General features: G+C 46.8%; 1 long non-coding RNA gene across 1 annotated transcript; it reads left to right on the top strand.

Moving 5' to 3' along the window:
- The first annotated feature begins 44658 nt into the window (after nucleotides 1-44658).
- LOC109282057 (uncharacterized) lies at nucleotides 44659-50911 on the top strand. The gene is made up of 3 exons (XR_002088938.2): nucleotides 44659-44965; nucleotides 47863-47947; nucleotides 48801-50911. It is a non-coding gene; the product is annotated as an uncharacterized LOC109282057 (long non-coding RNA).
- Nucleotides 50912-72089: the final 21178 nt, after the last annotated feature.

Raw genomic sequence — 72089 nt, 5'->3', positions numbered from 1 at the left:
GACACCAAGCACAGCTATTTCTTATAGACAGAATGAAATTCATTTAAAAAAAAATGGAAACATTGGGTGCCTGGGCACCTATAAAGGTAATGGTGCCAGCAAGGAACCAGAGAAGAGGAGCCTGACTTTGTAGCCTGTGAATGTTGCCATCCCCTGGGAAGTGGGGAAGACCTGGATTCTAGTTTCTCATATCAGGTTGTCCCTGTTCTCTTAACTAATGATAGTCTAATGTGAAATATATAATCATCTCAATAGGTGGATCTAGGATTTTGAAAAGTGAGGTGCAGAGGGTGTGACATATCATCACATGTAGCACAGTGCATATTTTTCTCTGGTTAAATGGAAATCAAATGCTTTATTAAGATGTTAAGGGGCTAGCACTAAATTATTTAGTTTAAGATCAAAACAAGAACAAATCTAAATATTGGAATGTCGCCGACTTTCTAGATTATATATACAGTTAAAAAAGCAACAAACTGGCAAAAATAGTAAAAATAGTCAACAGCTACTGTGTCATTACTCCTGTAGTTATTATAGTTAAATGTACATTCTCTGATTCAGATTCATAAAATAAAATCTACCCTTCCTAAGCATGTTGGCACAGCCTCAAATACTTCAATCTCCGTCATTTCTTTGTTTGAGTTAAGATTTTAATAAGAGCTAAAAACAGTCTGCAGATCTGTGAAATAGAGGAGTCGTAACCAGGAAAGGCTAACAGACAACCAAATTGCTGAAGAAAGGATATGTTGAATAATGGAACATCAGGACAATTAAAAAGAAGAGAGGATCATTAACACTTGTGGAGTGGAAAGAGTTTAGCAGGAATCAGGGAGATAATAATGACTAATGAGCCATAAAGCCTGAATAGAAATGCTGCTGCCCCTTCCAGGCAATTGGTTTTAAGGTTTGGGTGGAGCAGGAACCAACTAAACTGTGGGAGGTGTGGGAGTGCTCCTATCCATCCAGTTCTATACTGTGGAGGTTATGGCCATCTGCTTATGGAGGGTATAGGACCCTGTGGTGACACTCTGTTCCTTTTCTGTTCCTCCTTAGCCTTGCACAGACATACAGTTTCTCCTGGGAGAGTTGCTGCTCTTCCAGGAGATGCATCAAGTATACAGATGTTCATACTTTTTTCTCCAGAAGTAAAAATGGCTGTTCCAAGAGACAAATAGCCTGGGAAAAACAAGGGATTGCTCACTCCCAAGAGAGTTTCCCATGGAAGAGCAAATGTCTGTACATGCTATATGCCTGCACATAAGTAGCCAGCATATGCAGTTGTCTGCATATGCGACTAGGCATGTACAGTAGGATGCATACATCATCATACCTCTGATAGACATGCAGTGGTCTCTACATATCCAAAAAATGTAGCTGACCAAAACCCATGACTACCAGAACTTAGTGCCTCAAATTCAAACTCCCTCTTTTCCCTAGTCTTCATTTGTTTCTGAGTCTATGACTTAACAATAGAGCACTCAAAGTACTATATGTGAGTCATTACAAAAGCTCCTTCCAGCACTCCTTTTGAAGTTGGTCCCTGGACAGTCATGAAACGGATGTCGAGTAGGGAAACATGGAGCCTGGAGGAAGAGCAGTAAGCCAGATGATGTAGGGAGCAGCAAAATGGCTGTTGGTCTGAAGGGGAGGACACACTGGGCCCTCTGTCCCAGTGGGGCAGAAACTTCTCTCCTCCAGACTGCCCTTCATCCATATTTTCTAGTGACTGTTAATGACTTGCCTTCAAAAGGAATGCCAGCAAAGGTACACTAGGCAGTGGCTGACCTGTGGTGTGACCATTTAAGTGTAGTGGTGAGAAACAAAAGTTTTCCAGGGTCAAGCCACCTTGGGAGTGGGGATATTCTCTGGTTTTCCAGGTGAGTGCATTGGTCACTTAGAGACAGGGACTCAAAAGGAACATCCACTGTTGTCCTCCAGAGCTAAGTCTGGAATTGTTTCATTAGAATATTTGGACCTGAATCTGTTTTCATTACTTCCTGTGTTAAAATCAAGCATGTCAATTTTAAATAGCTTTTCCAAAGGGAAATATTAGATTTTGTAGGTAGTGAGTTCTTTAGGGATGCAAGTGACAGAGAAATTACTGAACACCTATGGATATTATTGGAGGAGGAGAACAAAACTCATTTAGCTCCCTGCATTCTTCTCACTTGTATGCATTATTTTCAATTTATTTCAGAGTAGTTTGAACATATAATGATCTAGTTTGTTGCAGCTTGTACTTGTTGGTCATAGATGATGTAGCATTAGGGAAGATGTAAGAAGCTAGGCTTTGTTTTCTATCTTCCCTCTGGACTTGCATTTTTTTTTTAACCTATCACCAAATCCAGACACTTAATAGAAACCCAGAGAAGATGTACTAACTAATGCAAAAATGCAGCCACAATCTTCTTCAGAGAAGTGCTGTCTGAAATGATAGCATTTCTCCATCTCTTCTCACAGATGTACAGAGAACCCAGGGCTCCAGTAATGTTCTGGAAAAGGTAAAGCACAGGGCCAACCAAAAGGAATAGGGATGGGCTAAGGAAACAGGGTTGTGCTATTTTTCCCCAAGAAACATTTTAATGTGGAAATCCCTTTTCTGTGATCTTTTGTTGATTCTAGTCCATTCTTTTCATTAGACATCAATTTGTTTTCAAAACTTACTTTTTAAATAAGTTTTGCCTAAATGGAGTAGAATAATTAATGTCATGTTGGCATATTGTATTTGCTTTTATGCCACCCAAAATTTTAAAAAATCCTGTCAAAAGCAAAACTGTTGTCAATTTTTCTTTCTGCATTTTGGGGAAAACAGTGGACAAATTGTTGCTTCTTAGAAGAGGTTGTTGGACTTGATCTACATATCCCCTTCATGCATTATTTTTGTAAATACTTCCATTTGGAAAAGTTAAATAAGATTGTAACTCCCTCTGACTTGTTTAAGAATCTCAGTTTTCCTAATAATGCTTCATTATTTCTTTATTAGTTATGTTAGGGTGACAATATTTAGATCTTGGGAGCACTGGATTTGCAGCTGAAACAAGGCTTTAATTTTTGGCCCAGCAAAAGCTGCTGATCACAAGGCAGAATAGTGTGTTAAAAGTAACACTGTGACATGCTTAGACAAGTAGTTTTCTAACCATATAGTATTGTTGTAAGATATATAATCATTATATAAGATAAATAACCTGCTCAAGGTCTGTGGGGCCTGTAGCCCCTGTGGGAGGGCAGCAAAATATATATTTGTGTATTCATGAATTCATGAGACATGTATTTAGAGTTTGCTTTATTATTATGGTAAGAGACATGCTTTAACGCTGTAGATATATCAATAAAACATTGTCCAACTGATCGCGGTCTCTGTCTCATTCTCTCTCTCTCTTTATAATGGTCTTTTGTTTTACTTGTGGAGGAACATGGATTTTGGGGTATTTTATAGAGTGACTTTGGGATTTTTTTTTAATCAGGGATTTTTCATTTTTCTGATAGGAAACATGAGCATTCCTCCTAGGAAGGCCAGTGGCAGGACCCTGCCTGCTCAGAGCTGGCACCTTGGACCCAGGTAGCTGTGGCTGACCTCCTGGCCAGGAGGACATGCTGTGACCGTTCAAAGCAGGCCACCACACCTGGAACATCTTCCGGGCAATAGCTGCCCAGATGGCCAGGACGGGGGCACATGTGGCAATAGTGCCGCAGAGGCCAACTTTGCAGCCACAGCCCACTGCCAGCTGGCCCAGAGGGGTAGATGCCTCTACTGGCTGTGCAATCCCCATCCAGGTCTGGCAGGTGCATAACAGGTCACAGCCAGGCAGCAGCCCCACTGCCAGACTGCTGCAGTGCATAGTGGGTGCAGGGAACTCTCAGGGCTGGTGTCCCCAGGTCCTGACTGGCTGGGCCCCAGAAGCTCCTGAGAGCTAGTAGCCCTGAGCTACTTGCCAGGGCAGCTTTTTATACTGCTGGGGACAGCACAGGTGCTGGCCCTGGGCTCTAGCTCTCCCTGGCTGCAGATCCAGGAGGAGCCAGGCAGGGTTATTTTGCCCCAAGTGGCACAATTTGCTCCACAACAAAGTGCATGTCCAAGCATGTGCCCTGAGGCAAAAAGCCCTGGCTCAAATTTGCACGGCTTCTAGTTGAGCTGCTATGCAAGTGCACGTGCTTGCATATGTGGACACACCCTCAATGTCTACTGTATGCTCTAGTGGTACAGCTGCTGGGCAGAGCTGTATGGAATTGCCAGCAGGGCTTGGGTGCGCATGCAGTGTGGCAGCTTAGCAGTAGTGTTTTCTCTATGCTGACAAAATTTCCACTCAGAGAGGCCATCAGTATAGACATAGCCTAAGAATTAGATCTAGTCCTATGCTATTCTTCCTAATTTTGCCACCCAGGGAAAAAAACAGCACTGATGGCATCAACAGAATAGAATAAAATAGAATAGAATAGAATAGCAAGTTAAGGGTAGGACAATTTCAGCAAAAATTCCTTGACTTTGCAACTACACACTATTTCGTCTAACAAAAACCTGTCTGTTGAATTTATTCCCTTAAAATCCAGCAGGCTTTTATTTTCCATACTTTCAGTCTGTCTGTCTATCATTAAGACAGGTGAGCATGTAAAAATCAAAAGCATATTAGGAATACAAAACCAAAGATAATTCAACCTGACTTGTGCACTTAAGATATTTTGATAATCTTGAGTGACTGGAATTGAATAAGGAGCAAGGAAAAGTTAGGTATATAGATTAGTCCCCTAAATGCCTTTAAAATTCTGGGCTCTGTGCACAGGAGACAGTTCTTGGCCTGTACAGTGTTCTGACACGTGACAGGAAAAAATGCCATTCTGAGCCACTTTCTGAGGCTGAAGCAGTCTACATCTCTATCAGGTGCATTTGATTTCCTTTTGCAATGACGGCTTTTCAAACTCAACATGACATCCCATTCCCCATCCATTCAAGAGCAGGAGAAATTTGGTTTGAGGATGACAAGAAGTCATATAAGAAAGGAAGTTCACCCTGTGTGCTTCTTTTCTGTGTAGGGAAAAGATCCCTTGCACTATTAGAGAGTTTATAGGATTGAGGTGAGATGCCCATAGTCATACCCATTGTCAACATCCTCTATGCAGTATCACATCTAGCATATCAACATTAGATAAAGGGATTTCCAAGTAAAAGATTAAAAGAAATACTATTTCTCTGATTCCCATATAAGCTAAGTTGTTTTAACTAACTTGACAAATGTGAGAACAAAATAAGTAACTGCTAGTTGGGAACATTTGCTCAATGTGATATTTATTATCTAAAACAGGCTAATAAATCAATGCTAATTTATCAAGAAACAGACACAAGTAAAGGAAAACATGATGATAGTGATGATGTTCATAGTTCAAGTAATGTTGCTGTAACCATTTGATGTATGCCATTTCTCCTTTGTAGAAACACACAGATGGAGAGTCTGTGCAAACATTTCAGAAGAATGAGGAGTTTCAACAGATAGAGGGTACATGGAGAGATGGATTGACTGCCATTCTTCATATCATTAGGTAAGGGGTATGCATTCAGATAAAGGTTGTGCAAGCAGATAGATATGGGGTGTGCAAGCAGAAAGACATACACCTAAGTGCAATCCTCTGGTCTTAGAAAGCAGTCCCAGTTTTATTTCTACTTCCAATTTGATCACTGGATGGGAATCAAAGCGCAAAGAGAGAAAGCCAGCCATAAAAAAGCACCAGGTAATCATGGCAGTTACAGCTGCTTTGAGTTATCCCTTCCTTCTTAGTCCAACCATTGCAATCCTATGTAGCTTTTCTAGCCTTAGTCCTTAGAGTTATGGGATAGCTTGGATAGTGGAGTGGAAGCTTTGGTTCCTGTGGCATCCAAAGTGTTCATAGCTGAGTGTTTTCAGCTCATAAAATCCTAAATCTTCTCTGCAGCACCCCCACTTTGACATACTTTTGAGTTTTAAACTCTCAGATCAATACAACACTGTGTGTCTATAGCTCTTTCAGAGACCTGGGAAGCAAGCTTCCTCCACTAGAAGCAATGATTAAAATCAGTCTGGTGCTGGAGTACAGATGAGGCCAATTAGGATTTTTGAAACAGCCTAAGGGACGTAGAAAACAGGTTTACACTCACTTGCAATGGGGTTGGGTAGCTAATAGTTCTAGGCTCCTCTGAAAACCAAAGCCAATAATCTGGAAAGCCTTTTAGAAAGGGAAGCAGTTTGTAACATTAAGCACCATCCTCCTAACCAAATCTTTCCTGCATTGTCAGGAGGATCACACAGCATCTGCCTTTGCATTTATGAATCAACAGTGTATCTCTAGCAGAACATTGCACATTTGCTTAAAGACTCATTACTTCATATTACCAGCCTTGTCTGTAACTTCAGTAGCAGGTGCCTCTTACTGTTAAGAATATATCCTTAGTCAGCCACATCTCAGAACTGTTCATGTTTTTTGTAAGAGACAAGGAAAGTGGATCAAGTTTCAAAGAATAAAGCCTTGGACATCTTTCCCTATTTTTCCTCTTATTTCTTACCCTCCCAGTAATACTGATGCTGAAAATCCTCCCAAGGTTTACTAGGTAATATCAACAAATCTGCTGATTTTAAAACATGGGTCCTTCATGTAAGGATCCTGCACTACACCCTGGGTCAACTCTGCAAAGCCTAGTCAGGCTTTACTGCCCTGCAGCCTTTATAAAGTACAGCTGACCCAGTTACAGCTAATCAAGGTCAGCTGACCCTCTCTGACTGGTTATGGAGCTCTTTTTAAGGAACCCCTCCAGCACCTGAGTCTTCCTATATGTCACACTAGTGTTCAGTTTTTGAATAGCTCCTATCCTACCAACATCTATGGCTGTCCTTAATACAAATATATATATATATATATATATATATATAAAAATATATGGCTGTCTTGGTTCCTGATCCTGCCTTTGACTTGTTCCTATATTTCAGCTTTGAATTCTGCCTGCAGAGCTGTTTCCTGACTCCTGACCCAGGTTTGGCTTTTGGAGTTTATCTATGAATTACCTTTCTGATATGATGACTAGACTTCTAATTCCTGAATCCTTTCTCTGGCTTGGCATTTGGCTCCTGACTTCTGGTTCCTCATTCTTACTCCTCCAATCCCTGGGTCCGCCCTATTTACCTGCTGCTAGTGGACCATGACAATTCAGTCTCAAGAAGAGTCATTTAAAAGTTGGTGATATGCCTTCAGCTATGGGTCTCTTTTACCATTATTATTTAACTAGTTTTAAGCACACACAGAAACAACACACCTTGGAAAAGTCCTCAGACTGGGAATTGATATCTGCAGGGTGTTTAGGGTATTTAACTGGCCTTCAAGGAGAGTGGAGGAGCAAACCTTTGTTTTGAGATTCTGATGAAGAGTTGGAACAAGAGCTCTGAGCAGGAGAGAAGTATTCTGGTATCCATGCTGAGTTCATGGGGAGCAGTATAGTCCATGTCCTAGAAATGAGAGAATTTTCTATCAGGACTTCTGGCTTCCCCTGTGACCTACAGTAGAGGTTTGGTTTCTAAGGGTTGGGTCAGGTTCAAGATTGTAAGTCAAGGATGTCTGTTCAGTTCCCAATTAAAAAAAAAAAAAATGTGTCTTGTACCCAGTTGTTAAATCAGAAGTGATGAGAACTGCAAGTCAGGACTCCTTGTCTTTGGTATAAGTAGAGGAGTGCCCTACACAACAGGCCTCCTAAACTTCATGCAGATATTAGAAGTGAATATGCTGTTATAGGGAAAGTTGAGATTTTTCTGAGCTACCAATGAGTGTCATAAGTCTGTGTACCATGACAGATAATGAGTGCTTATTGTCTACAACCCTTAAACAGGTTGGCAAAGTTTTAGCCTAAGCAGGAAATAAGGAGTCTGGCTAACTGCTGTAGGCCTCACTGGACTCCGGATTAATCAAAATATTACCCAGTGTATATACAAATTGTACAAAGGTTCTGCTACATCATTGACCAAAACAAGCCACACTGGGGTGTGTCTACACATTCATTAATGCACGATGATTACTGAGCATTTAATTTAGTGTTTGTATAATCAAGTACTAAATAAATGTTCAGTAACCAGAGTTACTGAGCACTAGTGCCGGTGAACCCCTTTTTAGTGACACTAGCACATAGTAGCCTAATAATACTGTGCAGTAGTGTATTAATACTGTCCATGCTGTGATGTACTACAGCACAATATTAGGCTACTTCACAGTTAGAGTCCCATGTAACTGCACCCACTGAGACCAGAATTGGGCAGACCTTATATAGCTTACAAAGAGGTGCTGAGAAAGTGATGTTATTAGCCCATATAGGTGCCTCACATGACCGGTGGATAGAAAAAAAAAAAATGATTAGACCAGCCAGAACACCAAACACGAATTGGAGTGACCTAGTAAAAAGGTTCCTTAATTTGGTGGGAAAGTTGCATTGTCTGGTGAGAACTGGGATGTGGATGGTGTCACCAAAAGGTATTAGTGATTGTTGAGAATTAGGATGTGCACGCTGTAAACATGAAGTAGTTTTGAGTGGTGGATTAAACTCTATGATGCATTGTACTGGCCTGGGGCAAGGTGGAGAGGGAGAACAAGTATGTTGTGCATATATCTTGCCTTCAAGGAATCCAGTTATCACTGCATAATGGCGGGCTATGGATGTTAGTGACTATGCTTATAAAATGCTATACCTATATGCAATAAAATCAGCCAAGCTTTTGTCACTAAGAATTGAGCCTCTCTCTAATAATGAGGTTGTCAATGGACAGAGGCTGCATGCAGTAGCAGTCAGCACCACAGATGGCATCCCGGCACACTGGGCATACAGACCACCCAAATGAGGGAGCCTGGTGTAACTGGTAACACCTAACCCCTACAGGCAGGTGACCACCCTGACAACGTTGACAGTCTGATTATGACTCTCAGTGACAGTATACCAGAAAGCAGTGGTCGTTCTGAAAAATGCATTTTATTTAGCAGCAAAAGATCTCAGTGAAGTGGTTCCATGCTGATATTTTGGTCACAGCAAAAGGCTTCTTGTGTTTAGCTAAACATTTCTAGTGGCAAGGGTGATTGCAGCAGTTTTTGAGGAAGGAGATCCATAGCCTATCTATGTAAGGGGGCCCAAGGAGCCAGATCTCCTACACTTAGAGAGACAGTCTAAACACTAACATTTCCTGGATTAAATGGTGAGAGGCCCCTCCTTTTTCTTTTTTCATCTCACCACCTAGCCCCTTCATTTCCCTTTTGATCCCTAAGATCTGCTGAGAGCAACTTGCTGCAGGTACCATCAATGTGCCAGTTTAGTCTGGCGATAATGCATGGAAGGTCATTCCTAGTCGTCGTTCATCATCTATGGAATTTTCTCAGTCTTGTTGCCCATCAAAGCCTGAGCTTCTTGGACTCTGAGACCAGGACTTCTGGTCCCTGTATTAACTGACTGTTTGAGCCTCTGTCACCCACCAACCCATTCCACCCAGTGAACTACATTCTGGATCTGTCTGGAGAGGGACTTTCTTCTTTAAGGGATGTGCACTCTTCTTTAAGACTGCACTTGATGTCACATTCAGTGAAGCAGGTAGCCCTTCTTAAATGGCAAGATGCCATTTATCAGCTAACTGCAGTATAACAGGCAGATTGTCAAAGCCAAATACCAGGCAGATTGTCAAAAACCCAGGTTATTTCATTTTCTTCTATTTTTCTCCCCCATTTCCCCATGCCCCCCATGGCTTATGTCCATGGAAGTTTTTGTTGTTTCCCCCCCCCCCAAGTCAGTCTTTTGTACTGAGGCTTCTTTGATGTCTCTATTGGGTGCCAATGATGGAAAGAAGTTTCCAAGTGGGGAACATGGAACAGGGGACACAATGGTAGGAGTCTACTACAGACCCCCAACCAGGAACAAGAGCTTGACCCAGAATTTGCCAGGGAACTGGATGAGTGTGGTTGTCATGGGAGACTTAAACTACACAGACATCTCGTGAGAACAGCACTCAGCCAAATCCGAACAGTAGCAAAGATTCCTTGTGTGCATGGATGAGTGCTACCTGACCCAAGAAGTGTATGGACCAACAAGAGGTAAAGCACCGCTGGACCTGGTACTGGCTAAAGTGGATAATCTAATCAGCAATCTAAAGATCAAAGGAAAGCTGAGAGACAGAGACCACAAGCTGATCACTTTTACTATCCATTGCAAAGCTGGCAAGTCAGTCAACAATACAGAAGTCCTCGACTTTAGCAAAGCTGACTTTGATAAGCTCAGGAGGCACATTGTCAAGGCTCTAGGAGACTATGACTCAACAGGGAAGGGAATTCAAGAGGAGTGGTCACTTCTTAAGGGAGGCATCCTGAAAGCACAAGGGATGTCCATCCTATCTCAGAGGAAAGGTAGCAAAAGGGCACAGCAACTCCTTTGGCTCAGCAGGGAACTCATGGACCTCCTACACCAAAAAAGTGAGGCTTATAAAAGATATAAGATATAGGAATCACTACAAAGGAGACTTACTCTGTACTGGTCTGTACCCATAGGGAGTAAACCAGGAAAGCCAAGGATGCAACCAAACTCCACCTAGCTACATGTATTGAGGGCAATAAAAGGTCCTTTTTTAGGTATGTGGAGAGTCAGAAGAAAAGCAAGGGTAACATTGGACACTTGTTAAACCAAATGGGACAACTGACACCCAGGAAAAAGCCAACATGATTAATGGGTACTTCGCACCAGTTTTTCATCAACCCAAAGGCACCGCCCTGCTTAGAAAGATGTGGGATGGCCAGGGTGAGAGTGAATTTATACCCAGCATCACTGTAGACCTTGTAAAAGAACACCTTGAGAGGCTGGACACCTTCAAGTCAGTGGGTCCTGACAGATTGCACCCCAGGATACTTAAGGAGTTGGCAAGAGTTATAGCTCAGCCACTGGCAAAGATTTTCAAAAACTCCTGCTGCTCAGGTGAAGTACCTGAAGATTGGAAAAAGGGCAATGCGGTGCTCATCTTCAAGAAAGGGAGAAAAGTGGATCCAGGGAACTACAGGCCAATCAGCTTGACCTCCATCCCTGGAAAGATTCTAGAAAAAATCATCAAAGAGACCATTCTTGATCAGCTGGCTAATGGCAACATACTGAGGGATAGCCAGCATGGTTTTGTTGCAGGTTGGTCTTGCCTGACTAATCTCATTTCCTTCTATGACCAGGTGACATATCACCTGGACAAGGGAGAAGAGATTGATATCATATATCTGGACTTCAAAAAAAGTCTTCGATCTGGTGTCCCATGATCTCATCTTGGAAAAATTGGCCAACAGTGGCCTCAGCTACACCACAGTCTGATGGCTGGGGAATTGGCTCTGAGTCCAAACTCAGAGAGTGGTGGTTGACAGAAAGGAATTATCATGGTGCTCTGTGACCAGTGGGGTCCCCAAGGCTGCGTCCTTGGACCTGTTCTCTTCAACGTCTTTATCAACAATGTGGATACTGGTGTCAGAAGTGGACGGGCCATGTTTGTCAATGACACACAACTTTGGGGTAGAACGTCCACACCTGAGGATAGGCTGGTGAACCAGGCTGACTTGGATAAGTTGAAAAGTAGGCAGATACAAACCTGATGACTTTCAATACCAAAAAATGTAAGGTACTGCACCTTGGGGGAAAAAAACCCTCAGCATGCTTATAGGCTTGGCAGTGCTACACTTACTAGCACCAAGGGCAAAAGAAACTTGGGGGTCATGACTGACCACAAGATAAACATGAGCCACCAATGTGATGTTGCAGCTGGTAAAGCAAACTAAACCATGGCTTGCATCCATAGATGCTTCTCAAGTAAATCTCAGGATGTCATCCTCCTGCTGTACTTGGCCTTGTTGAGGCTGCAGATGGAGTACTGGGTTCCACAATTCAGAAGGGTGTGGAAAAGCTTGAGAAAGTCCAGAGGAGAGCCACACGCATGATCAGAGGACAGGAAAATAGGCCTTATGAAGAGATGCGGAGAACCATGGGACTCTTCAGCCTGGAAAAGCACAGGCTCAGGGGTGACCTGGTGGCAGCCTATAAGTACATCAGGGGTGTGCATCAGGATCTGCGGGGATGTCTGTTCACCAGATCACCCTAAGGGATGACAAGGACCAGTGGTCATAAACTCCTCCAAGAGCATTACAGGTTTGACAACAGGAAAAAAAAAACTTCTTTACTGTCTGAGCTGGCAAAGCCTAAAATAGGCTCCCTCCAGAGGTGGTGGCATCACCTACTCTGGACTCCTTTTAAGAAGTGTTTGGATGCTTATCTTGCTGGAATCCTTTGACCCTAGCTGATTTCTTGTCCTTGGGCCTGGGGCTGGACTCCATGATCTCCCAAGGTCCCTTCCAGCCCTAATGTCTATGAAATCCATTGTCCCTCTGCTGGGGCTTCAGTCCAGTTTGATCAGGAATGTCTTCATCTGCAAATTAATCCATCATATTCTTTTAAAAACTGATGGTAATTTTTCAGACATGTTGCATTTTGTCTGATGTACAACTTGGTGTTTTAGAAGACTTACATATACTATGCCATATTCAGCTACAGCCCTCAATCAATGTGGGGGAACTTGGAGAATGGGAAGCCAGCAGGGACTTGACCATGTCACTGATGGCAGCCCAGCACCCCATGCATTCACTCCTGGTAGGCCCCAGCTGGAGGGGAGGAGGACCACTCCTTTGGCTTCCCCCGGCCCCAGTTCAACTGCAGACTGGTGGAGGAGCAGCAGTGAGCTGACAGATGCTTCTCATTCCTTCCAATCCTCCGGGGAGTCCCTTCAGTTCAGAAGTAATGCTGAAACAGGAAACCTGCCTGCCAACATCACCACTACCCCCAGCCACTCCCTGAATCTGCAATGCCTCTTAACAAAGTGGGTCAAGAGCATCTATGGGGTTTTCTCAACCTCCAGGTCAGCTGGGGAGAATGGCAGCAGTTGATAGGACCCCCTCCCACCTTGTTGCACCCAGACAGACCACTACTAGAGAAGGATGTGGAAAATGGGAAGGAAGAGGAGGTGCCTGCACTGGAGGAGGGATGCTACTGAGAGCAGTGCGGGTGAGTCTTAACTGCTTTCAAGACTCCAAAATGTCCTCAGTGGTGCCATGATGTGGTCTGAGCATAGGAGGGTGGAGGGAGTGGGGAGGTGCAACCCCCCTGTAGCTCCGGTGGAATCTCCTGTACCTGTACCTATATTCTTGGTAAGAATGTGCTCATGGACCTTCAGCAGAGAACAATGGGAATGTAATAAAGACTAACTCCCCTGTACTTATGGTAACGTGTTATCATAGCCATACTCTGAATGAAGACTGAATAAGAATTTTATGATGATAATCATTCATAAATAACTGAGGATATATTTAATTTGCTCACTGATAGCAGGGTTCTTCTCATCAGTCTCCTGATGGCCTTTTTCATCTCAGCATTTCTCAATGTGTAGATCACTGGGTTCAGCATGGGGGTAATTGTGGTGTAAATGACTGAGACCAACTTGTCCATGGGGAATTTTCTGAATGGATGAGCATAGATGAAAATGCTGGGTATGAATATTAAACACACCACTGTGACCTGGGCTCCACAAGTAGATATGGCCTTGTGCTTCCCATCTATAGCATGAGCTCTTATGTTGACTAAGATGACAGTGTATGAAATAAATAAGATAATGACGATTGAGACAAGCATCCCGCCATTTGAGACCATCAGTAACTCCACCAAATAGGTGCCAGTGAGGGCCAACTTGATGATTTGAGGAATATCACTGTCACAGGGAGAAACAGAAGGGGGGACCCCCAGATACCGGGGGGGAGCCCCAGAGTCAGGAACCCTCAGAGAGGATGGAAAGAAAAAGAAAAGATGAAGGGAGATATTTAACTACAGCAGGACCCACTGTGGAGCCAGAATCGAGGGAGGAACCCGTGCAGCTCATCAGCCGTCACAGTTGCAGCTGGCCGGTGATGTCAGCCACGATTGCTGACCAGCGGAAGTAAAACAGGCCGCTGGCAATAAGGAAGGGGGCAGCAGATTGACACCAGCAGGAGGTGCCTCCCCAAAGCTCCAGTGGGAGCAAGAGGAGCCAGAAGCTGCTTCCCCCAGCAGGGAAGGATGTGCCGGCATGCACTGCGAACCAGAGACTGCTGACTGCAGCGAAAGGAGCCGGGAGCCGAAGGTGGCTCCTCAACACTGGGAACCCAGACAAAAGGGCAGAGGGAAGCAGGAAGACCCCGATGCCAGTGGCCACAGAAGAGGAGCTGGAGAGGCCAATACAGGTCACGGCACCAGACCAGATGGGAATGTTGAGGGCACCGGGGAAGCCAAAGAGGTGCACCAGGTGGGGGACGGGAGACAAGAGCAGTATGAGGGGCTGCAAAACCCAGCATTTGGCAGCATAGTATCGACCAAGCAGGGGATGAGGGGACAGGCGTCCACTGGAGGACCACAGCAGGACTGAAGAAACCAATGGCTGGGCAACAAGAGTTAAAAATCGGGGTGGAATCCGCAGGCTACCCAGGCCACACATAGGGCTGAGCATATACCCATAGGGTTGAGAGAGAGTTGTTAGCAACTCAGCCAAGGGGCCTAGCAAGGGGACAGTTGGGTCCCTCAAAGAGTATCAGTTGTTGTTGTTGTTGTTGTATTTTGTGTTGCCCACTCTCGGAGGGGTTGAGGGTCAGAACTTGGGGAGCCTGTTTCTTTTTACATATGCCACAGGGTGGTTGTTAGCCTTAGGAAAAAGGCGGCAGCCTCATGGCCCAGGTAGGATACTGCAGGCTGCTTACGCTTTAGACAGGGTGGCTCACCCTCCCGTAAAAGTAAGCTGGGGCAACGGTTGAGAGGCTGGCCAAGAGGACAACAGTGACCCACCAAGGCTGGGTGTAAGGGTGAGGTAGAGGGGAGGTGGAGCCTCGCAGAAGACCGCCAGACAGATGTCCCACCGTTGAGAGACTCTGAGTGGTTCGACCCTCCATTGAAGTAAGATTCAAAGTCATGGCAGGTGGGACTGGGGCAGACCACACCGGAAGTGAACACCTACTCGGCAGACCACCAGGGACAGGAAGGTGAACGTCATCAAACATCCAGAACGGAGCCGCACGTGACAGGGTGTTTGAGGCCGGGCGGGCACAATCACAATATAAATTATTCAGGACATAGGGTCCACAAAATGGTAACTGGAGGATCAGGCCAATCTGAATAATAGAGATAATCAATCCACCAACCCATGTCCCAGCCACTAGTCTCTACACACATACCCTGACTAATGATAGTCAAGTATCTCAGTGGTTTGTTCATGGCCACATACCAATCAACTACCAGGAATAATGTCATTGTGCCCCCAATGAAGTGAAAGAAGAACATCTGAAGGATGCATTCATTGAATGAAATAATTTTGTGCTGGAAGAAGAGACAGGAGAATAACTTGGGTACATTGACTGAGGAGTCACTGACATCTAGAAAAGCTAAATTGGCCAGGAGAAAGTACATAGGGCTGTGGAGCTGGTGGTCTAAAATTACTGTGATAATGATGGGGAAGTTTCCCAGCCAAGTTGTCACATAGAGTGTAAAGAAGACTACGAAGGGAAAAGACTGTAGCTCATGATTTTGAGTAAGGCCCAAGAGGATGAATTCTTTCACAGCTGTGGAGTTTAGTTTCTGTTGGTCCATTTAGTCTCTAGTTTAGTCCATTTGGCCTCTTTAGTTCATGCCCAAAAAGGGAACAGAAATGATAAGGGTTATGATGGGAATACAGTGAATTCCTGCTAATACATCAATTTTTACTCCACATGTACAAGGACAGATTTCAATTTCCTGTGTTTGCTGAATTCAGCAATGTGCCCTCAGCCCCAGTGGTAAGTAACACTTCTGCAGCAGATTTAGAAAGATAGCTGACCAAACAGGCATCAAATTCAAGGGGCTCCCAACATCCCTGCTTGTGAGGAAGACCCATCAGCCAAGAGCAGTGAACCTGCAAGCTTCAGCTTCCCGGGTCAAGTGCACAACTTCCAAAAGGTCTAGGTAACTTTCTTTCAACACACAGCCTTGAGTTCAGTGAAAGAATACATTTCATGCTTAGCAAACCAGCATTTTTTTAATGAAATTTGGTTTTGTCAGAAAATTTCCAGTCAGTCCTATCTCAGATGATCTCCAGAGACACCTCTGATCCTGGGAAGTAAAGAGGAAGAATTGGTACAGAAAACAATTACCTCAGTAAATTCCAACTCTTTGTTTTCACTCATTCCTTACCCTATAGAAAATAATCAAGCAATTCTGCTGCTGCAAAGAACTCAGAAAACCCCAACAGGGCAGAATGCTTTTCAAACTATGGAGTCTTTCTTCAAATCTATAGGTTTGTTTTGTGAATCATGTTTGTTAACTTAACGGTGCTAACAATGGTGTGGCATTCTTGGAAAGATCTCAAGGCACCCCGGGGCACCATGGCACCTTGAGTAGCCACCATGTAGCAAGATCAGAGTGTTTTTCCCTGAGTTCCTGGCATGGGTGACTGGTGCCTCCTGAGTCTGGGGAGGGTACCCGCAAAAGTTAGTGGCAGCGTCGGCAGTGGGGATGGGGCTGGTGGAGCCCCTGCAAAAGCCAATGTTGGTAGTGGGGCTGGGGCTGGCAAGAACAGGAGCTGCAGGTGGTGTCTGCAGCAGGGATGAGGCTGGTGAGCACGGACAGAAGCTGCTGGCAGAATCCACAGCAGGGACGGGGCTGGCGAGCACCTGAAGAAGCCACCAGAGGCATCAGTGGTGGGGGATGATGGCCCTGTCAGGGGAGGCACATGTGTGTCATTCCCCCCCCCCCCTCGGTTCCCTCCCTACCAGTCGCCTATGGTTCCTGGGTCTCATTGCAAACATGGTGGTGGCTGTGCTCTCAGTGCAGAGCCACTGAACAGCAAGACCAAGGAGCTGGAGGAAGAACGCTGTACTTAAACCACTCAAAGCAGCTGCTTTCAATGTGGCAGTGGAGTGGTAAGGAGCAAAAGTTTGGAGGGTGGGAAGTGGTAGAGGGGCTGGGAGCTGTGCATGCCAGAATGCTGCAGGGCTGAAAATTAAGTGTTTTATCTCCCTGGAGCTGACTAACAGTACCCTGAAATGACTTGGGTAGGATGGAACAAAGATAACCCTTACTTCAATGATCTGTTCTTTAACATGTTTAGTGAGTACTTAAAATGGGATAACACCCTTTAGTAAGTGACTGCTCCCACTTTAAGTGACTTTATGATGGTTTAAAGATGACCTGTAACACTACCCTTAATCTCTCCTCTTAATTTGACTAGCAGGGGACAGAGACCATCACTATCTCGGTGAAGATATAGATTCTCAGTACTTCCAATATCAGGAAAAGAGAGTGAGAACATTATCCTTCAAATAAGGTATCCTCAAGCTTTTCCATCCTAAATCCCCTTCCACCTAGCCAGTATCCAGGCAAGACCTCCCTCCTGCTTAGCCATATGGCAATTGTAGTCTGGCAGGAGGCAAGTAAATATGCACCTTATAGACTAGCTAAATCAGACGTATGTAGCATGATCTTCCTTAAGCCAGATTTTACTTCATCACATGCTATAAAAAGATATTCACAGGGCAGTGAATCCAATAGAATACAAAAGATGGAATGGAGGGAGGGAGAGAAGAAAGAGAGGGGACGTGGGAAAGTGCTAGGAGAGGCAAACAAGTAATAAACCCTTAAGGGAAAAAAAGGGTCACAAAAGTTAATCCAGGTCATGAGATAAGCATAGTCTAAACTGTGACTATGCCTTCTTAATACAAACATGTATTTTGATCGTTTCTTTTTCTGTCATTTCCATTCATTTTTGTATTTAAAGTTTTCTTGTTTAAGAAAAAGTTACCTGCGGTCAGTGATGACATGTCCACGGAGGATAAAACAGTCTGCCAGTGTGCAATTTCATTTGTTCTTACATGTAGGGACACCCTGCATGCCCAATGTAGATAGCAGAGGGACAATGCAAGCACTTGATGGTGTATATGATTTTTGTAGCGGTACAGGTGAAAGAACCTCCGAGTCTATCAAGGGGTGCCTTGAGTCTATTGGGGGGTGGCTCAAGCAGCACCTTGTCAAGGGTATTTTAATGCATCCAGTCCACTGGAGCTAGAGGAGAAGAGACAAAACATCTTGCAAAAAGGCATGGCCAGGTATTTCCCAGACAGACAAGGATAGCTCAGACTCACTGCAATCACCTACCAAAACCATACTTACATGAAAAAAGAAATCTCAAAATCATAACTCACATTGTGGAAACAGAGAGGATTCCCAACACCATATGACAAACTAGCAGCCGAACTGGGGCCAGAACTCAGGTCTCCTACCTGACAGAGCAGAACATGAGCTGACCAACACTGTCTCTTGCCTGTTTAGTCCCTGTCACAACATGACCAATATTAAGGGTGGGATGAAGGTATGGAGGCCTCTTTCATTACTTCCAAGCTGCGGTTGAGGCACATGGGTGGAGGTTTACCTTCTTTCTGCTTATGCTCTGCTGACTGCCTGGATAAATTTAGGATTTCATTCTCTATGGCACCTTTAACCAGCACTAAATCAACCACAGAAAAGCAGTTTCCTTGCTGAGTTTCCATTCTTTCTCCACTTCCTCCTTCTCTGCCTTGAGCTACATACCACAGCACCCTCAGTAGTATATAGGCTCACCGTCCTTCAATGCAAATGTGATAGGTGGGTGGGACTGGAAGTCCCACCCCTTAGCCCCACCCCCTTTCCCTTGTATGTTGTGTGACATCACCAGCCCCGCCCCCTGACCCCAGCCACATGGTGCATGACATCAGCAACTCCACCCCCAACCCCCCAGTCACATGATATGTGACACCAATACCACATGGTCCATGACATCAGAAGGACAGCCCATGTAGACTCCAAAGCCCAACCCTTCATGCTGCAAAAACTGCCCCAGATCACGTGGTACAGTTATGGCCTATCAGGTCCCAGACCGCTCTAGCCCCTGCCAGAGCACAAGCGTGGCCTATGGGGTGGCAGGGTGGTGGTGTGACCCATCTAACGACCCACCACACCACCCCCAACCAATTGGAGGGGGTTTCAGAGGCCTCAGATCTCCCAAAAATGATGTTGAACCAATTGGAATGAGTACAAGGGGTAGGATTTAGGCTGCAAGCCCCACCAGGTCTATCTGCTTTCCCAAGCGACCCCTCTGTTTATCTGAGACTGTGCTAAGGCAAACAGGGGCAGATATGGATTGTCTCACGATGCCTGTAGGCCCACTCACTACAACTCCAAGACGGCCTTATAGAAAGTGTTACCGTAGAAATAGTTTTGAGTAGGAGACCCGGCTCCTTGTCCAAAGACTCTTTGAAATGCCCGACCCTATTCAGGAAGACCCAATGAACAGACAAATGGAGAAGGCCCAGGCCCTCAAAGCAGATGTTGAGAATTTGGAAGATGGTATCTTTATGCCAGAGCCTACATGCAAGGTAGAGGTCATTGCACAGGAGAGTGGTAAGAGACTTGGAGCATAGCTGTGGGGGCATTTGGGTTTTGAGGGTAGTGGCGTGGGTTCGCTTCATGGCACGTGTGTTTGGAAGTAGCTAAGGACTGATTAAACAGCAGCTAACTAACTTAGTCCTTTATTTGAATTCCTTTGCAGCTAGACGAAGCCTTTTTAATGACACCAGAAAACCTGCTCACCAGTACACAAGAAGGAAGTGTATGCTTCTGCAGAGAACAAAGACCAGATGAGGCTGAAGAGTTCAGAATCAACAGATCTGGTTACAAGTCGTGAACGTAAAGTTTTCATGAAGTCTCTTGTTCACATTTCCTTTTATGGCATAATAAAATACTGGTTGAGGAAGAGACTTTTTGACCTATGCTGGGGGTGCACATTTGACCTAGCAGGTCAAGAAGCCCATGAATGTATTACTTGGTTAGATGAAGACATACATCAAATAATTCAGGAACTTTGCCAGGAAATATGTCTTGATAGCATTTCCAATGCTGTTATAGCCATTGGGTTTGCCAGGAACATTCTCAGAATTACTGAGAAACATTTAATTCAGGTTAGAGAGCTTCTAAACACTGTGTATTCTGCAGAAGATCCTAATGCTGCCCTTCATGATTTGATCACTGAGGAAGATAAAACACTCATACCCTATATCAAATGCTTAATTGGTACTAGAGATTACAAAACCCTGCTTAAGAGCAGGGATTAGCAAAAACAGTTTAAAATGGGAGTGATCTTTTGTTGATCTTGGTGGGAGGCTGGGGAACGTGAGGTTGTAAAGCACATCAACAGTTTTCTAAATCTAATATGTTTTAGCATTTGCTTTAGTGTCTTGGATCTCTAATCACATACATATAGGGTTTTTTGTAAAGATAAAATGAGACTTTATGGTCACTTGGTAACTGATAAAAACCCTTCTTAGGAGAAGGGGTAACAAAATAAACTAGTAAAATATTATAAAAGTTTTTAATGGAAATAAAAACTGAATTTAAAAATATATATTCTCACGGCTTTTGTATGGTATGGGGGTGGTGGGGGTATGTGTTTATAAAGATAAACCAGACCACAAAAAAAATAAATAAAAAGATGACCATTGTGTTCAGAGCTCTTCCTGTTTTAAGACTAAAGGAGTTATCTTTTACCAAAAGGCCTGCTGTAAAGATAAGGCCGACAAGGCATAATGGTCACAGGAAATGATAAAAAAAAACCGCTTCTTAGAAGAAGGTTTAACAAAATAAATCAGTAAAAATTATACAAGTTTTTGATGGAAATAAAGACTGAATTTAAAAATATATATTCTCACAGATTGTGTATGGTATGGGGTGGGTGTGTATCATAAAGATAACCAGATCAAAAAAAAAAAAAAAAAAAAGCTGCGCAGTGTGTCCAGATCCCCACATATTTTAAGACTAAAGGGGTGGAGTTGTCTTTTAGTGGTGACTATTTTAATACAGTTATATTTTACTTTATACATACACTATTTTCCTTAATCTATTATTTAGTCTTTAATACAGAGGACTTACTTATTTTATTATTTCATTTATGTCATTCATTTATACCAAAGTTTGAGGTGAGGTGGGCACGTTAGAAGGGAGGGAAAGACTGCAGAGAGACCTGGATAGGTTGCAGGGGTGGGCTAACAAAAACAGGATGCGATTCAATACGGACAAGTGCAGGGTGCTGCACTTGGGCAGTAGTAACCAGCAGCACACTTATAAGAATGGAAACCCCCTTCTTGAGAGCACGGAGGCAGAAAGGGATCTCAGAGTCACCATTGACTCCAAGATGAACATGGACCAACAATGTGAGGTCACGGTCGGCAGGGCTAACCGGACCTTACCATGCATCCACAGGTGCATCTCAAGTAGGTCCAAGGAGGTGATCCTCCCCCTCTATGCGACATTGGTCAGGCCACAGCTGGGGTACTGTGTCCGGTTCTGGGCACCCCACTTCAAGAGAGATGTGGACAACATTGAGAGGGTCCAGAGGAGGGCCACCCACATGATCCAGGGACAGCGGGGCAGACCCTACAATGAGAGGCTACGGGACCTGAACCTGTTCAGCCTTCACAAGAGAAGGCTGAGGGGGACCTGGTGACCGTCTATAAACTCACTAGGGGGGACCAGAAGGGTTTGGGGGAGACCTTGTTTCCCCTAGCACCCCTGGGATAACAAGGAATAACGGCCACAAGTTGTTGGAGAGTAGGTTTAGATGAGACATCTCTGGAACCAACTTCCAAGGGAAGTGGTGCTGGCTCCTAGCCTGGGGATCTTTAAGAAGTGGCTTGATGCCTACCTGGCTGGGATTATTTGAACCCAGTTTTCTTCCTGCCCAGGCAGGGGGTTGGACTTGAAGATCTACAAGGTCCCTTCCGACCCTACTTCTATGATTCTATGATATTACACACAACTTATCAGGTGGGAAAACCCCATGCAATTTTACCACAGCAAGGTAAAAATTATTTTAAAATGGTGGGTTATTTGTGCCTGTGTTAATATAATCACACTAAGTTATAATGACTGTTTGTAACTGTTTGTTTTCCAACAGAACCTCTTCTTCTCAAATAGAAAAGCAGAACAAGCACATATAGTCATATTTTTTATCCAGTAATAAAAGGTAATTTTTCTGAAATCAGCTTCTGCAACTTTGTGTTTCTTGTGGGAGGAGAAGCTGTGTGTAGGGGTTAAGCAAATTTTAAATCTGTAGTGTGTGAGGAAAGTGAATGCTCAATGCTGAGATGTAAATTTTATATTTCCTAAGTGATCACATGCACCACTACCGAAGAAGAGCGGGGGCCTGAGCAGAGACCTCTAAAAGCACAAGAAAAAACCCCAGAAATGCTCAGCCTGCAGATTATAACACCCAAGGATCAGAAGACCAACAGAAGGGTCTGATTCCTCAGAGGAAAACAACCCACATACCTCTGAGAAAACCATATGTAAAAAGGATTCACACCCCCAAAACAGGTGATCTGGCCCCAGGAATAAGAAACCAAGGACTGATTGCTCACACAATTTACAAAAAGAGGAGAGTCTTTCTCCTTTTTTGAAAGATCATGATTACTGTGAAAAAAGAGGGGGATTTGTGGTAGTGTTGGTGGACATATACATCTCAGAAAGAGTGTGCAGAGCGCTTTGAAAGATCATGATTACTACCAGGGCAAAAGGGTAAATTTTACTCAGGGAGTAGGTAGTCTGTGTAATTCAGACAGCTGTCATGGCCTGTATCATAAGGGGGGGGGGGGGGGAGGGAGTCATCGTAAATGCGGGGGTAAGAATGGTTGGCAAACCAGCAAGTGGTTTGTGGGGTGAAAAGTAAGGGCCTGGTTAAAGAGGAGCATGGGGAAGGCTAAACACCGGTTGAAGAAAAAAAAAAAGAGATCCCCTAGGGATCCCTCAAACACTTCTCCTCCTTCCAGTCCTGACCCTTCACCAGGACCCCCAGAGCCAGAGAGAGGGAATGAAGAGTATGATTTAGGAAGCCTCTTAGAGGGTCCCTCAAATGTACCCCAGCCTCCCAGACCTGACCTTTCACCAGGACCCACAGAGCCAGAGAGGGGACATGGTGGCTATGATTTAGGAAGCCCTTTAGAGGGCCCCTCAAATGTTCCCAGGCCACCCAGGCCTCCCCCACCACCAAGACCTGAAGGGTCAGAGGGTTGGGATAATGAATCTGGTGTAAAAGACAGTTTAGAAGACCCGTCAAGCAGCCCCTGGTCTCCTGAGTCAGCAGAGGAGGTTTTACCAGACGTACCTATGGTGCGGGTGAGAAGGCAAGAGTGGTCTGTAGTCAGGTTTGGGGAGATGAGGTACACTGAGGAGTTCCGTTTTGTGAATCCAGAGCGTGTGCCATTACACATGGCCTGTGAAGTCATAAGCAGAGGGGTAGAAGAAATTGTAGCAGAACTCTGCCAGAAATTCACAGGCAATGACAATACCCAGTTACGTATTCAGGCAGATAGCACAGCAAACTGTTTATACTCTTGATCTATTAATTGAAACCAGATGACCCCAGAGCTGTTTTTAGAGTGGTTGAGTAATCTGCTTCAAAGCCAGAGAGAAATATTTCTCGATTCAACATTTCAGCTGGTTGTGGTTGTTGTGAGAGGCCAGGTGGTGGGAGCTGTAGGTTTATAAGCTCTATCCCCTATTCCCAGATCATTGCTAAAAAGAGGAAGTATTTAATCGACTTGAATACCTATGAGACTAACCTGTGCTTTCCAGGCAGTCTATTGGCTGTGACAAGACGTAGAGGGGCCAGAGATGTCAAATTGTTAGATGGTGCCAAAGAAGTGCATAGGAAGTTAGGCATGTCTATATATCAAAAGGTTATGCTCCACCAAGTACCTTTGTTTGAAGACCTTGAACAGGTTAGCATTCACATAGTGATGCATAAGGAAAAAAATCGGTTGGAGTTTATTTAAAACACAGGACGCACCCAGATACCCCGACACCTGTTTTCTTCTACTGCATGGTGAACATTATTACGTATTTTGGATGTGAAAAAGTTGTTTGGCATGAGAAATTATTGCAATCTTTGTCAGACCTTGTAAAGCCATAGCCACACGAGCAGGTTCTGTTGTTGTCTTTGCCTGAGCCCAAACTGCGCTGAAAACATGGGCAGGACACAGCGGTGCCCTAATTGCAAGCTGTTCTGTTGTTCCAAAGAGTGCTTAGAAAGACATGTGGCCCCAGCCTCTGAAAATTGGATTAAATGTCTGACTAAAACTCTGTGCAATGAGTGCAAATCTTATGTGGATGAAAAGCACAAGTGCAAAGGGCGGCAGTGCAAACAGTGCTATGGGAAAATCATGGATGTAAACAAGCACTGGTGCTTTATGCATCAGATTAAAGAGCCTGAAGAAGGTGAGGGGTACAGCTTTTATGATTTTGAATGTGTGCAGGAGACGGGGATGCATGTGTCCAACTACATTTTTGCAATGGAGCTGAAGAGAAGGGGAAAAAACCTCAGAAAGCCGCAGGCTAAAACCCCCAAAAGGCTTGTAAAGCTAAGCCCAAAAAGCCAGAAAGCACTTGGGAGTTTAAGGGCGAAGAGTGTCTGTCTGATTTTATTAAGGTCTTTATGGATAAAAAGTTCAAGGACTACACCTTCATTGCTCACAATGCCAAAGGCTACAACAGTTACTTCATTGTCAGCCAGTTATTGAAGGAAAAAATGGGTGTGAAACTAATCACTCAGGGCGGTAAACTCATGTGCATTGAAGTGAACAGGCTAGGCATCCGTTTCATAGATACTTTAAACTTTTTGCCAGTGAAACTTAGCAGGCTTTCACAGGCGATGGGGTTTGAAGGAAGCAAAGGTTATTTACCACATTTTTTTAACATGGTAGAAAACCAAAATTACATGGGGCTTCTCCCAACGGTGAAGTACTACGGTGTTGAAAATATGATGTCCGGTGAGAAAGGACAGTTTTTAGAATGGTATCAGAATAACCGCGATAAGACCTTTGACATGCAGAAGGAGCTGGCCTATTATTGCCAGCAGGATGTAAAACTTTTGAAAGAGGCCTGCTGCCTCTACAGGGATGAGATTATGAATATGACATGATGGATAGACTGAGTGAAAGTAGATGGTGAACTCCAAAATGGAGTACGCTGCATAGATCCTTTTCAATACATCACGCAGGCCTCCGTCTGCATGGCCATGTACAGGTTTATGTTTTCAGAACCGCAGACCATAGCGCTTTTCCCCCCGTACAACTATCACAGACAGAAAAAGAGGTTTTCAACCCCATTTATTTAGTGGCTAATGTACATTTTGGAGAAAGAAAATATTCAAATTCGACATGCCTTACAGGGTGGGGAATTTCAGGTAGGCCCCTATTTTTTAGATGGCTATGCTAACATTGAAGGGGACCCTACGGCGTTTGAATGTAATAGATGATATTTCCATGGTTGTGTCACTTGATACAATGAGAAAGACCAGAACCCATTGACGGGGACCTCCTTCGTGTTTCTGAATTATCAGGCATTGCACAAGACCGATTATCTCAAGCAAGGGGGGTTTACCATTAGGACCATTTGGGAGCAGGAGTGGAGGGCTCTGTTAGAAACGGATGGGGAGCTGGCAGATTTTTTAAGCAGAACCCCACTGCCTTCTCCACTGGTGCCTAGGGATGCTCTTTTTGGGGGGAGAACTAATGCCATCTGTCTATATTACCAAACTAAACCCGGCAAACAAATACACTATTATGATTTTACTAGTCTTTACCCCTTTATAAACAAAATGAAGGAATACTCAACCAGACACCCTGAAATCATTCATGACAATTTTCAACCCCTGTTGAGCTATTTTGGAATAGCCAGAGTGAGACTGTACCCACTGCGAAGTCTTTTTTTTTCCCGTGCTACCCACCAGGGTGAACAGGAAACTTATGTTCACGCTGGGCTGCCTCTATGCGGAAACAAGACAGCAAAAGTGTGAGCACACTGGTGAAGAGAGGGCCCTCCTGGGCACGTGGTGCACACCAGAATTAGATAAAGCTATTGCCAAGGGGTACAGAGTAGCTCAAATCTATGAAGTTTGGCATTTTGCTGAGAAGTCTAGCACCCTTTTTTCACGGTACATAAAAACGGACCTCTGACAGAAGAAGGAAGCCTCAGGCTCCCCACCTGGTGTACCGACCAAGAAAAACAAGAGAGATATGTGGGCAATTTCTTGCAAAAAGGTGTGACCTTACACCCAGAGCATATCAAACCCTACCCTGCAAAGGGCCAAATAGCAAAGTTGTTTCTAAATTCTTTGTGGGGTAAATTCAGTCAGAGAACCAACTTGCCCAACACCAGTATCGTTAGAGACCCCGAAGAACTCTTTGGCTACCTCTTTTCTCCCACCTATGAAATTTCATCTTGTGACTTTATTGATGATGAGGCAGCCTGTGTGTCTTGAAAACACGCCAAAGAGCGTTACACAGTCTCTGGTAACACGAACATCTTTATAGCCTGTTTCACCACCACTTATGCACGCTTAGAGTTGTCCGAGCTGTTAGACAGCTTGCAAGATGGGGGTCTGTACCACGACAGATTCTGTGCTATTTGTGAGCCACAAGGGAGACTGGAACCCCCCGCTAGGTGATTATTTAGGCGAGTTCACCAGCAAAATCCCACCAGATGAACACATCACAGAGTTTGTGTTGGCAGGTCCGAAAACCTATGGGTACAAGTTGTCCAGAGGAAAGGTTTGCTTGAAGGTCAAAGGGATTACCCTGAATGTGGCCAACAGTGAAAAAGTCACCTTTGAAACCTTGAGAGATCTTGTTCTAGATTATGGGGCAAACCCCTCTGGGGACACCCCTAAAACAATTGCGATACAAGAGCGCTCTATTGTCAGGAACAAAAGCAAGTGGACGATAGAAACCACAACCTTGAGAAAAATGCAGAAAGTCCTTTGTGACAAAAGGGTCCTCACAGAAAACTTTAAAAACCATAGGGGAGGCTGTTGAAGATGGATATGTAATGGAAGCACCCCTTTTCTGTGATTTTGGCAGGCCCTAGCAACTGTGGTAAAAGTTACTTTATAAAAAACTTTTTGGATCACGCTGATTGAATGTTGTCTGTTATGCCTAAGAATATCAAGTGGTGCCATCGCTGTTGGCAGCCTTTGTATAAAGAACTCCTTTGTAAATACCCTTTCATCGAATCTGTGGAGTGTCTACCAGACAGTCTCAACGACTACTGTTCATTTCCTCCTAATAATATAAATATGGTTGTAGTAGATGATTTGATGGACTCTGCCTGTGACAGTGGTGATATTGGGAAAGCCTTTATCAAGTACGTGAACCACTGGAATCGTAGCATTACGTATATAGTTTGGAACATTTTCTGTGAAAGGAAAAGGAGCCGCACCATTGCCCTTAACACAAAATACATGGTTTTGTTTAAAAACCTCAGGGATAAGATACATATAGTGTCCCTGGCCCAGCAGATGTACCTGGGTAAGGCCCAGTTCTTTCTAGAAGCTTTTGAGGATGTCACTAAAACACTTTATGGATATCTGATGGTTGATTTAAATGCTTCTACCCCAGATGCTTTTAGATTAAGAACCGGGCTTTTTCCTCTGGACCAACCAGCTGCTTACACTTTAAAAAAAAAACAGCAGGTGGAAATAAAAAGAGATGATGCAGTGGCATCCTCTTCTTAGCTCTCAAGACGGTGGAAGGGGAACAAGTCTAAACAGCATAAAAAGAAATTTGGCTCTCTTAAAACTGCTTCGTCAACCCTCCCCACAGCAGAAAAAAAAGCTACACTTTGCTTGGCCTCCAATGATTTAGCAGCAGCCATTTCAGAAATTGCTCTGAACACCTTAAAAAGAAACATCCCTTTGACACCGCATCAAATTCGCGTGATGAAAAAGAGACACGGCATCATAAAAAAACCTAAGTAAAAAAAAAATTGCCTCTTAAAAAAAAAAAAAAGAAACAACTGGTGAAACAGTCTAGGGGTTTTATCGAACCTGTTAAGTTTTGCTTTTCCTCTGGTTACAGGGCTTTTGGCTAGCAGGTGATGGAGCACACAGAAAAAATGTACCTGGTGCCCAGACATGAGCTGGAACAATTAAGGGCTCCCCCACCACCTCAGGAAAATATCAGAACGGAGGCAACCCGCTTATTGGATGCTGACATGAGGGACATTCTCCAAAAACCAGGGTTAGCAGACTATGATAAGGCTAACCTGTATGCATCCTTGCTTCAGAAATACCTGACCTACGTAAAGCAGGGTGATCTGGACTGAGGAAAATTAACCCTGTTTTTGCCAGAACAGACCCCCCTAGAAGCTGGATACCCCCTAGAAACCTCCAAGAACCCTGACAGTCAGTCATTCAGGAAGTGTTGGATAACGTGCATGCCTGATAGAGGAAAAATGCTAAAGTACTGCTCACTAAGCTGAGTCAGCACAAGGATATTTCTTCTTGGGATGATCAAGGAGGTTTTGTCTAACAAAGGGATGCTCATCAAGGGGTCAAACATGCTTGACTTGGTCCGGAGAACCCTTCAGACTCATGCTGGGACTACTAAACATCTGCCTAAAAGCTGGGACATCTTTATGAAAGCCATGGCCGAGCTGAACGTACCATCTTCGGCTATGGGCAATGTCATGAATCGTGATCATCTGGAATGCCCGAAAGGATCTGCCCCAGACCAAGAAACGCCAACAACGCTGCCTAAGAAGTGAAAAACTGTCTCTAGAAGCCATTGGCTCCCCATGTAAAGTTTCACACTTTGAAATAAACTATTCTATGCCGCTATAAAGTTTTTGTCTACAGAGGACTTTTTGAATGAAAACACACACACACACACACACACACACAAATAACAAACAGCTCTACACAACATCAGCTGAGTGTTTTATTTAGACAAAGCATTCATGCAAGTCATAACAAGAAATAAGTGTCTGAGCATGTTGAGACATGTTTTGAGCAGGCCCGGCCCCACAGAAATTTTTATATTTCCTTTTTACAAAATGCATCACCACCCTATCATTTTGTGTTAAATTGTCAGAATAATACAATTTTAAAATCTGTTCAAACAATAGCCCCTTGCTAGGGTGGCGTAGGAAAAACACACAATGGTCTCCACATGTGACTAACTGGGGATCTTGTAACTGTTTCATCTGAAAAACATTGTCGGTGGTGTTCTTGTTTAAAAACAACATGATGCCTTGAGGAAAGAGAGCGCTGTTTGGGGGGTGTCCGTACGAGTAGAAAAATTCTCCGCAGTTCTGATCCTCCAGGTAAAACAGCCAGCCAGTGTTCTCCAGGCTGATTGTGCATGTGCGTGTTGACCACCAAGCTCAGGGGCCTTTTAGACAGTCAAGTCTTAGAAAGCCAGCCACAGGGGAAAATGTCTAAGAAAGTTTCTTTGGCATAAGGGTCTGAGGATAGAACCCAATGAGCTTTTCGGTGTCCATTTTAACATGTAGTCGAACAGGACGTTCCTCCTCCGATTTATTTCTAATGATGTCATCAAAGACCACGTTCATGATCATGTTAACCGTGGTGGGCAAAGCCACAGCAAAGCGTATTTCTGCTTTCAGGTTCCCGGTTTTAATCAGTGAATAATGATCACCACGCTTCTGGTCAGGAGATAGGTCAAAGGCAAATAAGGTGCACCCCTGGGCAAACTCCTCAAGGCTGATTATCAGGGTCTGGTCTTTCATATGTTTAATGGCCATCTGTACCAGCTGCATGTATTCTCTCATGCAGTTACCGTTCTCAAAATCTGGCTGTAGGGGCTTTGACGTAGAAGACCACAAAATTAATTTTGTAATGTTTAAAGTTAAAGGGGTTCTTAGCATACTTCCTGCTAAAGACATCATTATCCACAAACCCAATGATGAATAGTTTGGGCAACTGCCCCAGAAACAGATGCTCTTGGTTGCTGACTTGGCTGCTGTCAGGAATGCTAAACACTTTCATACCCACGTGGTCTACGGGGTATTTAGCATTGGCTGTGAGCAAGGCCTCCACGTGGCCCAGTCAGACACCTGGGGCTACCTTCACTTTTTTCGCAAAAAGTGAGGCAGATGTGATTTCTAGTTTACATGGGCCAGTCACTGCGGTGCCCATCAAGCAGAAGGCATCTTTGCTGTGTGTCAGCTTAAATTTTCACATCCATGCCATTCAGCAACAGTTTTTCTTGAAAAACAAATTGCTATGGAGATGACCAAGCCGCTCTATCTTTTTGCTCTGGTCTGTCAGGTTTGCTCATCTTTGAAACCCCTGATTATTGCCATGACACGTGACCATTTTATGATGCCCGGGGGTATCTTTGCAAAACAGGCTGGCAGAAAATTGGGTGACGAGGGTGTCATTGCTGTAGTTGAGAACCGATTCGATGAAAACTCAGCAAGGGTAACATTTGTTGCTCTGGCTGATGAGACAGTCTCCCAGAGTGACATCCAGCTGACTGAAGACAGAGGCTAGTGGGTAATTCACCAGACCCGCTGCTGCCCCGGCATCAAGATCAGTTCCATTGCCTTTTATAATCTTGCAGCAAAGTTGCAGTAGTGTATTGTTCAAATCCCTGTAATCATAGCCATTCCCAGCTATGAAAAATTCAAGGGGGCTGGACTCAGTAATAGCCGAGAGTGGAGGGATCTCAAAATACAGGTTTGGTCAATGCAGGTCTGCGTAGGGGCGATTTGAAACACATCCAGTTCAGATTTGGCACATTCTTCAGACCCACAAGGAAAAGAGGCCATGGCAGTTAAAATATATTTCCGTTTCCTCCAGGAGAGCACGCCTTCTTTCTCCCAGGCTTTTTCCTGGTTTTTCGTGTCTGGTGGCCCCGTTGACTTACCCTCTTCTTTTTAAGGGGTTGAGGAGGTCCAGCACGTCCAGTGTCTGGTGTGTCTCTCTTTCTTTTAAGGATCTTTCTTTGATTATACATAAGATCAAACCCCTCCTGCTTTGCCTACTTGACCACCTTATCTAGGACAGCTCAGGAGACATGACCGATCACATCTTTGGCTATGTCTGTGCACCCTGAAAGCTGCGCCCTTGCTGGCGCTGGAGTTCCCACACTGCTGCAGGTCCCCTATGAGGCCTCCTCCAACCTGTAATAGCCTCACCCAAACCACCGGTTACAAACAGCAACACAAACACAAGCACCTGGGCTATAACCACACTCAAGCCTACTGGGGGTTCTTCATCTCACAGCAGTGTCAAACATTGCGCCTGGCCTCGCCTCTATGACCAAGAGCTCCTTCCTCCTTGGCTGCTAGTAGGGAACTGCCTCCTGGCCTCCTGCCTGGGATTTATATAGGAGCCAGGCCCTGCCCCTTCTCATCAGCTGGCTAGGCAGGTGTGGGTCATTAGTTCCCTCTAGTTGCCTCAGGAACCGGCTCCTGAGGAGTTATCCCAGCTCTCCAAGTAGCAGGTACCTTAGTGCCCTGTTACACTGTGCAAGTCTACTTTACAGCATGGAAGCTGCAGTAGCAATGCTGTCTCTTAAATCCAGTTACATAACCTGAGGCTCACTCCTCCCCGATCAGCTTTTTTCTCTCGAATGCAGCTCAGGCAGTACTACTCCTCCGTCTGTGTGTACACACCATATGCCACAGGGAGAAAGTAACTGAGCCCAATAAGGGGGAAAGGAGGGACAAAGGTTACAGATCCCAGATGCTCAGGGAAGTGCTGCTGTTCAGACCCAATTGCACCAAAAACTGTGCAAATGTGAGAGGCGCTTGAGAGCTTTCTCCTACAGGATTTTCACCTGCAACGTTAAGAGCAAGCACAGCAGAAGCCATTGTAAACAAGTCGTAGGCAAAAATACAATCTTGCCTGTGCCTCTATGGAGCTGGCATGGAGGGTTCTGCAGAGAAAAGCCAAGAGATGAGGTACCGCATGCTTCAAAGGTAAGAATTGGCCAGCTCTTGGGTATGAAGGGGCTGTATGAGGAGTACCGTCTGTTGGATTTGGGTGTACTGGGGACTTTGCCTTGGAAAGTCAGTGCTGGATCCTGAATATTTTTCATCTGTGATTTTTTTTTTTTTTCACCTCCTTGCTAAAGTGCTTAGAGACACTGTCTTTATGAAAAAGACTGTGTTATAGCTAGAAAGTGAATATGCTAAACCCAAGACGGGCACTCATCCTCTTTGAATATCTGCTGAACTTTCAGTTGGGCTTCTAAACATGGAAGGATTTGCTAGCGAGGGATTGTTGTACTGAACACTGCAGCTGTGTTTGGAGTGATTTTTGTTATGTTCCCGGCTGAGTAATTTAGACTGTAACTGTTCAGTGGGGCTGGCTGCTCTTGTAGCACAGGATAAACCTGGCTTTGTTCACAATGCATTCACTTTAAGCTCTGCTCCCCCTCCACGGCCAGCCCTTCTCCACCCAGAGAAGAAACTCCTATTCCTGTCCTAGTCTGGTACAGAGCCATGGTTAGTGGTTAGTGGCTAGACTCCATGTTATGAGAGTGCTGCCTGTCACCAAATCAGCTCTGATCTGTACCTGCTGGGTAGAAACGAGCAGGATTCTTGCTTGTTCTCAGTGTTTTTGTCTTGGGCCTGTAGCCGTGTGTGCCCCCATAGCGTCTTCTACTTGGGTGAGCAATCCCTTGAAGTCAGCAGCACTGCTCGCGGCACGAGTGTTTGCAGGGTTGGACCCCTAGTCCATACCTTCTCCTGTTGTTTCTTTGCCTCCCTGCAAACTGCACGTTATCGAGAGCAGCCTCCTGGGTCCTTGGCTGTGTTTGCTTTGCACTTTGGGCTATGGGTCAGATAACTTGTTTGCTGGGCTCCGATCTCTAAGTTCTTTTGCAGTAGTGAAGAGTCAGACACACTTGCACCTTCTCCCTCTGTCCCCCTTGTCCTTTTTTCTTGTGCTCTCAGGTCGAGAGATTTTGAGGGCTGTAGAGGAGCCCGCATTCATTGTATGTCTGGGGGATGAAAACCCCAGGCCTTAGTGTCTCTCTTGCTCATCCACTCCGTGTTCCTGCCCTTGGGTTTGCACCTTCTTTTGTCTCCTTCCCTGGACTCAGCAGAGGTGATCCAAATAATGGCTTTGCTTCCTAGGCTTTCCTCTGCACATGCTGATACCAGCAAGGTGTCTGGCAGAGCCTGCTGGCCTCTACTCCTGCATCTGTGCCGAAAAGCATGCCATGCACATCACTCTGGGTATGAACCGTGGGACCCAGACCAAGAAGCATGTCCAAAGGTAGTAGCATAGAGGTGTGTGCTTAGGCCTGCTCCAAGGTGGCCACCCTGCCATGTACTGGGTAGGGCCAGTGGGCGGCAGATGCTTTTTGATAGGAACCCCAGGCTCAGAGGTTGCGTAGACAGGCTTTGTGTTTGCGGCTTGTCAGGTAGGGCACAGCTTGCACTGCTGCAAGATTTGGATTTCAGACACCACATGTACATTTTTATTGGTAGGACAGTAGTCTTGACTGACATCAGGGCCCCATTATGGCTGTTATGTATGCATGAAGAGAATATTCCGTGCCGCAAAGCTTCTCAGAGCCTGAAGAGCTATGTACCCAAGGGGCGGGAGGTGAAAAGGCAACGTTAGCTGCTAGCAGGATGAAGCACAGGGAGGTTCTGCTGTTCAGGGCTCTGGGCTAAGATCCAAACACTGATTTCCAACATCCCAGTGCAATCGCTTAACCCAAAGGCCACCCTTCCTTTCCAGTCCAGCTAGGGTTGGTTGTATGTGGATTTGATTTGGGGCTCGTATGCTTGATTGTGCTTTTCTGTTTGAGCTGGCATGAGCTGGCTTTTAATGGATTCTCCAAAGCACAGTGGCTCTCAACCTTTTTTGTACCAGGACCCATGTGTAAACATCGATGGCCAGTCCCTACCTGGTAAATGGTTTAAGTAGAAAATATACAAGTATTTTGGTCCTAAAACGCTTATTACGTGCTACAAGTTAAAGCAGCTCAACAGTCTTAATTTTAAAGACAGAAATCAACATCAACAGGAAAGCATTAACAGCAATACCAACACGTGGCCCTCCATTGCTCCCAAGTGACATTCATCAATGGGCCTCTTATTCTCGACTCGCAGCCCCTGGGCTTGCCAGTACCCCTCACTCCCAACTCGCAACCCCATGGCCCTGCCAGTGCCCTTCAGTCCCAACACCCAGCCCCTTACTCCCCCCCGGCCCTGCTGGTGCTCCTCACTGCTGATGCACTGCCCCCAGGCCCCAGCCCCTCAGCATGTCAATCAGGGCAGGGGGGTGCCCCTAGTGGGCACGGGGATGCAGCCTGGCCAGACTGGTATAAGTAGGAGCTGCCTCTGCGGCCCAGCAGACAGGACACAGAGAGGGGCATTGAGACTTGCTGCTGCTGCCACTGAAACCCTCACACCAGCTGCATCAGCAGCAGCACAAGGAGTAATGGGGGCAGGACAGTGCTGCCCTCATCTCCTCCCAGTGCCAGCCACATGTGTGCCAGGCCACAACTCTACTCTGCCACCATGGCCTGGCTGCTGCCACTCTCTTCAGGCCTCCTGCACTGCCTGCTCCCCACCTTCCCTCCAGAGTAGAGCCACAGCCTGAGGCGAAGAATGGCAGGGGGAGGAGGTAAAGGCAGCACGGCTCCCCCTCAGCAACGAGTCTCACCATCCTGCTTTGCCCTCCTGTGCCGGTCTGGCTAGGCTGCAGCCCCGTGTCCACTATGGGTGCACAAATCTAGGGGGGGGATGTGCCCCCCCCAATGCATTGTCTATGTCCCCCCTGTGCCCCATAGATTTATCTGCAGGGAGCTGCTCTCTGCACTGCCTGGCTGCCATGTGTGTGTGTGCGCACGCAGGTAATGTAGCATCCCCTGTCTGATCCCCTGCACTCTGCCAGCCAGCAAGGGGAAATCACAGCTTCCCATGTTTTTTTCTCTTTTAAAGGAGAAAATCTGTGACTTTCCACATTTTCTTGTGATTGTTCGCAACCCTTTCATATATTCTTGCGACCCAGTTGTGGGTTGTGACCCATGGGTTGAGAAACGCTGGTCTAACATAAAAAGAATACTCTGACTGTAACCAGTAGAAAAGATTGCCACACACGTGTCCCTGGTTTTATAACCTGTCTGGAGCCTACCCATGTTGGCTTAAGCTGCTGGCTGTGCAAGCTTTGTGTGCACTGTGTGGCGTGTACCTGTGTGCCACTTACCTTGGGCACTTAAACCTTTGTTGCCATTTGGCTTTGGAAAACACAGTTAGTTAATTAGCTTCCCATTGGCAGCCCCGGGTCTTGGAACTGCTCACAGTACCCCAAACTCACTAGCTCTGTCCATCATTGGAGGCTCTTGAATAGCGGTGGTTGGTTTGCTTTGGTTTTAGCTCTTTACCCTTCTGCCTTCAACATTTTTTTCCTCCAAGATCCAGCCTCTTTTCCACCCCTTTCCCTCATGTCTGGGCAGGGCAATTGCTCAACACCACCAGGTTGAGAGCGGGACTTGGTCAGAGGTTGCTGAGCTGGCAGCCTGTGGAGGACTGGCTGGTGGCCGTGTGCACAGCAACCTCTTCCTCAGGTCCTGCTTCCTTGAGTCCAGTGGTTAGGGCGTATTAAAAGAAGCTAAAAATACCCTGAATATCATTATCCCAATGGCTGTTTAAGCAATGGCTTTTGTTGCCAGAGGGAATTTATGTGAATGTGATTAGAAGGAAAGGGCAGTGCAGTTGTGCATTTGCATGCATGTGTAAAGGGAACACCTGGAGAAAGGGAAGCTAAGACACTTCTTGCTTCATTAAGGCTTCCCATGTGGAAGCCCAAGAGAATAAAGTTGCTAGGCTTTTCAAACAGGGTGCAAAGGTCCTTGCTGCCCTAGGAAGGCTGCACTGATGCAAGTGTACAATGTCTGAGGGATCCCTTTGTTGTTGTGGACAGCTCTTTGGCCAGGGAGCTCCAAATGCCTTATAAACCTGAGCAGATCAGGCCTTGCACCACCCCGCTGAATCCGGGGTGCTTTACCTCTCGGGAAGGGAACTTGTACCTGGAAAGGGTTTTCCCCACAATCATCCCATCTCCCTGGGGCAGAGCTGGGAATCGCTCCTGTTTGAACGTGAGACTGTCCACACTGTTAAGGCTTGTTGAGCCAGCTGAAGGACAGAGCTTGTCTATTCCTGTCTGGAGACATTCTGAATCTCTTTCGCCTTGGAAGTGTAGTGCTGGTATGGGGGGATAGACAAAACTGCTACTTATGTTATGCTGTTGAGCCAGATTGGCTGCTTTGGAAAGTACCTGGGTGGCCACTTGCAGAAAGGGCTGTCCCTCTGACTGACACCTAGGGACTGTGTGCCGTGACTGCACAGACACTGTACTTGTAGTGTGCGGTGTTCTTGGTAGAACAGTTAGGCCCGATCAGTCTTTTCTTGCCACTTCTCTGTTTCCATAAATGAATTGGCAGCAGTGTAACAGGGTGGTATCATTTCTGCCCTTCTGTATAGAGGCATGGTGGTTAATGTACATATGTACTGCTCAGTCTGTTTGCCACCCCCCCTCCTCCTGACAGGGCACCCCAAATTTCTCAAGGTATCCTGGCTGCCACAGCTGTGGCAATTACTGAGGGCTTGCTGCAAAGCCCAGGCAACCCTCTGAGAGTGTATTGGGAGCTGTCAGAGTCCAGGGCTGTTAGGTAACCACCCCTGGGAGAGACTGAACAGCTGCAACACCCACCACCAGGAATGTTGCCTAGAGGAAACTTGCCTAATGTTACATCTCAGCTCTGTGTTCTCAAGCAACCCTGGCACCAGATGCAGTCTGTCTGACTCACAAAGAATTCCCCCTCCCGCCCATCCTCTACATAAACAAAACTGAATAAGATGCAGTGAGAGACAAACCTAAGACCCTCCAGATCAGGGTGATAAGAGTGAAACAACTGCCCTAGGTCTCATTTGCATCCGAGATGGAACCAGGTGACCATTCATTTAAATGAGAGATGGAGACCAGAAAGACTGAAGTAGAGACTGCAGTGAATTCTGGGACCAGAGAAGCAAGGGAGTACTGCACAATGGGGAATCTGTGCTCCGAATGTTAAGCAAGCCATGTTCACACACACCCAACTCAGCATTTATCAGACCAGTTCTAATCTGGCTTTACAAAGGACTTCCTCCCCCCCACAAACACCCCTAAGTTTAATGGGCATCTCGGGCAGTACATTCCCCGGTCCTGGTATGGGAGGCCTATTTAAACTTGATTGACTAAAACTCGGTTGCCGGGTTAGGGAATGCTGAGGCAAGAGACCGAGTCAGAGGGGGTATGGGCAACATTTGAACAATGGTTAAGGGTTCATTACAGCATCCAGCCCATTGGAGCCCAAATTACAGGAGCTGCCATACTTTTCCCGAGACGACTGGTAGGAGTCCTCTCCTCAAAAGGTTATGAACACCCCAATAATTGCCTTAAGTCTGTTAAAAGACTATAGTAAGATCTGGAAAGGTCATGCTAAGCTGAGGCTTGTTCACAACAAGTAAAAATCCAAAATCCTGATGCTGCAAGCTATCTATTGTATCTGAAGAAACCATGACATATCCCATCAGTATATCTAATATCCATAGGAATTTCAAGCTGTCTCCCAAGTGTCTGGGTACTCCCTAACCTTATGTGTTTCCTGATTATCAATCAATTTATTGAGATGTTCCAAACTAGATAACCTCGTCAAGAAAAAAGGCAATGATTTACTCTATTGAGAGTGCTTCAAAGCAGCTGAACTGAAAGTATAAAAATCTGTAAAAAGCAGCAGTGTGTGTGCTTCAGGAAGAAAACTCCTGTGCTGACACCATCCCCTGTTGCTCTTGGGACACTGGAAGAACAAATCATCTCTCTCTCTTCAAGGATTGTGCTATGGACTGTGCCTGTCAGTTTTGCAGCCTGAGCACCTTGGACTGGTGAGATTCCAACGCTCTCTCTCTCTTTTCTCTAGGCATAAATTTCTGAACCTGAACCATATTAGTTAAGCTTGAGCTAAGTTTCCCCAAATACTTAGTGAAACCAGGGTAGTATTGTAATTGTTTGTGTTTGTTTTTTTCTTTGCATGTCTATTACTACTAGGACCATTATATATTTCATATATTTAGCAATAAATAACTTTTATAGTTAAACTGGTAGTAACTGGGTATATTTTTCCTTCTCTGCTTCTCTTTCCTCCTGTGCTCTGCAACAACGCTTCTTTTACCTAAGCTAAAGATCCCTGTGAAGCCCAGAAATACCATGGGGTCAGCTCATCAAGAGGCTAAAGATTGGGACGTGCTGAGTTTGAGACAAATAAGGGGATCAGCTTGTACAGGCTGATTGACCCAGTTTGACTCAGACGTGCCCTTATGAACTGAATGCTGGCCCATGAGGGTGTCAGCTGGACACCCAGCCGGATTCAGAGGGATTCTGTTCACCCGTGTGCTTGTGTCTGACTGCAGTTTATTGTTGCTCTGATGAACTGATTCTTGGCATATGAGGGTGTCAGCCTGTCCATGCTGATCAACCCGGCTGGGTCAAGCGTGTCATGTTAATCTGTGTGTGTTTGTGTGTATGACTGATGTGGTGGCTGGAGGAACCCAGCCCCATTGAAACTGAGTCCTGCAAGATAGCTCCATTGGGGTGAGGACTTGCAGAAGGGAGTATACAGCTCCGTATACTAACACAAGTAACACAAGCAGCACATTGACAGAATTACCAAGACCCTAGAAACATATCCCTACTAAATGAGCACATCCCAAAGTAATGGGCAAATCTGGTAACACGAATCACAAAGTGTGATGCCTGTTAGGTACAACCACCTGTGCTCGGAGCTTAGCTGACTCACCTTTCCTTTTTCCTCAGGCCCAGTGTGTCTGGCTTGCACCTTGTAAAGCAAGGCAGAGAGTGGAAGAAAGTTGACTTGCAGAGGGATTTCACTGTGGCTTCCCCAGCCAAATTTGTTTCTTGTTTTGGGGGGAATAAAGTCATCGAGAAGGTGAGTGACAGGCTACCTGGAGCTGTGCTTGCTGTGTCCTTGCTGTGCTCCCTGCAGGTTACTCAGGGGAGCCATCGATGTTTCTGCAGCAAAAAAACTGCATTTCTGCCTGTAACGTTTCTGCTCTTACTGTTATTTTAATGCTATGTCTCATCAATTTTGCCTGGTGTGACATAAGCAAAAACCTCGATGAAGTTGAAGCAGATTCCCAGTTGTCAGTGTTAGAGACGTATCTTAAATGACCTAGAGCTTCTCTGCTGCCAGAGTAGGAATATGTTTAATAGTGTTTTGCCCAGTCTGGTTTGACCCTTCTGAGGCAGTGGTTCTCCAGCTGGTTAGACTATGGGCACCTCTCAGAAAATGCTAGCTCCTAGTTTTCATCCATTTTTTGACTATGGAAAAATAATAGAGCAATTCCTGTGTTGCAGAGAACTCAGAAAGCCCACAACAAATCAAAATGGTTTGGGGCCTCTGGATTCCTATTTTGAAATCTACGGGTATATCTTGTAAAATGTACGTAGATGTTTGCACACTTAGTGCTAATGCTGTGCGACAGCTTTAAAAGGATCTCATGGCACCGCAGGATGCCACAGCACCCTTGTTGAGAATCGCTGCTGTAATGGGAGAGGTCCCATTTTTCCTTTCCTTGCCATTTACCTGCTGTTGGCAAGAACTTTTTTCTGGTATAGTCACACATGCTCTGAGTCTTCTGTGGTTCAGTGGTGGGATCCTTGCGTGCCGCGCAGGAGACCTGGGTTTGATTCTCAGACAAATACAGCCGTGGAAGCACCAAATGTCTGGACTGAATCTGGCCTTCGGATTCTGTCTCAGTAGCCTAAAGGGGGGAGGGAAGGTCTGGGCAGCCTCCATTCCTCCAAAAAAACTAGGCATATTCATTAAACGTCTGGGTGATCGCTCATGCACGTGCCATGAACTAGAATGATTGACAGTCAAGCAAGAACTGATTTTGGAGTTGGCTGATCTAGAAAGGGAATGCTCTTGTTGAACTGAGCTCTTTCTTGGCTCTTTCTTGGGACCTTCTTTCTTTGTTGTCTACTCCCTGCCCTCTTTCTAATCCATCCAGGTCCTCATTGCCAATAACGGGATTGCGGCAGTGAAATGAATGAGGTCCATCCGACACTGGTCCTATAAGATGTTTCGAAATGAGCGTGCCATCAGATTCATCGTCATGGTGACTCCTGAAGATCTGAAAGCGAATGCAGCTGAACTGTAAAAATCAGCGAGGGTAAACGGCGCACTTCTTCCCTCAGAACTGCATGTGGCAAGGGACCCTGTATGCTTTGCTGCCCAGTGACAGGTTACTTGGAAGGAGATTAAGCACTTTCATCTGAAACCAGCAAGAATGCAGAGCCCTTGTTGGGTGATCTCAAATGAACTGATGAGTAACCGACTCATTAAAAACCCTTTCAGAGCTGACCGGAAGATTTCTCATCTCAAGCCTTGGGCTCTGTTTGTTATCACACTCTTAACTTTGACCCACATTCACTGCAAATAAGATGCAAGTACAGAAAACCATTACTGAGTGCTTGCTTTCTGTCTTAAACCTGGGCCAGTTTCCCAGCCAGCAGGTAATGAGTGGCTCATTTTGACAGGACATATAGCTCATTCTGGGCTCGAAGGAAAACACCTTTAAGTTATTAGATGAGTTTGAGCCAGGAAGCTGATAAATTTGGGCCTGAAAAGTTTGGTAGGGAAGACACCATGTATAACTGTCTATGGAGACTGAGAATTGAACCCTGGATGTTCATTACCAAACATACAAGTCTTGGCCACTTCTTCTCACTAAGACTCTCCTGCCACAACTTGATAGAAAGGAATTCCTAGAATTGACTTTGCGAGATATGATACCTCGCCTGGTCTGGGCATCCACTCTGTTCGGCTTTCACAGTCTCTGTGCCTGTTTGCTTGACCCGTATGGAGTCCAGATTGGGAGCTCCTTCACCCCTACACTCCCGCCACAGGCCTTCATTGTTACTGTCCCAGAGGATTCTAGCTCTGGTCATAGCATTTACTGCATGCCAGCCTACTGGGCTAGCCCAGAGAATCCCGTAATAGTAGGTCCCTGGCTTTATGCCGGGAATCTCCATTTTCTATGAAAATAAAGAAGAGAGGGCAGTTGACTGCCTCTCACCCGCTTTCAGCTTGTGTCCCACCATCTGTAATCCGGGGCCCTCTCCATTCACACTTTGGCATCCTTTTACCTTCACCCCTTGAGGGATCCAGACAGTCAGGGCCAGTGCTTCTGGTCCAGTTGCAGCTCATGATACATGTAGAAGGAATGACGTAGGGTAAGTTGGGGAAGGGCTTCTTACTGCCCAGAACACAGTGTTGACATGGCCTCAGCACCTAGCTGGTGCCATTGTCCCGGCCAGGCCTTCCCCACCAGCAGCCAGGTGTCTCCTCCCCAGACTTCTGGGTTATCCCACACAAGTGGTGAACCTGGCAGTGTGGTTCCCACCGTTCTGGCCTTGGCAGCAGTTGCTGGGAGGGACTTTTGCCAGTGCACAGGTAATGGAGAGAGTGTGAGCGGGGAGGCTCTTTCCTCCTAACCCCTTCACCCTGTTACAAAGAGTAACTAAATGATCCAAGTATTCCTTCCTGGCCTGAAAAAAAGGGGTCCTGAGCTAGTTCTGGCGTTAAAGATGTTATCTGATGGCTGCAGGGTCTCCAAGAAATATCTCCCTGGTGCTTGCTATTGCTCTGTAGGTTAACTCATGAGATTTCTTTAATGTCTTTGGTGGCATCAGAGGTTGGTCTTTGTTGGAGTCTGAATGCTGAGTGTAGCCACTGACTCTGTTTGGCAAAACTGCTCTGTCTGGGTTAGTGTTCACCACCTAGACCCTCCTCTCCAGGACTGAGATAATTGTGTGACTGCTTTCTCATTTTCTCTCTCTTTCAGATTGCCAACATTTTGGACAGCCATGCAGCCACGCTGAATTGCAAATCTGAGCAGGAGGTCTTCTTTATGAACACTCAGAGTATTGTTCAGTTGGTGCAGAGGTGAGTTACTTGCCAGACCTCATCCTTTCTCCAGTCCTTCTTTTTTTTTTTTTTTTTTTTTTTAAAGCTGTCTGAAAGAGCTGAACTTGGGTAAAATGTTGCCCTGGCAGGCCAGTAATTGTTCTCAGACTCCTAAAGCATTGGAAATAAGCCTTAGGGCATCTTTGGGGGAAACCAGCTATGAAGGGACCCTGTATGTGGCCCACACAACTGTTGCCAGTCCTGGTTGTCTGTCCAGTAACGTGAACCATGGGGATAGACTTGCACTTTTCCCCCTTTGCCTCTGGGAATTGTGCATCACTTGTGGTTCCTAGTACTGAGTCTGTTAAGCAGTTCATATCTTTAACTCTCTCCTTTTGTATATCTCCTGGTGCATATATCTCCAGCTGTAACTATCTCTCTAAATATGTCTATATTTGTATATTGAGCTGTATATATCTCCAGCTGCACATATCTTCAGCTCTCTATATCTCTAGCTCTAACAATGAATGTCTGTACATATATGCCGTGTCCCCTTTCATTCTGGGATGGAGCAGGCATGGTTCACATGCAGCTGTGCTCCCTGTCTGTTGCTTTTGCTCTCATAGCGAAGTTCATGCCTTCGTCGTCACACTGGGGGCAACGGCAGACCTTTCCATACGAGCCTGTGGTTTTGAGTGCCTGCTATAAAGCACCTTGAAGAGCTGTGACAGTCGGCTCACAGGTGCAGGTTTTTCCACTTTTCCTGAAAACTGGGGCTCTTGCACAGCCCGTGCTTAGGCACCCAACATCACTAGTGAACTCGTAACAACCTGGCCGGTGTCTAGGGCAGGGTCAGAGCACAGTGTCACTTTGCTGTGGTGCTGAGCTAAGCCCTTGTCTGCAGCAAGGTGGCCTGAGCTGCTGCGGGACCCGCTGCGCCTCTTGCTGCAGCCGCCGCAGGATCCCGGCAGCAGCCCCAAGCTCCCCGGCCCCGCTCCCGCTCCGCGCACACATGCTGGGGCCGGCCGAGCCCCCCCCTCCCCTTCCCCGGCAAGCACAGCTCCCGGTAACCTTGCAGCACGCGCTCCGGACCATAACTGGGCCAATCAGGGCAGACAGCGCACGCGGCGGCCAGTCACTGCGCAGGACGCTTCAGCTCCCTCCCTCGGAGCAGCCGCCGCGGGAGCCCGGGCCCAAGGCCAGCCCAGCCCGGGCCGCTGCAGCCGCCGCCGCGAGGGAAAGGACGGGGCCGCTGGAGGCGGTGCCCGCGGGGACAGACGGAGCCTGGCAGCCGGGCAGGCCCCGCACAGCAGCGCGTCTTGTCCGCGGAGGCCCAAGGCCCCTCCCGCCTCCCCAGGGCACGGCAGCTTGTTCTGGGGGCGCAGGGCAGTACCGGAGCCCTTCTCCTGTCCCGGGGCTCTGGCGGGAGGGGTCCCAGCTTCCCATCACTGCCCCCCTCGCCGTGCCCGCACTGCGGCACTCGGCTCACAGCCCTGCTCCTCAGCTCTCACCCCGAGCAGGGCCGCTGGGTCTCCGCGCTGCAGTGCGGGCTGGCACCAGCTCCGAGCAGGGCTGTTTTCCTTCGTTTTTTCTTTCTTTTTTTTTGTTTGTTTGTTTGTTTTAAGTCCGTGCCCGGAGCCACAGCACACCTGTTGTACACCGTCACCGCACAGCTCGGTGGACAGCGGTAAGCAAGTGTATTGCTGGAGCAATGCCTAGATCGCCTGCCCCTGGACAGACAGCCCTGGGGTCCTCCGCCTAGCGCGGTCTGCGCGTGACTCGCTTCTGCGCACACGCGTGCTTGTCCCGCACATCTCTGCACGGGTCCAGGGTGCTCACGCTGCGCACGAGGAAGAAGGGGCGCTGCGGCCCCCCGCTCGCACCGCCATACTGTCCGGCAGCAGGGAGCCCAGTCTCACCTCCAGGGTTTGAAGGCTTCAGTGCAGCGTCTCTGAACAGCAGCGGGTTACTGTTCTCCCTACAAGAGAGAAACCCGGGGCTGACGGTGTGGCTACCGCCGACCACAGAAGAAAGCCCCGCAGGCCTCCCGCGTGACCGGCCGTGGTCGCCAAAACAGCTGCCGCAGCTCTCCGGCCTCGCCTGCGGGTCCGCGCCAGCAGCGCGCCGTGGGCTCCGCGCCCCGCGGACAGGCAGACAGCTGACGTCATGGGCATCCTCCCCGGGGTGGGAAGAAAACCCGGCCCAGTGCTGCCCTCCTGTGGTGCGCTCTGAGCACTGCAGCCACGAGAAGGGTGCCGCGGACGGGAGCAGAGCCCGCTGCTCGGTGTAAAATAGTGTAACATTGAGAACAGGGAGCTGAATGAAGCGATGGTGTTATTCATTTCGTACTTACTTTCGAAAACTTACATTGTACAGAAATGTATCCAATAAGGCTGTGTGTGTATACCGATATACAGATAGCGTGTGTGTGTGTGTGTGTACTACACACCCTCATTAATACAGTTATCTCTGTCTCTACCCGTGGCGATAGTGATGTAGCTGTTCAGCTATCATCTTTGCATATAACCGCATGCGAATGCCTAGTTAATACTTACGTACTAACACGTGTCACGTGCATTGTGTATCCACACGTAGTGTGAAGAGAAACCCGGCTCAGTGCTGCCCTCCGGTGGTGCGCTCCCAGCACTGCAGCCACGAGGAGCGGTGCCGCGGAGGGGACCCCGCTGCTCGGTGCTGCCCTCCTACGGTCCTGTCGGAGCATTGCCACAGCCGGTGAAGGCGGAGACAAAGCCCTCCTGTGGCCGCGGTGCGGCGGGAAGACCCGGGCGGACACCCAAGCCGGCTCCGCGCCGCCCGCCTGGGGCTGGAGCGAGGCTTGGAGCCCGGAGAGAATGGCCCGCAACAAAGCCGGCCCCGTGCCGCCCTCCCTGTGTGTCACCCTGCGCGGAGCAGCTGGTTTTTAAAGGCAGAGAAAAGAAAACCCTGCCCCGTGCTACTGCCCTACGATTCAAGCCGGGGTTTCCAGCCGAGAGACGAGGGCAGGGACAGGGACAGCGGCTCCAGGCCCTGCGTCTGCAGCTCGGGCAGGCGGGAGCTCGAGGCAGAGAGAGAAGGACCAAGGCCTCGCTCGCTCCCTCCCTCGGGGGTAAGTCGGGCAGCGCCCGCGGCCGGGGCCAGGCGGGGTCGCGCTGCCCCGGGCGGACACACGAGTTACGGACACGCATTCCGCGCTGGGGAGAGCTCCGGGGCTGGGATGGGAGGCTCGTGTTCCCATTGGCCAACATGAGCTGTGAGGCGATTGGGTGGTGTGGCCGCTTGGGCGGGGTCACAGCCACTCCGCCCTTCTTCTCTCTGCTTGGCCTGTGCTGGGGAGGTGGGATCAGGAGCCCGGCCTCCTTAGTCACATCCTGATTGGCTGCCAGGAATGGAGGGTGGGTGCAGGCTTCTGCGTGCCCATTGGTCCGGCTCGGATGCTCAGCGGCACCGCTCAGCGCGCTGTGTGACCGCGCAGCGCAGAGCGGAGCCCACGTGCCTGGGCGGGCAGGCAGGCGGGCGGGCGGGAGAGCTGCGGCAGGCTGCTCTGGCGACCAGGGCGGTTCCTGCAGGAGCCTGCGTCCCCAGGGCGCTGGGCCTGCGGGGCTCTCTTCTGAGGTGCGTGTTGCAGCGTGAAGCTCTGGTCTGTTCCAGGGCCCCTTTTCTCTTCTCTGCCTGCCGCCTCGGGAGCCACCCTGTCTCCTCGATGTCATGGGAGGTGATCTGCGGGAGTGCACATGGGCCCCAAGAAGCACCGTTTGCTTGTCGGCCAATGCTGAAACCTCTGCGGAGAGCACCTTGCTTAGCACCAACTTCCCCTTTTTTAAAGAGAGAGGCAAAAAAAAAGAAAACCAGTTCTTGTTCAGGAAACGCTGCTGGACATCAATTCTAGGGGAGAGTTTGGGATCTTTGGTTTAAAATAGTATAAAATTGAGAACAGAGAGCTAAAGTGACAGTGTTATTCATTGCGTACTTCTTTCGGAAAACTTAAAGTGTACAGTGATGTATGCAGTAAGGCTGAGTGTGTATAGTGATGTGCAGATAGTGTGTGTGTGTGTGTAATACACACCATTGTTAACACAGTGATCTCTCTCTATCCATGGTGATAGTAATATAGCTGTTCAACTCTCATCCTTGTGTATCACCGTATACTAGTGTCTGTAGTTAGTACGTAGAGAATAGTTGGAGTCCTAGTGGACTCCAAGATGAACATGAGTTGGCAGTGTGACGAAGCCATCAGAAAAGCCAATGGCACTTTATCGTGCATCAGCAGATGCATGACGAATAGGTCCAGGGAGGTGATACTTCCCCTCTATCGGGCGCTGGTCAGACCGCAGTTGGAGTACTGTGTGCAATTCTGAGCACCTCACTTCAAGAGGGATGCGGATAACCTGGAGAGGGTCCAGAGAAGGGCAACTCGTATGGTTAAGGGATTGCAAACCAAGCCCTACGAGGAGAGACTAGAGAACCTGGACCTTTTCAGCCTCCGCAAGAGAAGGTTGAGAGGCGACCTTGTGGCTGCCTATAAGTTCATCACGGGGGCACAGAAGGGAATTGGTGAGGATTTATTCACCAAGGCGCCCCCGGGGGTTACAAGAAACAATGGCCACAAGCTAGCAGAGAGCAGATTTAGATTGGACATTAGGAAGAACTTCTTCACAGTTCGAGTGGCCAAGGTCTGGAACAGGCTCCCAAGGGAGGTGGTGCTCTCCCCTACCCTGGGGGTCTTCAAGAGGAGGTTAGACGAGTATCTAGCTGGGGTCATCTAGACCCAGCACTCTTTCCTGCTTATGCAGGGGGTCGGACTCTGATCTATTGAGGTCCCTTCTGACCCTAACATCTATGAATCTATGAATCCATGTGCCCTGCTCCAGCGGTAACACATCCAGTGACTGCAGCTCTTGTCTCTAACTACTGGTAGCACTGTCCAAAAACAATGACCTGCACGTTGGCTCACAGGGTACTGGGGCCTCACATCCCACAGACTTTGTATTCTCCCCACCTGTGCCTGGATGACGTGTTGAGCACTTGCTCTCTGATCTCCCTGCATACTCCTCTACACTCTTACCCAACCCTGTAGGATGGAAACGATACCCCAGGATAGTTCCTCGGCCCTCCTGGAAACCTGCTTCTGGTACACAGACATGCTGCCACCATCCCACTCTAGCCTGCCCTGCCCTCTGCCCTCCCCAGCTGGTGCATAACTTGTTAAAAGGGTGCCTGCTGCTTCCTGCCCAGAGGCGAGAGAGCTATGCGGCGCTGTATACATTGTAGCACCCCATAGTAAGTGTGTGCGAGCGCTGCCGTAGCTGGCTGGAGGCACACAGGTCCTCCGGTAAGGGGGGCGCGTGTCTCTCTTTCCCCTTGTTTGTGCTGCACAGGGAACATGGCTTCCTTGAGGGCTGTCACCTTCCTGTAACTTGGGCTCAGGTCTCTAGACTTTTCTGCTGCCCTCAGTTATTTTCAGAAGCTCTCCCTGCCCACACCTTTCCCTCCTGTAAGCAGGGGGTTCCTCACCCCTGCCTCGGCTTAGGGGCTGAGGCCTCGTTTACTACCTTGGGTGCTGTGACTTCCATGACAGGAGGCTAACGTTGCACACCCTTTGTCCTCCAAACATGGGGCAGCTTTGACTTCTAATCAAGAGACTGCCTGATGTACCTGTCAGCTGGCATTCAGGACTTTGCAGGTTTTCTCTGGGCTTCGTGCCCCAGCAGCCAGCTGTGTGCAGGGAGCAGCGCCCTGTAAGCAGGGTTGCTGGTGTTTCCGGTCACCATTCATGGTACCGCCCTAGCGGTTCTGTCCAGAGTCCCGGCCCGTCGCACTCTGCTTCTGGCTGGCCCAGACGTCGACAGCCGAGCCCACAGACTTCTGCCGTCCCCTATCTCCATGGATAGAGGACAGACTGGCAGCAGATTCAGGTACGGGTTAGAGAGGGAGAGAAACTGTGGCCCATAGACTTGAATTCCAATGTGGTGAGTGAAATGCAGCATCTGTCTCTGTTTATTATAGGCCTTGGTAGCAGAAGCAGGAAAGATGACACACAAACAGGAGTCGACTGACAAGGAGGGAAGAAAACCATGGCAGCCCGGGAAAGGTCAGGGGGTTTTGATGCGGTGCCTTTCCTTTTCTTGTTGGCTCCCATGCTGAGCCGTAGACCTTGGGATCAGGGGGCCTTACAAGGCTGGATCGCTGGCACCTTCTTATAAGCATGATTTGTGTCTTAGCTTCTGACAGTGTCGTACACCGATAAATTTTAGGTGGGGTAGTGAGGATCCTGTAAACCTGAGGTATATCATGTCCGCCTTCTTTTTAAAGGCAGCAAGCTCTTTAGGAGAGTGGGGGTTGTGAGCTGGCTGTCACTTGGGTTTGAGTCTGTGGCAGCTGCAAGCAGGCAGTCGTTCCTTCCCCCACTCACTGCTATCTGGGGTTTCATTACATCCCCCCACTTGAGTGTGGGTGTTTTGCACCTTTTTTGGTCCTTTGAGAGGTTTGACTTCCCTGTCAGGAAAGCTGTAGTTTCTGCCCGTTGTCCTCCAGGTGTGGGGCGGCTTTCTTGAACCGCACCACCTGAGCAACCCTTTTCCGCTTGGCCTTGTGTCACGGAAGCTGGCGGGTGACAGGAGGCACCATCCCCTTACATAGGAATCCCATACGTAGACACCTTCTGGCGCCATATCATGTGCCACGGTACGAGTTGGGTCTGTAGGCTCGTGGCCCATGGCTTTCCATGTCCAACTGACCCAGTCTTGGGAAGCTGAACAAGGTGATTCCTGCTCGCCCGTCTGTCAAACAGAAGACAGACCAACAGGGGTTACAGGGACAGCCCAAACAGAGAGATGTTACAACTTGCTGTCTCAGTGTCTGGCTCCATACCTTACACCCGGACTGTCTCTCTGTGTTGTTTCGTGTGGGTGGGTTTTTATTGTTTTTCTTTTTCCTTCTTGCAGCTGCAGCAGGACAAGCAGTGGGCAAGCCGCGACAGGTGAAAAGCCAGCAAAATGGGATCTGAAGGAAAGGGACTCTGGACAGAGCAACCTCCCTGCCTTTAAATGTCACCCACGTGTCGGCCAAATTTTGGCTGGGTGAGCCTTTGGGTGTGCTCCCTGGAACTTGGAAATGGGTCTCTGCCCTTGATGCTGATACACTTCTGCAGCAGTCAGGTGGAAGGTGGACAACCCTGTAAGCAAGGCGTGTGTCACCGTTACCTCGTTTGTAAAAGGCTGTGGATCTGGTTGGCGGTCTTGAGCAGCGCAGCTGCCCTGTAATCGGGGTCCAGCACAGCTGCCAGACGCGACTGCCAATGGCGCAGCCTCCTCTAAGCGAGGTGCATGCTGCTGCCTTCTAGCACGCGAGGACAGGTGATATAAATGTGTGTAGCACTGGACATCCCTTAACTAGGAGACCAAGTCCACTGCTATTGCCAGCCAGTCAGAGAGGTGCCCCCCTGTAAGCAGGGTGGGCGTAGCCTCCTTCAGCTGGCGTGAGTGAGACTGGGCAGTCTGCCACACTGTGCAGCAGGACGGCCTTGCAGACAGGAGCCGAGGGTCGTTGGTGACAGCAAACTCTTCAAAAGACAGAGCCTGATGACCTACCCGTGGCTGGGTTGAAGTTTGTGGCCCCAAACCCTTCTGGTCCCCCGTAGTGAATTTATAGATGGTCACCAGGTCTCCCCTCAGCCTTCTCTTGTGAAGGCTGAACAGGGTCAGGTCCCGTAACCTCTCATTGTAGGGTCTGCCCTGCTGTCCTCGGATCATGCAGGTGGCCCTCCTCTGGACCCTCTCAATGTTGTCCACATCCCTTTTGAAGTGGGGTGCTCAGAACTGAACACAGTACCCCAGCTGCAGCCTGACCAGTGTCGCGTAGAGAGGGAGGATCACCTCCTTGGGCCTATTTGAGATGCATCTGTGGATGCACGATAAGGTCCGGTTAGCCCTGCCGACTGTGACTTAGCATTGTGGGCCCATGTTCATCTTGGAATCAATGATAACTACAAGATCCCTTTCTGCCTCCGTGCTCTCAAGAATCAATTCTGAACCCTCCACAGGAAGCTGGGACATAAATTGGCATCACAAACAGGATTGAGAGGCTCTGGTCCAGAGAAAAAGATCAGAATGAAGGGAGTTATGTGGGCCCCGTTAGTGGCTTTGCTTAAGGAGGTGATGGGGATGGAGAATCCTGGGTGGGATAAGGATAGGTTGAGACCTGCCTGTAGTGACCCGGGAACTGTACCCAATCATTAGGCTAGGTTTGCTGCTGCTTCCCGGGGTAAACCCAGGAGGGGTGCCTGTTGTGGCTGCTGGCAACATGCTTGCGGTTAGGGGCCGAAGAGAATGCCCAGCTCTGGGAAGAGGTCACCTGGCTGAGTAAGGAGTTAAAAGATGTGAGAAATTCCAACAGCGTGGTGTGCAAGGCTGTGCGAGCTATGCAGAGCTGCTTGGAAACATTAAAATAGAAGAAAGGAAAAATTATGATCCTGCGCATGGCCGCTCCCCTCCAGAAGAGAGTGCACTTACCGCAGGCTGTGGAGGGATCCTCCCACAAGTGTCTATATAAAGATAAACCAGAAGTTGAGCTCTGGGAAAATCAAAGGGATAAGATTAATGGAGAGAAGGAGATTTATAATGAGCCTGGTGCTGAAACACCCCCATATGTTCCTGCCCAGAGAGAGGAACCTAGCCAGGCCTTCCCTGTCCTGAGGGAGAAACTCAGCCATGTTTTTCCCATGGTGATAACTCATTCAAAGCTGCAAAGAAAGAATCCCCGAACTGACCTGCATTCCTTTATCTGTGCAAAGATTAAAAATATTCAAAGGCAGCAGAAGTCCAAGCCAGGAGAGCCAGTAATAGACTGGCTACAGTGAAAGGGCATTTGCAATTTCAGTGAATAGAGCCGAAGCAGCCCAAATGGTTCTGTGCCCTGAGCTCCAGTTAAATCAGGTTGCAAGAAGTGATGAAAATTTTACTTTGTTTTCTGCTGTGCTCCAAGCCACTGCAGCCAGTTATGCTAATATGGAAGAAGAGCTTAACCCTGCCCCTTGGGCATGGGCCAATTTAAAAGAGTCTGTCCACTGCTTGTGTCTGTTATCACTAACTGAAATAATTTGTGTAGCAGTTTGAACTCACATGCCAAATGATGAAGTTGTTACAGCACCGTTGTGGAAGAGGTTTTGCCGACAAACACCAACAGAGCGCACCTCGGCCTTGTTAGCCTTAGAGCCACAGGCAGTGAATCACCTGAAAAAAGATGCAATCCAGCAATTAGTGCAGTTTTTACCCATTTTGCAGAAACCAAGGCTTACCAAGCTAATGAAAACTGCCACGGCCATGGCAGTGGCCTCAGTGAAAGATAAACCCCCTGACCCCCCCGAATTGTTGGGAAAAGTCGGGAAAGGCCAGCTCAAGACTCTGCACACAAAAATGTGGAAGGACTTGTTAGCTGCCTGTTTCAATGAAGTGCAAATCAATAGACTGCCCATCAATGTCTTGCAAGGGCTGAGGGCTAAACACTGCACCAAAAGGGCAAGACCAAAAGCGGTCTTTTGTGCCACCAACAGTGTCACCAGAGAGATTCTCTGCCCTGAAAGCAAAACTGTCAACATTTTCCCAGGCACATGCGGGGCTGCCAGCCTTTACCCCGCCTGATCACATGGCCTAGGGAGTCCGGCCAGCCCAACCCCCAAAGAAAGGAGCCACAATGGGGGAAGTAGCAAACTGAGGACTGGTATCTAAAGTTAATATTGGCCCTTAATTCAGATACCTGTACAGATTCAATTAAGTAAAAGTAAAAAGTCAATTAATATGTTATTAAACACAGGTGCCCAGATTTGCCTTTTAGATTCAGCAGATTAGAAAGGGGAGAAACGAACCCCTTATCAAGTAATTGGAGTCGGAAGCACCAGATGACCAGGACATCTACTCTGAGCATCCTTTTCATTATTTCATAGATTTCATAGACATTAGGGCTGGAAGGGACCTCGGAAGATCATCGAGTCCAGCCCCCCGCCCAAAGGGCAGGACGTCAGCTGGGGTCATAGGATCCCAGCAAGATAAGCATCCAGTTTCATCTTGAAGGTGTTCAATGAAGGCGCTTGAACCACCTCTGGTGGCAGGCTGTTCCAGACCTTGGGGGCTCGGACAGTAAAGAAATTCTTCCTTATGTCCAGCCTGAAACGATCTTGTAGTAGTTTGTGACCATTCGTCCTCGTCATCCCTTGGGGCGCTCTGGTGAACAAACGTTCCCCTAGATACTGGTGGTCACCCCTGATAAACTTGTAGGTGGCCATCAGATCACCCCTGAGCCTGCGCTTTTCCAGACTAAAGAGCCCCAGGGCTCTCAGCCTGTCATCGTAGGGTCTGCTTCCCTGACCTTTGATATGTGCGTGGCTCTTCTCTGGACTCTCTCAAGCTTCTCCACATCCTTTTTGAATTGTGGAGCCCAAAAACTGGACGCAGTACTCCAGCTGCGGCCTCACTAAGGCCGAGTACAGGGGGAGAATGACGTCCTGGGATTTGCTTGAGAAGCATCTATGGATGCAAGCCAGCATTTTGGATGCAAGCCATTACCTTATGGCTCTAAGGTAACAGCCACAGTAATACTTAAAGGAAGACCAAGCTTACCGGTACTTAATGTACTAAGAGGACAGCAGTTTGCCCTTGAACAAAAAATTGGCAGTTTGAGTGCACAGTGCATCACCGAAAACCATGGCTATAACATGGCTATAAAAGCTGTAACTCAATGTAGCATGATCCCACTAACCCTGCCTCCCATGAAAAAAGTACACAGACCTCAGTATCGAACTCTCCCTGAGGCCACACAATCTATCCAGTGTATTATCAGCCAGCAGTTAAAAGATGAGACTTCTATTCATTATGCGAGCATGATGAAAGGGAAGTACCCTGCTCGCTTCAAAACTCCCTTCTCCCCCAAAGCAGAGGCAGGCCACCCTGGACCAGTGGGGGAAAGGTGTACAGAAAGTGGGGTGCGTTTCCAAGGCGAGTAAGATCACCCAGACCGTTGGGGAGATACTTGCTGTGAATAGCCAGCCCTTCTCCCTAGATGAGTGACCAGGGTTCAGGCAGTTTGTAGCACTTCTGGCTCCATTTTACAAAGTGCCCACTTGCACCACCTTTAGCAGGGCAGTGGTGCCCCCCCCGTATGAGGCATGCAGGTAGTACTTGAGGGAGGAGCTGCTTAAGGCAGGGCCGCAGGTAGCCTTTCACTTCACCTCCGAGATCTGAAGCAGCTGGGGTGGCGATCACGCCTACGTCTCCCTCACAGGGCACTGGTGTGATGAGTCAGGCCATCGGTGGGCTCTACTGCAAGTCGATGTGCTGAGTGAGTCCTACATGGCAAGGGAGATCATGGGAGCCCTGAACGCTGCCCATGATGCCACCTTTGTTGGCATCTGCTGTGTGGCACACAAGCTGCACCTCATAGTCAGGCATGCCTCAGAGGGGAACAGGGCTGCTGGTGATGGCACTGCCACCACTATTGCTACAAGTCAGGTGATTCTGAAATGCAGGAAGGTGTGGTCTACTTGCACTACAGCATCAAGGAAGGGAAGATACTGTGGAACAAACAGGCAGAGCTCAGCATCCCACAACACAAAATCATGCAGGATGTGGAGACTTGATGGAACTCCACATACCTGATGCTCGAGAGGCTGGTGGAGCAACAGAAGGCCATCCATGAGATGGTCTTGCTCAGGGAGATAGGGATCAATGGCCCCCTGAACAGAGCTGAGTGGGGTACCATCTCCCAGATCTTGGTGGTCCTCAAACCCTTCCTCAAGACAACCAAGATCCTTAGTGCTCGCGATGCCCTCCTCAGCCAGGTGATCCACATAGTGAGGGAACTGGACAACTGAATAGAGAAGTTCCAGGGGATCAGTGTTCCTCGCTGGGGCAGATTGCTGTCACCGGATGTGCAGGCAATGGTGAGGCAGCTGAAGGAGGGCATCAGGAGATGGCTGGATCCCTTGTGGTCTGGTATGGTCCACATGATTGCAGGCATGTGCGACCTGAGGGTGAAGGGAAGCATGTGCACTGGCAGCCCCAAAACCCTCAATCACTGGAGGCAGGTGCTGGTCAACAAAGTCAGGAAGGCTGAACAGCAGATGCAAGGGGATGTGGAAGAGGGGGATCCACTTTCCTGTGCCAGCACTCCCAGCACTGGCACCAGCACCAGCCAGTCTCCTCCATGCCAGCTGCTGCCAATGTGGGCCATGGGCATGGCTTCAATGCTGGGGTCCAAACACACCAGACCCCAGCCTCGGGCAGGTAGTGCCGAGACTTCAGTGGTTACCTATCTCACTGAGGATGTGGAGCCACTGCCCTGAGGCTGTAGGAGGCTGTAGGAGAGGAGACCTCACTGGGGCACACTGCCATGTTGTGCAGAGGCTCCAGCACCAGTGAGGGTGCACCTTAACACACACACAGTGGCACCCACTCACATCACGAGGTTTGCCTGTTAGCAGCCAAGGTGCAAGGCCCCAGAAGCCAGGTTCCCCCTGCACCTATCTCCTTGACAGCTGGCAGGCTTCATGACCTCAGCAGGGGCCACCACCCCTGCAGTTTTCAGCCGGCTGCACCCTAAAACTCATAGGGTCATCTATGTGATGGATTTTGCCTGCGTGCAGCTTGAGGTGAAGTTCCCCCCAAATCCTGCACCGACCTTCTTGAAACTTGGCAGACTTTGTGGCTTCAGTGAGGGCCACCATCTCTGCAGTTTTCACCCCCCTGTGGTGTAACATATACATGTGACATGAGTTTTGCTTTCAAGAACTTTGGGTGCAGTTCCTTCCAAACACCTACCTCTATCTTCTTGAAGCTTTGCAGTATTTGTGGCCTCAGCAGGAGACACCACGCCTGCAGCTTTCACCCTGCTGCACCTAAACACACACAGTGTCACCCATGTCACAAGTTTTGCTTGTCCGCAGCTTGAGGTGCAGTTCCCCCCAAATCCCTGTACTTATCTCCTTGAAACTTGGCAGACTTTGTGGCCTCAGCGGGGGCCACCACCCCTGCAGTTTTCATCCCACTGTGCCTTAACACCCACAAGGTCATGTATGTCACTAGTTTTGCCTTTCAGCAGCTTGAGGGGCAGTTCACCCCAAACCTCTGCATCTATCATCTTGAAACTTGACAGGCTTTGTGGCCTCACCTGGGGCCACCACTCCTGCAGTTTTCACCCCCCTGTGGTGTAACACAAACATGTGACATGAGTTTAGCTTTCAAGAATTTGGGGTGAAGTTTCCCCCAATCCCCTGCACCTATCTTATTGAAACTTGGCAAACTTCATGGCCTCATCAGAGGCTACCACCTCTGCAAGTTTCATCCAAATCAGACAAAAAACAACAAAGTTATAGATATTTCATTGATTCCCCATTATACCCTATGGCCGGATCTCCAAGGCGGCTCCAAAGGTTTGGAGCTGCTTTGACCGAATCAAAGCAGAAAACCAATCCGGAGCTCCAAATCAGATCGCTGGCATCTGAAGCGGCTGGATCCAAAGCTGAATCAAATAGCTGCCTATTCGCACAGGCCTAGAGGACAGTGTCCCCAAATGTGTGAATGATCACAAGCACTTCACAGACTAACATTCCTTAGAATCAGCAGCTGCTAATTCTAATGTGTAATCTCGCCCAAAGATTATGGTCAGGGAAAAAGTAGTAAAGGTGACAAACTGGGATTCGCAAGTACACGAGGACATCATGAGGACTGGGGTAGGCCTAACATCTATCTGTCCATCTTCCTGCCCTCCCAAAGGAAAAACAAAGAAAGAAAAAAAAAAAAAAGAGGATGTGACACAAGACAAACAACAATTCCATCTGTCAGTCTTATCATTTGCAGCACTCTGCTTTGACTAATCAAATAATTAGCAATTGAATTTAAATATCAATCACACAATCATAGCATTGGACATGCCCCAAGGGTCATGTGGTCCAATCCTCTGCATGAATGTTGGAATGCTATGCCTAAATTACCCCTGGCCAGCATTTGTCCAGTCTCTTCTTAAAATCTCTAATAAACAAGAGTCCACAATTTCCCCTGGCCAGTTTACTCCATTGTCCTAAGATTCTAATGTATGAAAGATTTTTCCCTGGTTGCTAAACTAAGGAACTTTGCTTCAAATTAAACCCTTTCTCCCAAAGAAAGTGAGAAAAGTTGTTTTCCCCTCTCTCTATGCTGACATTTCTAATACTTTAATGTTAATACCATGTTAACCCCACTTAAGCACCTTTTCTGCAAACTAAACTTGCCCAGTTCTCTCAAACTTACCTTATAAAGCTTACCTTCCAAAGCCTTTATTCCTTTGGTTGGCCATCTGTGAATCCCCGCTAACTTTTCCATACCCTTTTTAAATGGCATGTCTACACAAAACATGTTAATATGCATTAGCCTAATTTACTGTATAATACAGGCATGCATCTACATGTGAGCCCTTACTGTGCAGTAAAAATGGCTAATCCTGCCTAAATTTGATATCTGCAAATTCAGGATTCATATTTAGGCTTGATTAATTAAAGCACATAAATGCATGTGTAGACATGACCCAACACTGACTTTAGTGCCGGGTCTGCCTAACCACTGGGGGACACCCTGAGCCAAGCCCCAGAACTCCTACCTAGGTGCCTTTCCTGCCCCAGGGCTGGGCTGCTCTGTAGCAACCCCTGGCTGTAGGCTATGAAAGCCAGCAGCCATTTTATGCCCTGGGGTACACACACCAGGACCTTGGAGCACTGCAGGCCCTGTATGCCCCTCTGGACAGGACCCAGGCTGTCTCTACCATTCCTATCCCCTAGCCAGAACAGCTGCTTGGCAACATGTGACTATTGCAAAGGACTGCATCCCGTTGCACCTCTGTGTCCAGTCCTGACATCTCCACAGGACTGCTGCGTGGCGGCCTCTGGCAGCAGGGCTAGCACCTGCTCCCTGGTTCTGCTCACCTGCAGCACTGTCTCCTGTTCTTGCCAGTCCTGTGGTGAAGTGCCTCTGCCATGTGGCTCCTAGTCCCTAGCCTTGTCCCTCTGTTGAGCCTTCTGGCTGCTGTGCAGGGCCAGCCACACACAGACAGTTGTGTGGGAGCCCAGAGAGCCAATGCAGAATGCATCACCATGCCCTCCCTACCCTCCCAATTTGAGGGCTGGTCCTGCCCATGTGCACACACCTGAGCCTTCCACTCAAGGCCCCAATTGGAGCCAGAAGGAGGTTGTCAACCTCATGGCCCTTGGGGGGTGGGGGTGGCAGGAATGCAGAGGTCCAGAAACAGTTTGCATGGAACAGTGTGGAATCTGGGGCCCCAGGCAGCATGGGGAAACATGTGCAGCCTGGAGGTGGCTGGCGACTGTTGTTTTGGGTAGTCCCCAGCCAGCTCTTGGCTGCATATGCAGTCTTACCCATGCAGCATGGGGCTGGCCAGAAACTGTCCCATCAGGGGCAGGTCCCAGCCCTGTGCACCAATTGGATGATCACATCATGGAGCTTGGAAAGAACAATAGGGGTAGGGTAGGCCCTAGCACCCTGCCCCAATCCACTGATGGGGCAGCTAGCAGTGATCTAGCTGCTAGCTACCTCACTGGTAGATTTGGGCAGGGGACTGGCACATGCCCCTCCCTTGCAGCTCTTTCCAAGCCCCATGCCCCTGGTTGGTAAGCCAGGGGCAGGAGCTCCCTGCTGCCAGTGATGGTGGAAATGGTAACTGCCCTAGCAGCAGACAGCCCCCCAGATGCAGCCCCCCAGATGCAGTGGCTTCTGGCCTGGTGTTCCTTGCCAGCCCCTGGGATTTCACCCAAGGGGAACCTGGAGCTCCCTGCCCCTCCCCCAGTGGTGGCAGGGGCCTATTGCAAGGCTTCAGGGAACTGGGTGTAAATTTTATCCCTAATCACTGCATGTGTAGATGTTGTCCTGTGGGGTCAGGCCAATGCTCAGGATCTCAATATTGCACTGTTAGACAGGATGGTGTGGTGTACAATTGCACATACACACATAAAAATCAATTAAGCACACACACTCACTAGGTGCATACACCCCTACTATCCAGCAAGAGCACACACCAACTGCTGAAGCTTCCTTAGCCTGACGAAGGGTTTTTGAACCTAAAAGCTTGCTTAATAACTATTCTCCAACCGTTTGGGTTGGTCTAATAAAAGATATCAAATTCACCCAAGGAACCTTGTCTGCCTACACCCCTACTAGGCATACACACTCACACTAGCAGCTCAGATACACACACATTCAAAATAATTAGTCTAGGGTCATGCACACCTATCACCAGTTTAAGCCCATACACGCTACGCACACACTGAATTTAGACAGAATCAGTTACCAGTTACCAACACCTGCACATCCAATACACATACGTGGATTACTAATTCATATACCACACACACACAATGATATCTATATATGTGTATTCACTAATTCACACACATACCACCCAACTACACATACACACAGGTGAGTTCCTAAGTTGGGTGCTGTGATGTGCATGTATGTATGTATGTGCTTGGTGTACTTGGGATACCTGGGGAAAGGTTAAGGTAAGAAAGTAAAAATGTAAGGATTTAAACTTACCAGGAATGGGATTAGAACGAGTAGACTACAGAGGCCTGGGTCCAAGAACTGAGGCTCCATGGTAACTTTAGGTTAATTGATCTTAATTGATTAAAAGACAACACCCAAAGCCTGTAGAATGGGGAAGCATGCCCACACAGAGGCTGGGTCTGGAGCCAGAGCTATGGGGAAGCTGAAAAGGTAGATGGGGAGAGAGAAAAATGGGACTAAGGGAAAGTGTGGGTGTTAAAGAGGGGCTCTGGGTGTGGGGGAGCCAGAGGATAACTCCTGGGTACCTAGAGAAGTCTGGGAAGCTGGGGGGGGGGGGCTGAAAACAGAGAGCAGAAAATCACAGAAAGAGCATCAGGAGAGACTGAAAGGCAGCAGGAAAACAGAGAAATGCAGCAGAAAGCCACAGAGAAAAGGCAGCAGGAGCGTGGGAAGCAGGGGGACAGCAGAAATTTACAGGAAATGTGGCAGAAGAAACTGAAAGGCAGCAGAAAGTCACAGAGACAAGGCAGTAGGAATTGAGAGGAGATTGGAAAACTAGTGGAGAGGGGTGGGGAGCTGGAATTGAGAGAGAGAGAATGAGGCTGGAATTTAAGGTACGGAAGAGACTGGGATTCAGTAAAACATGACCCAACTCGGGGTTGCAAATGACAGTGGTTTTATTGAACAGGAGAGATGGTGACACAATGCCAACTTGGTTCACTTGTACCCACCCACCCACCCACCCACAATGGCAGCAGGGGTTAGAGGGGCTTGGTGCAGGGGCTGAAGTCCACTGAAGTGCAGGAGAGAGGTAGACAGAGAGAGTTCAAATTGTAGGAGGAGGTGTGCAGGTAATATCAACCTATCCCAGGCTGGAAGCTGATCCTCGATGGCCAGTTGGGGTCTCCTTCAGCTCGGTGTTGTCCAGAGGGGGTCACCAGCAGGGCCTCTGGGGTGGATAGGTGATGTGAAGCTGGTCTGGTCTGGATGGAAATGGCATTCCCCCTGGGTCTGTCTTCACTGCCCCCTATTTATAGGGGCAGACCATGTGTGACCCTAGTAACAGGAGACATGCCCAGGCAAGGGTCAGCCCCTGATGTACTAAGCATGTGTGCGCCGTGCAGGGATGTGCAGTTTCGGGTGTCTGTAATGGTGGGGTAAAATGATAGAGTTGCTGGTTTTGCAGGGTCTTTTGTTTTTCAAATGCTGGTCTATTTTCTGTTCCTGGGTGAGGTCCGTGGTTCCTGGGTGAATCAATGTGAGGTGATGGTCCAGTCATTATAGGCCATTCAGTAGAGGCCTCCTACTGTTGTATTTCAATCCTTCTCAATCATTCTCATTCATCAGGGAACCAATTTACATGAGAGGGGTACAATGAATCATATTATTGCAACATGAGATGCCCAAGCAGAGGACACAAGATGGAGGCTGGACATATAAAATGGAAACTTTACATTAAAAACACAAGCCTAAACCATACAATATCCATGTGAAATCAATACAAAAATGATAATAATACAATATACAACAGTAAAAATTAATACAAACCTAATAATTATACAGTCTAAAACAATGGATATCCAAAACCAAAAACTTGCTAGCAAAATAAAAATGTTCAAAGCTTATCCTAAGTTTGAGCTCACTTATACTTATCTATAGGGAAAAGAGAGAGAGAGAAAAAGTCAGAAATGATTGGGGAAGGGGAAGGAATGCATTTTAAAATAAACAAATACATACAAAGAAACTGTGGGGGTTGCTAGATAGACACCTACCCAAAATCTCTTACTCCAGAATAGCATATTCCACAGTATATTTGAGTCAGAGTAAATGAATGCATAGATGCATGAGTATCATAGTCATTATAGCACTACTAAATGTAGTTGATAACTGTCACGTTTAATAAGTAGAATGCAAACTACATCATGAAAAGATAATGTCATGATTTAATTATAGCTCTAAATAAACAATGAAGTAAACCAAAAGAATGAAGTAAAAAGGGACATGTTGTTCTTGGAGAGGATCAGACTTGGGAGCAGTTTTCTCAGGGCACCTTTGATCTCCTGGTTCCTCATGCTGTAGATGATTGGATTCACCATTGGAGGCACCACACAATACAAAATTGATGTCAGGAGATCCAGAAGGGATGGGGAGTTGGAGGTGGGTTTCATGTAGGCAATGATGGAAGTGGAAAGAAACAGGGAGACCACAATAAGGTGAGCAATGCAGGTGGAGAAGGTTTTCTGACGGCCCTGCTCAGAGGGGATTCTCAACACTGTAGCAAAGATCTGAACATATGACAGAACTATAAAAAACAAAACAGCCTAAAGCTAAACACACGCTGAAGGCAAGAGCTGCTAGCTCTCTGAGGTGTGTGTCAGAGCAAGACAGCTTGAGTAGTTGGGGCACTTCACAGAAGAACTGGTTTATGATATTTGAGTGGTAGAAGGGCATGCAGCCCATGCACATGCAGCCGATCTGGACGCAAGCTCTCCTGTTTATTATTATCTCATAATGTAGTGGTTTGCAGATGGCAATGTATCAGTCATATTCCATAACAGTGAAAAGGGAATAATTTGCTCCCATTAAGCAGAAGAGGTAAGAACCTTGGGCAACACATCCAAAATAGGAAATTGACCTGCTGTTCAATAGGGAATTAGACGTGGTTTAGGGCATGGTAACTGAGATGGAGCCAAGTTCCAGGATGAATATATTAACCAAGAAAAAGAACATGGGGGAATGAAGCTTGTGGTTGAGAGCTACAGTTGTGATAATGAGATTTCCAATCAGCTATCAGGTATGCTGCTAGAAAGATAACAAAGTGTAAGATCTTTTGCTCCCAAATATCAGAAAACCCGAGGAGGAGGAACTCATTCACTTTGGTTTGGTTGGACATTTCCCTCTTCAGTCCATTGTGCAAGGCCTGCAAAGGAAGAAGGGTAATGGTCAGGATCAGTGTAACAATTCTAATGGGAGTGAATCTCATGTCAGAAACATCTCGTGAACAAACTGTCAATACTGCCCTTGTGTAAGTGCTGGAATTTATTTAGTGGAAAGTATTATTGTTGGGGAATATATTTTTGCATCAAAAGAAGTTCTGGAAAAGTACTTACTTATGTGTGTACACACACACACGCGCGCACATTTGAACACCAAAACCCTTAGAAGAGAATATTTCAGATAAAAACATTTTTCATTATTATTTTTGTTGGTACAGAAATGCCTTAGAATGCTTTCCTTTTGATTGCTTCATGCCTCCATTCTCTTTGTCCCCTGCTCTCCATTTCAAGTCTCACTAGAAACCATTTCCCTTTATCAAGTTGGCAGAGCAATGTGATATAATCAAATGAAAAAGCCCGATATGGAGAGCTGAATAGGGATCTGAGGCCTTAAGACAGTAGCCATCCTTGGAAACCCACATGATAGTTTTGGCTGGAAGCATTTTTTATTTGATTTTTAATAGCAACAACAGGAAAAGCAAGAAGCACAGCAAAAACCAAGGCCACAGAAAGAGCAGACTCACTGAACATGGCACTTATGACTACAATAAAAAGCTGGTCAATAAAATATGAACGTATCCTCCTTTCCTCTTCCCTGCTGTACGTAGCATAAACATAGACGTCATCCTAAGAGTCAGCTTTGTCTAGAGTGAATCTACACTGAGTCCTGCCTGCCATGTGATTATAAGTTGATTTATATAGTCCCCATCCTAAGCTGGACAGTCATTTCTGTGCCATGATAGGCCAATGCCATTCTTCTTTTGCTTCCTCTTTGTGTCATTGATATTTGTCATTTGCATAGAAGAACTTAAAGCATTTTTGGGCCAGAGAAAATTCTCGCTATGCATTTGCTCAGCACACTTTATTGGGTCCCCCAACCCTAATTTGAGAGGCATTCTGATATATAAAATACATTTTGGGGATATCAACTAGGGTGCTTTTCCTGGAAAACAGCAAAACACGGATGCAATGAATGAGGTGGGAATGGACTTCTGGTGTTCCTGGGCAATACTGTTGCTCTGCTTTGGGACTCAGATAGATTTCAGCCTGGAAACATATTTCTTATAAAAATATCTTTTGCTTAACGTAACAATGTTTCACAATATTCATATTTTTATTCAAAACCATTAGTTTATAGAGAAGAACTAAAAAAAAAATATTGGTAGAAGAGTTATTTTTGCTTAATATACACAGTTTTCAGGAGCCTTGATTGAAAAATCCCCTGTTGCCAAAGGACTGAAATATGGCTTCCTGGTAGCAAGTTTCGATTTTCTAAGGAAATCTGATTTCTTTTCTTTTCTTTTTCCCCTTGATCAGCTAAATAATTTTTAATACCTTGCTATTACAATGTTGATAGATGTTTAGTTGCATGGCATTCTCAATTTCTTAAATTCCATCCCCCTTCCCCTCCCCCCTGTCCTTTTGTACCAACCAACCAACCACATTTAATTGCAATAACAAACTTACTGCAATGTTTTTTGTGAAGTTTTTCTCAGCTTCTGATCTGAATGTCCAGTGCCAGGATTCTTTGCTTAGTTTCTTTCTACTGATCTATCTAATTTCTGTTTTTCCTACAACTACCAAGTCTTCATCAGTCAAAATAACTTCATATGTGCTCTTTCTTCACTCCAAAACTGAACTGGCAGAAGTAGGTCTAAACCAGTTTCTATCTGCAGATGACAGTGAACTTCACTGGTATGGAAAGACTAATGCTGCAGGAAGGTGATTTATCCAAATCTCTATTCTTAGGGCTTCTGGTACTTATTCCCTGCAGTTCAGGTTAGCTCTGAAGCAGATAATGAGAAATAAGCCTACCTCTTATCTTGATTGCACTTAGAGAAACTATCACACCTCATGGATACACACCCCATATGGCTAACATATGAAGAGAGATGTGTATGCCTGAATCATGGTTCCTAATTAATGATATGTCTAATGATTTTCAACCCATGATATGTCAATCACAGGAGATAAATTGAATTCTGGAAGAAATCAATAAAATTCAAAATCAAGTAGCTTTGACTTTGGGAAAGAAGCAACTAATCATGAATAAGCAGTTCAGACCATTGAAAATTATTGAATGGCCAATCAGGGCCAAAATAATGGTCAGAAGTTTCAAGTTTGCAAAACACTGCTTATTCTTATTATGGGAAGGTCCCTTTGTAATAATTGACAAAGCTAGTCCCACTGTGTATGGGTTAGAGGTAAAACAAACTCAGAAGAGGATTACTAAGTGGTATCACTCCTCTCAGTTGAAGTTGTGGAAGGGTGAGTGATAGTATCCGGATGTGTATGTAAATCTCTCTCTCTCTCTGTATGTATATATATATATATATATATATATATATATATATTTCATAGATTTCATAGATTTCATAGACATTAGGGCTGGAAACATATATATATGTGTTTAGAGACTGTTGCATTATGAAGAGAAAAATCTTCTTTAAGATGATCTTCAGGGCAACTCTCCTGTATATGTGACACACTTTCTAGGAGAAGACCATGGGAAGCAGAGGTCATGATTGCATCGATCCAGACAGAAGACACTGTGTGGTCTCCAACCTTATGGAACATACCATAGACAAAGTTAATGTCGGGAATGTATAGTTCTTTGAGTACTGGAAGAATACCAATTATAATGTTACCTCAAGTAATGAATGTGACCGTTGTATGTCAATTTGACAAAACCCGGGATACTTCTGGTATTAACATATACCAGGCATGGGGACAACCCGACAGAGGTTTTATGAAATGGTCCCGTGCATTGGTGTAAAGATGTAATCATTTCTGAATGTGCATGGGCAACTGTTATTAAATGAAAACTCATTATAATATAAAACTACTCCCCACAGTTTTGTGTCATCCACAAACTTGGACAGAGTACACTTCACTCCCTCATCCAAGTCGCTGATGAAGACATTGAAGAGTATTGGTCCAAGGACCGAGCCCTGCAGGACCCCGCTGCCCACACCCTTCCAGCTCAATACTGACCCATCCACTACGACTCTCTGGGTGCGACCCTCTAGCCAATTCGCCACCCACCGGACTGTGTAGTCATGCAAGTCACAGCCTCTTAACTTGTTCACCAGTATGGGGTGGGATACCGTATCAAAGGCCTTCCTGAAGTCCAAGTATATGACATCAACCCCTACTCCTGCGTCCAGGCATTTTGTAACCTGCTCATAAAAAGAGACTAGATTAGTCAGGCATGATCTACCTGCTACAAACCTGTGCTGGGTTCCCCTCAGCATAATTTGTCCTGCCAGGCTCTCGCAAATGAGAGCCTTGATAATTTTTTCTAAGACTTTGGCAAGGATGGAGGTGAGACTGACTGGCCTGTAGTTGCCTGGGTCCTCCTTCCTCCCCTTCTTGAAAATGAGGACCACATTGGCTCTTTTCCAGTCCTCTGGGACCTGGCCTATGCACCACGAGTGTTCAAATATTACCGCCAGTGGCTGTGCAATGACGTCAGCCAGTGGCCTCAGTACCCTTGGATGGAGCTTGTCCCGGCCTCCCAACTTAAACGCATACAGTTCCTCCAAGTGACTCTGCAACATCTCAGGGTCTATGCAAGGCAGTCTGGCACCTTGCTGCTGCTTCTCTACAATCCCAGTGAGAGCCTTGTCCTGCCCCTCGCTTAGGAACACTGAGGCAAAGAACTCATTGAGGAGTTCAGCCTTGTCCCCCCTGTCCTTCACCAATTGCTTCTGCCCATTCAGTAGGGGTTCTATTCTTCCCTGGGCCTTCCTTTTACTCCCTATATATCTAAAAATCAATTTCTTGTTGTCCTTTACTTGGGATGCCATCCTCAGCTCCATGGTAGCTTTGGCCCATCTAACTGCCTCTCTACAAGTGTGAGCAGAGGAGGTATACTCCTCTTTGGTAATCTCTCCCCGTTTCCACTTTTTATATGCTCCACTTTTAGTCTGTAGGCTGCTCTGCATTTTTCTGGTCAGTCAAGGAAGCCTCATGGCCCCTTTCCCTCTCTTTCCTCTCATTGGGATCGTTTCCCTCTGTGCCTGAAGGATCATTTCCTTAAGGCACAGCCACCCTTCCTGGGCTCCCATGTCTTCAAAACTCCTACTCTGCAGTGTGTGCTTGGCTAATCACCTGAGTTCATTGAAATCAGCTTTCCTAAAGTCTAGCACTTCCACCCTACTAGTTACCTTACCCACTCAACGTCTTATGGTGAATTCTATTATTTGGTGATCACTGTCCCCCAGGTGACTACCAATCTGTAGGTCCCCTGCCATATCAAGCTGGCAAGTCAGTCAGCAACACGGAAATCCTTGACTTCAGGAAAGCTGACTTTGACAAGCTCAGGAGGCTTGTCAGTGAGGCCGTAAGGGACCATGACCATGGGGAGAGGGGAATTCAAGAAGAGTGGTTGCTCCTCAAGGGAGCAAACCTCAATGCACAAACTAAGTCTATTCCATCTCGGAGGAAAGGCAGCAAGACAGCACAGCAGTCCCCCTGGCTCTCCAGGGACCTAGCAGACCTCCTGAGGCTAAACAGAAAGGCCTACAAAGGATGGAGGATGGGAGTCACCTCCAAGGAGGATTATTCTGCACTGGTCTGGTCCTGTAGGGAGCAGACCAGGAAAGCCAAGGCTGCAACTGAACTCCAACTAGCTTTAAGCATCAAGGACAATAAAAAGTCCTTTTTTAGATATGTGGGGAGCCAGAAGAAAAGCAGGGGCAACATTGGACCGCAGCTGAACCAGATGGGGCAACTGACAACTGACACCCAGGAAAAAGCCAGCCTATTAAATAGGTACTTTGCGTCGGTCTTTCATCAGTGCCATGGGATGCCCATGCCCGCTACAGGGCCGGGAAGTCCGGGTGAGGGTGATCCCCTGCCCTCCATTGATGCTGACTTTGTGAAGGAACATCTTGAGAAGCTGGATACCTTCAAGTCAGCCGGCCCTGACAATCTTCACCCCAGGGTACTCAAGGAGCTGGTGAGCATCATAGCCCAGCCTCTAGCATGGATCTTTGAAAAGTTTTGGCGCTCTGGTGTAGTGCCCGAAGACTGGAAGATGCCTATCAATGTGGTGCCTATCTTCAAGAAAGGGAGGAAAGTGGATCTGGCTAACTATAGGCCCATCAGCCTGACTTCTATCCCGGGGAAGATCTTAGAAAAGTTTATTAAAGAGGCCATCCTTAATGGACTGGCCGATGCCAACATCTTAAGGGTAGCCAGCACGGGTTTGTTGTGGGTAGGTCTTGCTTGACCAATCTCATTTCCTTCTATGACCAGGTGACCTATCACCTGGACAAGGGAGAAGAGATTGATGTCATATATCTTGACTTCCAAAAAGCCTTCGATCCGGTGTCCCATGATCGTCTCTTGGAGAAACTGGCCAATTGTTGCCTTGGGTCCTCCACGATCCACTGGCTGGAAAATTGGCTCCATGGTCGGACTCAGAGGGTAGTAATTGATGGAAGTCACTCATCGTGGTGTCCTGTGACCAGTGGGGTCCCCCAAGGCTCTGTCCTTGGACCCATACTGTTCAACTTCTTCATTAATGATGTGGACACTGGAGTCAGAAGCGGACTGGCCAAGTTCGCCGATGACACCAAACTTTGGGGCAAAGCATTCACACCAGAAGACAGGCGGGTGATCCAGGCTGACCTGGACAGGCTCAGCAAGTGGGCGGACGAGAATCTGATGGTGTCCAACGCCGATAAATGCAAGGTTCTCCACCTTGGGAAGAAAAACCCGCTGCATCCTTATAGGCTTGGCAGTGCTATGTTGGCTAGCACTATGCAAGAAAGAGACTCGGGGGTCATCATTGACCACAAGATGCACATGAGCCTGCAGTGCAATGCTGTGGCTAGTAAAGCGACCAAAACACTGGCTTGCATCCATAGATGCTTCTCAAGCAAATCCCAGGACGTCATTCTCCCCTTGTACTCGGCCTTAGTGAGGCTGCAGCTGATGTACTGCATCCAGTTTTGGGCTCCACAATTAAAAAAGGATGTGGAGAAGCTTGAGAGAGTCCAGAGAAGAGCCACGCGCATGATCAGAGGACAGGGAAGCAGACCCTACGATGACAGGCTGAGAGCCCTGGGGCTCTTTAGCCTGGAAAAGCGCAGGCTCAGGGGTGATCTGATGGCCACCTATAAGTTTATCAGGGGTGATCACCAGTATCTGGGGGAACGTTTGTTCACCAGAGCGCCCCAAGGGATAACGACTAGGTTGAACGGTCATAAACTACTACAGGACTGTTTCAGGCTGGACATAAGGAAGAACTTCTTTACTGTCTGAACCCCCAAGGTCTGGAACAGCCTGCCACCGGAGGTGGTTCAAGCACCTACATTGAACACCTTCAAGAGCAAACTGGATGCTTATCTTGCTGGGATCCTATGACCCCAGCTGACTTCCTGCCCTTTGGGCGGGGGGCTGGACTCGATGATCTTCCGAGGTCCCTTCCAGCACTAATGTCTATGAAATCTATGAAATCATCTCCCGTTGCCAATACCAGGTCCAGTAAGGCATTCCCCCTAGTGGGACCGTGAACCTCCTGCATCAGGTGGAGGTCCTGTATGCAGGATAAGAACGTGCGTGAATGGTGGGACTTTGCTTCCTGTGTCTCCCAGCAGATGTCTGGGTAGTTTAGGCCCCCATGACTACTGCCTCCTTAGTTTTTATGGTCTCTGAAAGCTGCCTCAGGAGCCCTGAATCTAGTTCTTCCCCTTGGTGTGGGGGTCTGTAGCAGACCCCTACCACCAAATCCCTTTCTCCTTGCCCCCCATGTAACAACCCAGAATCCTTCTACTTTCTCCTCCTTCGATTCCGTCTTGATGAGGGTCGAAGTATATTGCTCATTGACATAGAGTGCAACCCCTCCCCCTTTCTTCCCCACCCTGTCCTTTCTGTACAGCCTATTACCCTCAATATATACCGCCCAGTCGTGGGAAGAATCCCACCAGGTTTCAGATAGTCCTACTAAGTCGTAGGTGTATCTTTAAGTTGCTGTATCTTTAAGTTGCTGGAAAAGCTAGATTAATGGGAACCCTAACCAATCTCTTCAAGCAGTGAATAAAAGCAGTAACTTACCCCTCCAAGAAACAGCACATTGCCCCAAGTCTTAACCATTTGAAATAAATGGTTAAATCCCAAGTATTATCTTATTTAGAGAGAAATTCCTTTTAGGGAGCACTGCAAAGTTACTATCTTCCAAACAGCCTTTTCACCATAATAAAAGGGGCATAGCATTCATATATTTATTAATTCTTATTAATATGTAATAAGCCATATAGATTAAAAGACTCTATGCCCCCAATAATACATTTTTAGGAACACAGTAAAGACCCACCGAGGGCAAAAAACAAAATAAAAACAAAACAAAACAAGAACACTGGGAAACCCTAAGAGTTGACATATTGAGAATCTCAATACAAAGTGATTTAAACAATATTGTTTCTCTTCAAATCCTCTCCCCCGCAAAAAACCCATCTAGACTCTTTAAATCAAAATAGGGTATTTCTGAAAGAAAATGTTAAGTTTTAACAAAAATGAATTAAATTAAATCCTGTATCCTATCCTCTATTCCTTTGATAGCTACCATCATCCATTGTAGCTTCATGCAAAATTATTCCATTAATCAATCACATGACATGGTGAAAATAAACTAGAAAGGAAAGTGCAAAAAGTCCCGCAAAAAGGTATTTTATTTTCCAAATTGGGAAGACCGTAAAACCTATCAGGCACTTGGTATAGCTGTAGCTCTTTTATTTTCTATTTACAGGCAATGCCTAAATAACACAGGTGTGTGCCACTTCAAAATGAATATCCAGAGAGGGAGAACACAGAAATGAAAAGTCCACTGATCTAGTTGCCATTATGTAATATTTTTACCACATTAAAATTTGCTTTTTAATAAACTGGTCACACATTATGTTTTCATGGAAATAATACTGGAATCACTTCAGTATAACTGTTATGAATAGTACAACTGAACTACCATCATGAGAGTGAAATTAATTTGTTATTATTATCAAACACTCTCCTATGGATCAGTTTCCTCACAGAATATTTTAGTTCCTTGTTCCTTATGCTATAAATGAATGGATTCATCAATGGGGGCACCAAAGAATACAAAACAGCTACAAAAAGATCCAGTGCTGAGGGGGAACTAGAAGTGGGTTTAATGTGGGCAGAGATGCCAGTGCCCACAAGCAAGGAGACCACAATGAGGTGAGGGAAGCAGGTAGAGAAGGCTTTATTCTGACTCCCTTTAGAGGGCAATCTTAGTACTGTAGGTAAGGTCTGAACATAGGATACAACTATGAAAACAAAGCAGCTTGAAACTAAACACATACTAAATACAATAACCCTCACTTCTCTGAGGTATGCATCTGAGCAGGACAGCTTGAGGAGCTGGGGGATTTCACAGAAAAACTGGTTGATTATGCTGGAGCGGCAGAAGGGTATGCTCAGCAAGCCCCCAGCATGCAGTGAAGAATGGAGTGTAGCACTGACCCATGCACTGACAGCTGTTTGAACACAAGCTTTCTTGTTCATTATAGTCTCATAAAGCAGTGGCTTGCAGATGGCAATGTACCGGTCATATGCCATGATGGTGAGGAAGGCAAGATCAGCTATTCCAAAAAGCGGGAAGAGGAAGACCTGAGCCATACATCCATAATAGGAGATTGTCCTGGTGTTTAAGAGAGAATTGGCCATTGACTTGGGAACAATGACAGAGATGGATCCAAGGTCAAGAATGGACAAATTCACCAAGAAGTAGTACACAGGGCTGTGGAGGTTGTGGTCCGTAGTTACAACAGTGATAACAAGGAGGTTCCCCAGCAGGGCTGCCAGGTATGCTACTAGAAAGATGAAAAAAGTGTAAGCAAGTGCAGCTGCCAAGTGTTAGAAAATCCCAAGAGGAGGAACTCAGTTACAGTGGTCCAGTAGGACATTTTCCATAGCACATCTTGCAAAACCTGTTGTAAGTAGAACAAGAGAAATGGTAAGGAGGAAAGTAATAGAATCAATGGTTTTGATATTCCCATCAATAACCTCTCCTTATTAGAGTTTCAAGGTATCATGATAAGAAAGTAGAATATTTTTGGTTACCCCCCCCATTTGATTTTTAAACAAATATTTCCCTAGAAAAGGTCCTACATAAAGGGAAATAGTTTGATTTTTCATTTTAAAAAATGGAACAAAATAATTACCATAAATAAAGTATGGGGGGGGGGGTTGTTTGTTTGGTTTGGTGTTTTACTAAAAATCAATATTTTTAATCAATTTCACTAACAAACCTTTATTCAGCAGAAACCAGTTTAAGTTGTGAGATCAAATATACCATATATATTATATAAAAAGCTGAATTTGACACAGGCTCCCCACCTACCCACACTCCCCTGCAATCAACTGTAGAACATTATCTGAATTAAAAGTAAGACCCTGAAAATGTCTTCATTCATTCTCTTAGCTTAGATGCTATATTCATTATGATTTATGTAGCCAGGTTTTCCAACTTTTATATTCCTAAATCTCCTCTGCATCTTACTAATACAAGACACTTCACCGATACAGCAAACTTACTGAAATTGTCTTTGTGGAAGTATCTTCATCTTGTCTCATATTCAAGCTTCCCCCACCAAGATTCTTTACTCATGTCCAAATGACACATCCTGTCCAACTGATCTGTGATATCTCCTTTGCACCAACCATTAATATACATCCCCAAAAACACAGATAACTTAGAGGTCTTTCTCTGCTCACTCTTTCACTGAACTGACTGAAGTAAATCCATATGTCACAACCCAATGATTTTAGTGCCTCGACACGATGGAATTTTCCCACCACTTGAGAGTCTGTGCACAGTAAAAGTTTTCTGCTGCAACAGAAAACCCCGGTGCAAGAGAGTTCCCGCCATTTGCATGCAAATTTGTGTCCCACTATTGGCCAGTTCTAAATTATTCCTACGTGGCGGCTAGTAATTGGCTTGCTGGCCGTATAAAATTCCGTGCAACTTCCGCCCAAGTCGGAGAGCTTTGAGCACGCTGCAGAGTGCCTTTGAAGATTCTTGACTTGTGGCTGAGCTGATCGATAGCCTGATCACCTATCAATTCTTCTCCCCGTCGCCGAGCGCAATCCTTTGACGTACCCTTTCCCTGCCGGCCTGACTCGTGTACGGATTCGCTGGCCTGAGCCTTGCCAGCTGGAGCAACTCGTGTAGTTGTTTAAGCGACCGGACCACCTGCGTCGTGACTACTAGTGGCATAAGTAAAGCTTTTTGCAACCAATACGCTTTGTCTGCCTCTCCATTCACCAGCCTGCCTAAACGATCGAGCAATTTATATATCACCTCAAGTCGGCTCTGGCCGTCTGAGACACCATACAGATTTCTGAGCGTGCTACTGACTTCAGCCATACCTTCTAGAAAAGGACTGAAACAAGAAGGTGATTTTTCCATTTTATTTCTTCTAAAGGCTTGTGGGTCTTATTCCCTGTAGCTGTGTACAGCTCAGAAACAAAGTACCCCACATAAACATTTTAAACTAAGAAGATTTTAGCAAACCAATATGCTGTGTACTAATTTAATCTCTTGCAGTACACAAGTCCTATGATCCCTGTGGAGGCACCAAACTTCTATATTTTCCTCTTTTGTCACTTTTAGCCTAACTAAAAAAGGAAAAAGGGAAGTGACTATGTCCCTGCAAGAACCCCATCG

Source organism: Alligator mississippiensis, chromosome 11, assembly GCF_030867095.1.
Source record: "Alligator mississippiensis isolate rAllMis1 chromosome 11, rAllMis1, whole genome shotgun sequence".
Classification (NCBI taxonomy): domain Eukaryota; kingdom Metazoa; phylum Chordata; order Crocodylia; family Alligatoridae; genus Alligator; species Alligator mississippiensis.
Note: the sequence above shows the minus strand (reverse complement) of the source record. Positions and strands in the feature narration are given on the sequence as shown.